Raw genomic sequence first — 60,795 nt, forward strand, 5'->3', positions numbered from 1 at the left:
CTTTATAAAGGTAATTTGAGGTCTTGTGTGAAAGACTGTACAACAAAAAGGTTCAAATAATAAACACAAATGCACATTTTGAACAATATATACAAAATGGTCTATGTGCTTTTTTGTCTTCATCTCATACACAAAGGTTACATCACAAACTTCTACTTCTACTGTGTTTTGGAGTGTTCACTGATTGCTGTGCGTAATGGCGCAGGGCACATTGGACACCAATAGTATGTACTCATCGGAGCGCCCAGGGGGCTATTCAAACGGGCCAACTAGTAACATATCACTCCTGAAAACAATCTTTGACTTTTCATGTGAGGTAAATCTGCCCAACGATTAGATTTTGGAAAACCATGTGATGGTGAACCAATTCCAATTGTACACTCACATTGCGCACGTCATCACACAGCTTCTCTGAGGAGTACAAAGATGGCCGATGGCTGGCTCAAAAGTCCGCGGAGTTAACTTTTCATCAAAAAAAAAGTAAGTTTCTATCTCTTATCATTAAAACGTTATTTATAATTTAGTAAAGCTTGGTCTTAGCCATTGTATATGATGGCGTTGGCCCCAGAGGGTTAAAGATGTCAGTGATGACAAGCGGGACTCTTGTCTGTTGCATGCTCAAAAACAGTTTTAATAACACAATCCAAAATTGAGATTGAATCGGATCCAGTCAAATTGAATCAAATCAAATGAATCAATTTTGAATATTAAGAATCGGAATCAAATCGATTCTTCGTGGTTTGGTGCACACTGGAGTTCGTGTACATGAACACAGTATGAGCACGTGGAAAGTCACGTACATAGCAGCGGAGGAAAGAAATAAAAAAACACAATTTATAATACTTCATTCCTGTTATAAAGAGCAGATTTAACCTATGTCTCGATGTACATGAGGAAGTAATGAAATGACGTGGATCACTGTTTTGTCTTTTATGTTTCTTACATGTATTACCTGATGCGCTTGAGCCGGCCGGCTCCCATGTCATGGAGAGTCGGCGTTCATGTCATGAACACATCAGCAGTGACCCCGCTACAAATGTGATATGTATGTTAATTATTACAATGTGTGGAAATCCCGCAGTGACACATGCCTCGCGGGGGTGTCCCATGGGGTGATTTCCTGCATGGCACCATATTCAGCAGCTTTGTGGTTCTGATGCGCCGGTCATCTGAAACAATATGTTTTAATTTATTCTCATCTATAATTAGTGAAAATCACTGGGTTGATATCAATAATAAATAAAAGGGGACGCAATACAGAACCCGGTGGTTAAATAAAAAAATAAATGTCACTCGTGGGAGTCGAACCTGCAGTTTCAATTCAATTCAATTTATTCATTTTATGTAGCACCAAATCACAACAGAGTCACCTCAAAGTGCTTCACACAAACCAAATAAAAAACAAAATGAAATGAGTTAAAAGATTAAAAGGCACAGTAAAAGATTTTTTTTAAAAAAGCACAGGAAAACAGTAAAAAAAGTAAAACGCATAGGAACATAATATGCCAATATGCTAGCCATACGACAGGGAAAATAAGTGCATCTTAAGTCTGGACTTGAAAATCTCCACAGAATGTGACTGCTTTACTGATGCAGGGAGATCATTCCACAGAACAGGGGCAGGATAAGAGAAAACTCTGTGACCCACAGACTTTTTATTCACCATAGGGACACAAAGTAGTCCTACATCCTGTGAACGCAAAGCACGGGCCGATATGTAGGGTTTAATTAGATCAACTAGGTAGAGAGGTACCAGTCTGTGAACAGTTTTATAGGCTACTAGCAGAACCATAAAATCTGATCTCACAGAGACAGGAAGCCAGTGAAGAGATGCCAAAATGGGTGTAATGTGGTCAAACTTTCTGCTTTGTGTCAAAAGTCTGCCAACAATTTGCAAATGCGCAGATTACCAGATGGAAACTTTACCACTGCCCTACAATCACTGTCTTATAACAAGAGACTAAAATGCCTAAAATCAACAAGCAGATGAATGTATTTTTTTTAAAGACAAAAAAGCGCCATCATAACTGATAAAATGGTGTTTGTTACAGCATATTTTTGTCTGTGTTGAAATGTAACACCTTGCGTGCATGGTCATGTCCAGCTGTTAGCCAGCAGTCAGCTGACATGCGCTAGTATCCACAGTAAAGCAATCACACTCCTCAAGCCATTTGTCTTGGGGGGGGTGACGATGACACACTCCACACACCATTTGTGTGTGTGTGTGGAGGGGTTCGGTACAGTCACACCCATGTGTGTTGCTAGGTGACGCCACACTCGTGTTGCACTTAAGACACTTTTCACAGACACTTTGAATGTGATCACCTGCTGTCTACTCTCATACCAGATGTGCGAATAGCCCCACCTTTTCTAAGTGTGCAGCGAGCGGTGTTAGGTGTTTGTGTGTGACACCTGGAATTTGGCCGACACCTGCTGAGAGGGTGATTGGATGAGCACGTGAAGGGCATTCACTGTCTTTCGGCTGCTGTTGCATGCGAATGTTGTGGCGACAGCTGCGTGCACTGTATTATGGTGTTAAGTTTTACACATGTCCGTGGGTATGACAAACCAAAGACAACTGCTTTAGAACGGAGTGCTCTGCATAGCTGCAAACCATCTCTGCAACCTGATGTGCACCTGCTAAGCAACACAGACCACAAAGACTGTGATTTAACCCTTTTCCAGTTTCACTCCTTCCTCTCCCATCATATTATAATAGTTTTTGCAGTGTGCCCATCAATTACATTTCGATCATGGATCAATCATATGTGACAGAAAAGTTGGCAATTATGACTAACTTTACAACACAGAGTCAGAAAAAGACACTCAAATGATTTACAATTCACAGAGGGAAATAGCACGTACTGGTAATGTTGGTTTGGAGGTTGATGATTGAATAAAGAATTGAGGCTTGTTGAGGGACAAATTGATCCAGAAAAATCTGCTGTTCTTGTGGCAAATTGCATTAAGACTCCCACCAACAAGACGGAGAACTATAAAAGGGTCACGCGCATGTCAACGTCATTGCATAGCCAGAGTTACAGGTTGTAGAAGCATAACTCAGGCTGTAGGATCTGGAAGGTACCACTCCACAGTGGACTTAGAAAAAAGAGTGATTCGACCAAATGTAAACCTTTCAATGCACAGAATGCCTGGCACTAATTTAAGGCAGGCGTTATTTAAAGCTGGGAATTCCCTGTAGCTCATTTGGTGCTTCCTGACTATAACTAATCCATTATATACATATAAAGGATTTTGTTCATTTCAAACATATAATGGATTTTGTCCATTTAATACATATAATGGATTTTGACTATAATGACAAAATTTGCAAGTCCACCTGAATCCATTATATGCAAGTTTGACTATATATACGAACATGCCATTCCTGCAAGAGTGTTAATATCAATATCAAAATACTTTTTTCAAATATATTTCTCAAAGTACAGAAAGTACTGTTTAAATATTATAATTTGTTGGTATTTACCAACATTTTGTGTTTATATTTTTTAAGCCTTTTCGACAAGTGTAGCCCTTATGTCCATGGCTGCTTTAATTTGCACCTGGACTTTATTGTGGACTAGAGGTTTTTTTATAGATTCCCCTTGAGTCTAATGACCCAAGACCCAGTTCAAGACCCAAGCCAGATGAAACATATGTATCTGATGGTCCAGAAAAGACTGAGTCGAAGTTCACTGTGTTGCATTTGCATATGTTTATATTCCTTGAGGGATCAGAATGCACATGCAATCAGCAGGGATCATATGTATTTCAGAGAGAGGGCATGATCAGCAGATATTTTAAGTCTGTAGAAAATTATTGAAGAATAACTAATACCGTAGTCTAGACAAGTGCACCTGTAATATAGACAGGTGTGTCAGTAATAAAGGACAAAGCACCACTCTTTTTTAACAACTAATCTACTTTGCTAAATGTTGAACAAGTTATCTCTTCTTATTTTTTATTTTTATATATGTGACTGGAAGCATCACTCCTTACTTTTCCTCCACCCCTTTAGCATGCTCTTAATCCACAGGATATGTTCGTAACTGTGTTGATGCAATGGCATTTAAACAAAGAAAGAAACTCTCCTATTTCAGACATTCAGCTCCTGCTCCTTCTATGGCACTCCACCAAACCGGTGAACAATCACTATGCATTCTGTTGCTGGAATGCACAGAGAACTGTGTGCACATTTCTCTGTGCATTCCACTTGCAGAATGCACCGCAATCTACCCACAGCCTGCCAAAGCACCATGGACAAAACAATAAGCAAATATATCTGAAATTGGAGAAATATTTTATATGTTGGTTGTTTATTGTGATAGCCAGTGCATGAGCGTCATCACGCACTGTGCATCTTTTGTCGCAGCCTTGCTGTCCAACACAGACAATGATATGTGCCAGTACCAGTCCAATATATCACACTGGTTCTCCCCTACTCAGTATTGCAGTGATTTTGTCTTGGGTGAAAAGTAGGGCTCAGGTTGAAAATCCATGAATACCCCTTTAACATTATTCAACATTATGCTGTACACTATTTACAACACCAGCAGTACTTGTACGGTATTATATCCGATGTCCTTTATCTCTGACAGGGAGGTCCTGCAGGCTACTACATATGCTTTAGGTAAAGCTATACCTGGTGTTCTATAGTTTACACTGATCTCAAATTACTAAAATGGGGATTGTGGAAGGAAAAAAGAAAGCCTGAGCAAAAGAAACCCTGAAATTTGTGACACAGAGGTAGAGGCAGAGGTAGAATATGGCAGATTGGCTGGAAGCAAAGAAACAGGGTGCTATGGATGGAGGAAAGTGAAAACACAGTGACTGAGGTGGAGGTAAAGGGGTGTGAGGGTGTTTATGAAATGGGATGTGTCGGAGGGGGGGAGTGTTTCCATACAGTATACGAGGTTGGTGAGATATATGAAGGCTTGTCACATTGCAACGGTTGAAGTATGGGCTCTATTGGTCCAGACAGTGACCTCCAGCACAGGGCCAAAACATTTCCAGATGTCTGCCAACACCGCTAGTGGATCCACTTCCATGTGCTGGGGGGGTCAAACCCTACAGCACAATATAAGAGAGAGGAATGTATTTGGCTTGCAAATCAAATGACAAGATATAAAAATGTATGGAGCTTAAGAGGAAATGTAGGAGATTGAGAAAGAGAGTATGATAAGGAGACACTGTTTGTATGCACATCTACATGTAGTGAAAAGTTTGTTAGATTTCTTTCCTCTGTGCTTCTGCCCAGAAGGGAATCTTTGACGTTCATTTATTCAGCTCCCCAGTGTGCAGAGGATCTGACATCAGTCGTGTCATTTCATTTTTTTAATGTTCATTTTGTATCACCATTTTGCATTTTACTTCATCATTACCAGTGATAAATAGGCAAATCCATTGTCTAGGCAATGGTTACATTAGGGTTATGCACCAGGGAGTCTACACGTCTAAATTATGAGAAAATCTGCCTTGGAATTGTCAGTGTAATGTTTTGCTAAAAAGGAATTTGAAAGTTCAAGCTCAGGGGAGGAGAAACAGCATCGCTCCTGCCGTGCAATGTCACATGGAACTAAAAGTAGGTATTAAAGCAGAACAAGCTTTGTAACATGATCATTCATGTTTTGCTTTAGCTGTCAGAAACAATTGGTGTCTGCAGAGTCAAATCTGTTGTCTTAATAATACCATGACTGAACAGAAGTGCAGAAATAGTGCTCAGCATGGCCAAAGCAGAACAACATGAGCATTACAATGCTGGATTACCACCTGCAAGAAGTATTTGGCCACACCACATTACCTCTTCAGCTGGAATAAAAATGAACACTCAAAATGAGATTCACTTAAGATTCCCTGGAAAATCTTTGGATGTCACGACACACTGGCATCATCAGAAAAGTGCATGGGGAAAATGTGGAATTGTTTCACAGTTAACACTCTGGGGTCCGGGGGCATTTTTTGGCAGTTCACTCGCCTGGCATACATGTTTTATTATTGTTGTTAACAGCTCTCCCTGCATTTCACAATCAAGTTTTATGTCTCTTTTTTCAGGACAACCTGTGTTTCAGAATATATATGTTTTTATTGTGTTTTATAAGTGTATTAAAGGTTTACAATCAAAATAGGCAAGGAAAAAAATAATTTTCCACACACATTTATTCAAAACACACTATAACTATAATAAACAACTGTTTTGACACTTTATAAAGGTAATTTGAGGTCTTGTATGAAAGGTTCAAACAATAAACACAAATGCACATTTTGAACAATATATACAAAATGGTCTATGCATTTTGCTGTCCATTGATATGGTAAACAGTGCTCTACGAAGAAAAAGCAACAGAGTTATCCAGTAACATTTACATCCAAACTAGTGGAGCAATCCTGATAGTTACACACTCTTTGACTGAGCAGTAATTTTGTCATCAGAGGCTCTCCATGTGCTCCTGCTTTCACTGATCGCTGTGCGTAATGGCGCAGGGCGCACTGAGTATGTACTAATAGTATGTACTCATTAGAGCACCCAGGGGGCTATTCAAATAGGCCAACTAGTAACATATCACTCCTGAAAACAATCTTTGGCTTTTCACGTGAGGTAAATCTGCCCTGCAATTGGATTTTGGAAAACCATGTGACGGTGAACCAATTCCGATTGGACACTCACATTGGGCACGTCATTACACAGCTTCTATGAGGAGTACAAAGATGGCCAATGGCTGGCTCGAAAGTCTGTGGAGTTAACTTTTCAGAAAAAAGTAAGTTTCTATTTCATATCATTCAAAAGTTATTTATAATTTAGTAAAGCTTGGTCGCGTCGGCCCCAGAGGATTAAGATATTATTTACTTAAAGATGTTCAGTGAAACGCACCTAAACCCTCACCAGAAAAAAAAAAAGCAAAAGTCCCAATGCTTTTGCATGGTTTCCCATGTAATATACATCGTATATAACAGATTTGGGGTAACGGATTTTTGCTCACATCAGACAAAATGTCCTGTCTGATTGCAATGTATTTCCATTTAAAAAAAACCTCGCATGTACTGGACAAAGCGGTATGGATTTTGTCTGTTTTATATGTATAACAGATTATGTAATTTTATACATTTAACAGATTTCGATTATAACTGACAAAATCTGCTGGTCCACCTGAATCCATTATATGTGAGTTTTACTGTAGTCCCTTTCAATATGTTATACCCTTTATGTGATTATAAAGGATTTTCTAAGCACCATTACAATTTTGTTCCTTAGTATTCAATTCACACATTCTTATATGTAATCTTACATTTTACAAACTAATAAATCTAGAGCACCAAAACCAAGGAATAAATAAATAAAGTAAAATAAAAATAAATAAATAAATAAATAAATAAAAGTTATTGAGCATTTAAGAATTAGATGGCGCTGAATTGGTTAGTCCAGAAAAGTAATTTTCATAATATGGGATCCATGCTTAAGCAAATAAACAAAAATGGTAAATGGACTGCATTTATATAGTGCTTTTCCATCTGCATCAGATGCACCAAGGATCTTCTGGTCTCAATCCCAACACCTTAACCACTAGACCATCACCTCCCCTTAAGTTATTTTTGTTTTTTTTTATTTTGCTTTTCAGAACTGACAGGAGGTGTGGCCGCCAACAGAAGCAGCTGTGGAGATCTGTCAATCTGGACATCCCAGCTGGACAACACGTACTGTGTTTGGACAGACATGGACTGACAACTGTCCACTGTGATACACGTGTGACTGTTTGCTGTCATCACGTGCACATAAATAAAAACATACACTGCTGTGGCGACAGGCTACAGTGAGCAAGCGTGTGCACGCTGCAGCCCATGGACAGGCTACCCCCATGTTAAAATGGACCGTCAGATCATAACACGCAGTGAGCGATCTGACTCTCACGTCACCCACATGAGCTCTGTTCCACATGATGCAGTGTAAGTCCTACAGTGCACAGGACATGCGCGGGAGCTGTCTGGACACACGCCAATGGATGTGGACATGATGAAGTGAGGAACTGCTTCTCATTCAAGTCATTTCATGACTATAAGTCAGTGACCATGGGTCATCTACAGAGGAACAGACGGATCATATTTGTATTACCCGCTTGATAAATGTGGTGTTTTTATATGGTGTTTAATTTTTTTGTGTAAATACATCCATGTCCTTTCTGATATCAGGCAGTTTCCCACAGCTTTCAGAGAACAACGACAGCTGCAAGATGTGTAACCACAACGTGTAGCTGCTGGCACTGTTCCCACGTGCATGAACCATGGCACCAGCATTGTGCATGCATGCCCATTGGCGCGATGTTTCATGGTTTGCTCATACGAGCTCTACTTTGTGAGTTGCCCTGGAGTTGTATGTATTTTCACTATGTGTGAAGGGGCCCTTAGATTGGTTTGCCTCAGGCTATGTCTGTGGGCTTGCGTTCTTGTTTCACATCACTTCCTCCTGCTGGATATCCTCTTATGTCTGCCTTCTACCCCAAATGAATCTAAATAGGTATCCAAGCATAAAGGTAGAATTTGAGTCAGACATCTTCTGAAAATGGAAAAAAAAGTAGCTTAGTTGAAAAATCCACTTAATTGCATATATATATATATATATATATATATATATATATATATATATATATATATATATATATATATATATATATATATATATATATATATTTAAAAAGAATGAAAGAAGCTACCAACAAAACAAACAATGAAAGACATTCCTTCAAATGTCATTAGATTGCACATAAGGGGCGGGCATGATGGGTATTTATGCATTGTACCAGCAAAATTCACTGTTCCAGATTTGTAATCACTGCACCCCCACCCCTCAAAATTATGAATTTGAGCTATATGATCATACATAGCAATGTAGCTGTCCTCCATTTTCCATAAGTCCCAGATTCACCATGTTTGCACCATTCTTATTCTAAAACACATTGATATCTTCACTGTATTTACTGTATTTTCAAGACTAATAATCTAATATCAACTTAGAAAGGATGATTTAAAACATGGCCCTGCCTCATGCTCCAGACCCCCATGACCCTTCATTGGAGTAAGCAGTTGAAGATGAGTGAGTAAGTTATTTCAAACATTTATAATGAATAATCTGTTGCTACTGTCACTTTGTACATGACAACAACAGAATGTATTTTCTGGACAAAATGCATGCTTTATATAATTACACCACTGCACAGCAGGCATCACAGTTTTGTTGTGCTTGTGTTTGAACAGCTTTGAGAAATTCAATAGTTTGGTGTGTACTTGATGGAATGATCACCATGGTTAGACAAGGATAAAACAAATTGATTTTGAAATGAATTATTTAAAAATAAAGGTTGCAGGCCAATATAAAAATTTGATGCCAGTAATTCAACATAGGGAACATTTAGAATGGGGATTTTCATGACTTCTTTGCAGATAAACCAGTGAATTTTATTAACCCGCTGGGGTCCATCGCCTTGACAGCATGTCATTTAACCGCACCTCCGGTAATTCCCCTTTTAATGTACTTGAATATATTATCATGCTCCTGTATTGCATGTAAGAATGTTAAGAACAATCTCAGCATTTATTTGTGTAAAACAATGTAAATGATATAATTTCGCTCTAAAGCTAAATATATGAAATGTCTTTTTTAACATTTTTTTCACATATTAATTGAAAATACACCTTTATTCACATGAACAAACTGTTTTCATATTAGAAATAGTTTTACCAAGGTTTTTCAAGCTACAAACATAGTGCAACATATGAAAACAATTTTAGATAAATGTATAATAAATGTCTAAAGATAAAATATATGCTGTGCAGTGCAGCAGTGCTGTCCACTGGGCACTGCATGGCATGGAGTTGGTACATTGCAGACAACCATATTTGGAAAATGAAATCACTTATCAGTGCCTGGTGAATGTCTTCTTTTTTCAACTAAATCCTATGTTAGTAAAATGCCTCAGTCACAGAAATGCGACATCCACATTAGTAAAATCCTTTACTGTGAATCCCAGACTGATACATGCTGCATCCACTGTAAGCACACAGAGATACTGACATCAGAGGGCCATGTAATTTTCCCCAGCTTTTAGTACTAGTTGTGAGTGGTGATCATTTCCAGGGAAGACAAACTGCTCCTTGTCAGTTTCTGCCCCGGTCCAGGCCCATGTCATAGTTTGTCCCTGTTTTTGTCTCATGGTTTTTCTGTCTGGCCCTGGCAACCTAGTAACCTAGTAATTTAATAATTTCAGATAAACATGCAAACTAAGGATTTATTTATTTATTTATTTAGTTATTTTCTTTGGAGCAGAAGCCACTACAAAGCTATTACTCCCAATGATTGTCGCCAGTCCCAATGACATTGTGCACCATTATCAAGTTTGATCATGGAATCAATTCTATATGGCACACGTCTGTGTAAAGGCCCAGTCCCACTGAGGAGAGGATTAATTGTGCATAAACTGAATATACAAATTTCAGGCATTCGTTGTCATACGCAACAAAATTGACCAAGAATGACAAATTTCTCAGTATGGCTTACGGATATATTAATAATGTATAGCAAATATATGACCAACAATCACGGATGTATAACACATGTATTGAGGAAACGGATCGGACGCATTGCAATTATCACAGAAGTATTACGGATGTATTGAGAATGCATTGCGCAAGTGTTGCGGAAACAGCAGTTGTATTGCACATCTGCATTGTGGTCATAAAAGAAGCGTACTATTCACACCAACACCACAGTCTGTGGAGCAATTGGTGGACTTGGACAAGTTGATTGGTATGTTGTTGGATGGCAGCAGCTATCACACTACATCTTTGGGGATCCATAACTACATCTGTACGTCTCCAAAGCTGGACTGGCAATGACTGGCAAGTATGTCGATTTCTGCCACATTTATATAGTACTTTTGGTTTACGTGAAGTGTTTGTCCCACTGTCGCAAAGTGCTTGCTCACAGGGGGTCGTTTTGACCGTTGGGGTTTTTCTGTAATTATTGTATGGCTTTTGCCTTGCAATATAAAGTGCCTTGGGGCAACTGTTGTTGTGACTTGGTGCTATATAAATAAAATTGATTTGATTTGATTTGTTATGCATTCGCAAACTGTCCGCAAATCAGATGCAAAGCAGACGTAATACAAACGCTTTATCCATGGCCACTCTGTCTGCATTCACTACAACTTATTTCAGTTCATGATGTGGACGTGATAGGCATGCTATATATCCATTTTACACACTGTCCCAGTCCGCTGCCAAGCCACAATGCCCCATCAGTTGTGGATATCAGCGGATAACGGTGGATATACAGTGCATAGATTGAGTATGTATTGCGTATGTAAGGCCGATGTCATCCGCAACCAAAATTTTGTACAGCTCAAAAATCCTGGCAATGGAAAAACATGCCTGTGCAGATGTCGGTTGACTCATACAAGCATGTTTCACAGATATTGCAGATGTTTAGCGAATATAAACCAAGTTTGTGCGCAATTGATGTGCAAATCTTCTTAAATGCCAGTGGGACCGGGCTTTAAGTTACTTGAATATTTTGTTAATCAAGGACATAATCCAATAATGCAAAATGTTAGTGTTCAAACTATTTAAAGCTATTTCTAATGTATTCACTTGCATAACCAGCAATCAGAAAACATTATTCCACTATTTTAAATTTGAATGTGAAATTAGCTGTTGTCATCAATCAACCTCTTGCAAATCCTGCTTCGTGGCATTGGAGGCAGCTACAATTTTACATGTATTGCATGCACAATTTGATCAAATTTGCACTATGTACAGTAGTGTTCAGAATAATAGTAGTGCTATGTAACTAAAAAGATTAATCCATGTTTTAAGTATATTTCTTATTGTTACATGGGAAACAAGGTACGAGTAGATTCAGTAGATTCTCACAAATCCAACAAGACCAAGCATTCGTGATATGCACACTCTTAAGGCTATGATATTGGGCTATTAGTAAAAAAGTAGAAAAGGGGGTGTTCACAATAATAGTAGTGTGGCATTCAGTCAGTGAGTTTGTCAATTTTGTGGAACAAACAGGTGTGACTCAGGTGTCCCCTATTTAAGGATGAAGCCAGCACCTGTTGAACAATGCTTTTCTCTTTGAAAACCTGAGGAAAATGGGACATTCAAGACATTGTTCAGAAGAACAGCGTAGTTTGATTTAAAAGTTGATTGGAGAGGGGAAAACTTATACGCAGGTGCAAAAAATTATAGGCTGTTCATCTGAAATGATCTCCAATGCTTTAAAATGCACAAAAAACCAGAGACGCGTGAAAAAAAAACAACCATCAAAAGGGATAGAAGAATAACCAGAATGGCATAGGCTCACCCATTGATCAGCTCCAGGGTGATCAAAGACAGTCTGGAGTTACCTGTAAGTGCTGTGACAGTTAGAAGACACCTGTGTGAAGCTAATTTATTTGTAAGAATCCCCCGCAAAGTCCCTCTGTTAAATAAAAGACATGTGCAGAAGAGGTTACAATTTGCCAAAGAACACATCAACTGGCCTAAAGAGAAATGGAGGAATATTTTGTGGACTGATCAAATCAAATCAATTCAATTTAATTTATATAGTGCCAAATCACAACAAACAGTTGCCCCAAGGCGCTTCATATTGCAAGGCAAAAGCCATACAATAATCACAGAAAAACCCCAACGGTCAAAACGACCCCCCATGAGCAAGCACTCGGCGACAGCGGGAAGGAAACCCCCCCCCTAACAGGAAGAAACCTCCAGCAGAACCAGGCCCAGGGAGGGGCAGTCCTCCGCTGGGACCGGCCGGGGCTGAGGGAGAGAACCAGGAAAAAGACATGCTGTGGAGGGGAGCAGAGATCAACAACTAATGATTAAATGCAGAGTGGTGCATACAGAGCAAAAAGAGGTGAATAAAAAGAAACAGTGCATCATGGGAACCCCCCCAGCAGTCTAAGTCTATAGCAGCATAACTAAGGGATGGTTCAGGGTCACCTGATCCAACCCTAACTATAAGCTTTAGCAAAAAGGAAAATTTTAAGCCTAATCTTAAATGTAGAGAGGGTGTCTGTCTCCCTGATCTGAATTGGGAGCTCGTTCCACAGGAGAGGAGCCTGAAAGCTGAAGGCTCTGCCTCCCATTCTACTCTTACAAACCCTAGGAACTACAAGTAAGCCTGCAGTCTGAGAGCGAAGCGCTCTATTGGGGTGATATGGTACTACGAGGTCCCTAAGATAAGATGGGACCTGATTATTCAAAACCTTATAAGTAAGAAGAATAATTTTAAATTCTATTCTAGAATTAACAGGAAGCCAATGAAGAGAGGCCAATATGGGTGAGATATGCTCTCTCCTTCTAGAAGGAGAGAGCATATATCCTTCTTTTACTTCTGATGAGAGTAAAATTGTTGTTTTTGGGTCCAAGGGCCGCAGACAGTTTGTGAGATGACCCCCAAACTCTGACATCAAGCCACAGTTCACAGTGAAGACAGTGAAGCATGGTGGTGCAAGCATCATGATATGGGCATGTTTCTCCTACTATGGTGTTGGGCCTATATATCGCATACCAGGTATCATGGATGAGTTTGGATGTGTTAAAATACTTGAAGAGGTCATGTTGCCTTATGCTGAAGAGGACATGCCCTTGAAATGAGTGTTTCAACAAGACAATGACCCCAAGCACACTAGTAAATGAGCAAAATCTTGGTTCCAAACCAACAAAATGAATGCCTCGCAGATGTGAAGAAATGACAAACTAAGGTTATACAACTAAATACTAGTTTAATGATTCACAGGATTGCTAAAAAAAAAAAAGCAGTTTGAACATAGTAGTTTTGAGTTTGTTTGCATCAACAGTAGATGCTACTATTATTGTGAACACCCCCTTTTCTACTTTTTTTACTAATAGCCCAATTTCATAGCCTTAAGAGTGTGCATATCATGAATGCTTGGTCTTGTTGGATTTGTGAGAATCTACTGAATCTACTGGTACCTTGTTTCCCATGTAACAATAAGAAATATACGCAAAATCTGGATTAATCTTTTTAGTCACATAGCACTACTATTATTCTGAACACTATTGTATGAAGGAGCCCTTAGCAAGCAATGTACTAGAACAAAAGTACCAAGATAGAGTTTAAAATATGGTCCTGTAGGTCCATGCAATGCACTATGATGTGTGAATGGAAAAAACTGCAACTGTAAAGAAGATGGATGTAAAAACAGAACCTTCTTGGTCATGGCAATAAATGACAGATAACCACTGAAAGGTTTGTACAAGCATCATGAATAAGGCATGAAACATTGAAATACCACAATGTTTATGCAGTTAATCTGGACTTAAAATTGAAATCTGACAGAACAGTTGCAATTCTGAATTTATGTAAATAAATTCTGCTCATGTAACAAGGACAAACAGCAGATATGAAAAGCGTACTGGAGCATAATGTCTGCTGGCATGAATTCAGAAAATAGTATATATCTGCTGTTAATGTCACCTTCAGCACAACTATTTTACTGTAAGAAATACTGTTGGACTCCTTTCTTCACTCTCTCACACAACAGTGCAACGTGGTGGTGCTGGAGTCTGAGTTATCGAAGTTGCTCAGGCATAGATGGAAACATCTGCCCCAGCTGGCTGTGGAAGAATCTGAGTTAATACACCCATATGGAAATCTAGCTCTTTGTTGGGCTTTGAACCTGCAGAACAGATTATCTATTTAGTTTAATGTCTTTCCCCATAAAATGAGTTGATCAGGAAATTAAAATTTCACAAGTAAAAACACAAAGGAGGTTACTTCCCCCCACTGTGTACCACAAAGCAGACATCTGTTTCTACCACACCAGCTGAAGTGGTGGTTCATTTCCACATTTTGCACCTGAAATGTTTAGGTTTAATCACAGCGATTAGCATCACTGATAAATGCCAAAGGCATACAGTATTGCTTAAGCTTATCTTTCTCAGGCTGTCATGCAGCTGACCCAGACACAAATTCCAAGGTTGAAATTAGTCCAAAGTGGTCCATCTGATACAATGAACTCATTTTATTCATTGTCAGACCTCGGTGCCAGTTCTATAGGTTATATGTAATGAGTGGTTCATTGCTGTGCTTCTGAAAATTAAAAGTGCATTAAAGGTTCAAAAACAACCAATATAATTTTCAGTACTAGTTAGCAGTAGAGGAAAATAAAAGACTAGAATAGTCTTTACTGTCATTGTACAGAATATAATAAAATAGAGCCTTTATTGTCATTGCACACACACACACACACACACACACACACACACACACTCATATATATATATATATATATATATATATATATATATATATATATATATATATATATATATATATATATATATATATATATATATATTCAGTTCATGGATTTCACTTTATGGATCAGTTACTGCTGGAAATCTTGATTTCTTGCTTCATGCTGCGGTATTTGGCAATAAGCATGATGGCCCTTAGCTTGTGTATAAGACTTACTTATTTGTTCTTCTATGGATTTTACCTTTCAGATGACATAGAATAGAACAGAATAGAGCCTATATTGTTATTGTACATATACATACATACATACAACAAAATTTGCACTCTGCATTTAACCCATCCTGATTACAGTTAGACACAATCGAACAGATAGGAGCAGTGGACTTCCACAGCCCAGCACCCTGGGACCAAATCCAGATGGAGAGATGTTACCTTGATCAGGGGCAGAGAAAGGAGGATACATCATTTTGCATCTCTCATTATCAGTTGATGATAATTTGCTTGTGCCTTGTGAATATTTGTTCTGAGTGACATTTTTTTTTATTATTATTATTCTTTAGAAATGTTTATTAAAATACACCTTTGTCTTAAATGTTACTTGGAATGTAAGTTGCACAAGTTGCACATTTGTGTTTAATAGATTTTGGGGATCCCTAAGGGCACCTTCACACATAGTACAAATGTGGTTGAATTGCACATGAAGTGCGCATGAAGCAGGAATCGTATGCAATACATGTAAAACTGTAACTGTCTCCAATGCCTTGTACACCTGTTGCTACAACTATTTGCACACACCAGTGGCTGAAAGACAGCGTGCCCTGTGAGAGCTCATTGAACCCTCTCGCGGCAGGTGCCGGCCAAATTCCAGGTAACACTCATGCACATCTAACACCGCTCGCTTGTCACTTAGAAAATGTGTGGCCATTCGCACTATTAGCACCAAACCAGTCAGCAGACAATCACTTTTGAGCCAGATGTGAAATTTGTCTAAGTGCCCTCATGAGTGTGGCTTTGCAGACAGACACAGTGATACATTGGTGTGTGCGCTGAACTGACAGGGGCTGTGTCTGCCCACAGGAGAGGCTTTGGAGATCTCTGGTTCTGGACGTCCCAGCTGAAGAACACATACCAAGTTTGGACGGACATGAACTAACAACTGCCCACGGTGACGTGTGTGTCTGCTTCCTGTCTTCAAAACATATATCTCTGTTGCAATGGGCGGCAGTGGCATCGTTCACACCTGCCCATCGGCTCAATGTTTTCATAGTTCATTCATACAAGCAGTTCCACCTTGATTCACCCTGATTTGTTCTTATAGGTACTATGTGTGAAGGGGCCTAAAGTATGGTGTCTTAGATAGCTTAACATGAATGTAAAATCTGTAACACAAATGCAAAAGTCACAGCACAAATACAACAACCACAACATGAATGCATAAGCTGCAATATTAATGTAAAACTCACAAACATGAATGAATAAGTCATAGTAAAAATGCAAAAGCAACTACACAAATGCAAAAGTCCTGACAGAAATATAAAAGTCACAATGCTAATGCAACAACTGCAACATGCAAAAGCAACGATACAAATGCAAATGCTGGAATTTGACTGCAACAGCCGCAACACAAATGCAAAACTTGCAACATGATGCAAATGCCACAACTTGAATTTAAAAGCTGCAACACAAATGCAAAAGTACCTACAAAAATGAAAAATGAATGCTAAGTCACAACATCAATGGAAACATTGCAACACAAATGCAAAATCTGCAACATGTCTGCAAAAGTTGCCACCCAAATGGAAATGTGGAAATGGAAAGACAAATGCAAAAGCCACAACACTAACGCAAACACACCTACACAAATGTAAAAGTCGTGCTACAAATGGAAAAGTCACAGCGCTAATGCAAAAGCACCTACAAAAATGTAAAAGTTGGGACACAAACGGAAAAATCACAAGATGAATGCCAAAGCACTGACACAAATGGACAAGTCACAACACAAATGCAAAAGCACCTGTGCAAATGCAAAAGTCACGACACAAACAGAGAAGTCACAACACCAGTGCAAATGCACCTGTGCAAATGCAAAAGTCGTGACACAAATGGAAAAGTCACAAAACAAATGCAAACTAACATGAATGCGAAAGTCACGACACAAATGCAAAAGTCATGACATGAATGTAATTTACGCGAAGCCGCAAGTGCACAACAATTTATACAGTATTATCGGGCCAGGTTTCAGGGGGACTATTATTGTTTACAGAGAGGCTGATCCACCCCCCACCCTCCAATTTTAAAAGCTAATTATATTTTCAAAGAGATATAACAATTTTGCCAGGATTTGAGTTGTTGGTTTTGTATTATGCTTTAGAGTGTTTTCTGATCATGTTCTGTGTGGTGATTTTCTTGTCTTGTCTTGGGGTTTTCCATCTATTTCTCTTGTCTGTCACTTTGTGCTCGGTTGTGGGTGTGTCCCTCTGTCTTTCCACTCCCACACCCTGAATCTTTCCCTCACACCTGCTCCTCATTGTCTGCTCATCATCTTCCTGTATTTAAACCTCACCTTGTCCACCTGCCAGATTGTGGTGCTTCATGTCTTGGCTTTGAACCTTGTTCCAAGTGTTTTTCTCATCCTGCCTGTCTCTCAGTGTTTTCATGACCACCTGCTTGTTTTTTGGACCACCCCTCTGCCTGATTAACTTCTTACTGTTGCTTATTACTGCTGCCTTTTTGTGTACTCAACCCTGCTTGTTTTACCAGCAAACCTTTTTGAACAATTCCACTCTGTGTCTGAGCCTAGCACTTGTGTCCAGCCATTTCATGTTACAAAGCCTGATAAATTTGATAAAAAGAACTTTGTTCTCTGTTATGTTTTATGTTTTGCCCATTATGAAATTAATGTTTTGAGTGTTTTTTTTATTTTTATTTATCACGAGTGCATTCATTCTGCCTTGTTGGAGGTTGACTCTTTTGTTGAGCTGCTGCAGTTAAGCTTTGTTTGTCATTGAAATAATTAAATTTAATCTTTATTGAAGCCTTTCTGTACAAACTGAGGCACAGCATTGCATGAAGCTTTACACACTTCAAAAGGATGTGCTATACCAGCAATGACAAAAAAAAGAGGTGAAATGAAAATGAAACATGTCAGTATTACTGTATGTTGGAAAAGGTGCACAAACACTATTGGAGAGATTTACCTTCAAGGCTGTTTTATTATAAACAACAAATATTACAAGATTGCAAATATGCTGTATGAGAGATATACGCATTTGTGTTTATAGTTTTTGCCAACTGATTTAACACCAAACTCAAATGCTTGGACCAAAGCGTCAAAATATAACCTTATTGTACAAATACTTTGAACACATTGTGCCCACATCTTAAACACGTCATCTGTGCACTGCAGTTGCAATTCTGCAACACACACTGCAGAACACTAAAAACAGTTTCATACATTAGACACCAAGTTTAAAAAAAAAAAAAATAATGTATTAATTCCATTAGGAAAAAAAAAAATAGTTTAAATGGGAAAAAAAACACATCTGGTGATGTAGTAGTATTTCTCTGTACTACTTCTCATTAGAAATACTGAACACTCAGAACTGAAAGCACTTCCACAGAAAAGTGAGCACCAGTCAGCCTCAGCCTTTGCACTTCAAAGAGGACATGGAGGTAGCAAGATGAAGAGATAGAAAGAGAGAGAGAGAAGTACGGCACGGGTGAGGGCATGCGCATGGATGAGAAGTTCAAAGAAGAGGAAATGTATGAATTCATATTTCAAACAAGAGAAATCAGAGATCTTTGGTTGATGTCTGCCAATCTGGATCTGGATCACCCCCAAAATTCAGTGGAGTGTTCCATGGCCTAAAAATCTGTGGTGCAAATTTGGTGAGAATCCATGAAGTACTTCTGATGTAATCTTTCAAAGCTGATATACAGGGAAATCTTGATCCAGGATCTGGATCACTTCCAAAATTCATTGGAGTCTTCCATTTGGCAATATCTATGTGTGGTGCAAATCTGGTGAGAATCCCTGAAGCAGTTTTTAAGTAATCCTTCAAAGCCTATATAAAGGAACATCTTAATTCAGAATCCGGATCTGGCTCCGGATCACCTGTAAAATTCATTGGAGTCTTCCATGGCCTTATATGTATCAGTGATGAAAGCTTGAGAATCCGTGAAGTACTGATGTAATTCTTCAAAGCCTATATAAAGTGAAACTTGATCCAAATGCGGATTACCTCCAAAATTTAATGGAGTCTTCCATGGCCTAATATATATTGCTGTTGAAAATGTCATCAAAGTCTGTGCAGTAGTTTTGATGTAATCTTGCTAACAGCAATCCTTCAAAGCCTGTATAAAGTGAAACTTGATCCAGAAGCTGATCAGCTCCAAAATGTAATAGTTTTTTTTCATGGCCTAATATCTGTCTGTGGTAAAAATGTCGTAAAAATGCATGCAGCAGTTTTGACGTAATCTTGCTAACAGACAGACAAATAAATAAATAAACGGCAATGATTTTATTACATCCTTGGTGGATGTGATGAAATAAGGGCAAATTTCATGTGCCATGTAGTTCAGCATGGTTTGAGCCTGGGCAGAGAGTCCACCCCAATCTTAGGCATTTCACTGGAGCCTCCTTCATAAGAATATTCAGATGGGACAACAGATAGGCTATGTCTTCAACTCTTCACTTCACACTGTGGTTACAGTGTGCAATGGATTTGTACTATATACTGTGATTTAGATTTGACAATGTTCTTCAGTCAACAAAAATGAGCAGGTAGTATAGGATGGACCAGAGCAGCCCAAAATTTCACAGTTCAATACTTACAAAACTCACCATTCCTCAACCCAATAGAGGATTTTTTTTTTTCCTGTATGGCAGTGGAAGGTGTACAATCACCATTCACATGCCTACATGCCTCTTTTACACGCTGTGGAAGAGGCACGTGCAGACATTGGGCCATTTTCTCGGAATTGCTGTAATTTATTTGATTTTTATATGTTATTTTATTGTATTTTACCTTACTATATTTTACTGAATTGTTAAATTTTCTTGTGTGTCAGTATATAATGTATATACAATTTTAATTAATTTATTTCATTTATATAGCACCAAATCACAACTAAGTAGCCTCAATTGTGCTTCACACAAGTAAAGTCTTACCTTACCAACCCCCAGAGCAAGCACACAGGCAACAGTGGTAAGGAAAACTCCCTCTGATGATTTGAGGAAGAAACCTCAAGCAGACCAGACTCAAAGCGGTGACCCTCTGCTTGGGCCATGCTAGTGACAGAATTGACAAAACATTTTCTAAAACGATTATAGAGGAAATTTTGCTGGTGCACATTATGGGAGGGATGTAGAAGTCAACACCACTCCCATCTCTGGATGGAGCTGCACCTCAGAGAGAAAAAAACAGAATCAAGCATCGGAAAGACAACAAATAAAGTATAATTTGTCAGCATTAAGCAACAAGAAAAACAGAAGAAATACTAAGGTGATTGCTGGCCACTAGCCCTAAGCTTCAGTAAAAGACCCAGAATTTAGATAAAGTTGATGCTGTGGCCCGCTCCGTTTCCTAATAAAATAATACATCATTGTGTTGTTGATGCAGCCACTGTAATTCTATTTTCACTTCATGTGCAAGGTTTTCTTTTATTCTTTACTGTAAAGACTGATTGGAAGAAAAAAGCTATTTCAGAAATACTATTTTGAGCTTCACAGGAAACTGTACATAATGAATAAAAATAGTACTGTAAAGTACTGGCTGCAATGTTTTCTATAAAGCACATGTGTGTGTTACAATTCCTTTGAGAGAGTGTTTCTAAATGTGTTGAAGAGATGGGTTTTATTCAGTTTGTGTGTAAAGTTTTATACCCAAAATTTTGAAATAAGTGTGAAAGCAATCAGCAAAAAGTGTAAACAGGGTTTTGTTTTCTATATTTGTAGAAAAAATATCTTGCAGTAATGCATGTGTTATACCTTCTCAAATTTACCCCTTAATGCCTATTGTCGCATATATGCTATAATATTTGACTCAAATATGCAACATACCAAATTGACCAGTATGCCTGTTGTCGCAAATTTGCAACATACCATTATTATTATTATAACATTATAACATAAAGTCATTACCAAAATACCAAAATTACTATCTATTTCTTGTGCAAAAGTGAAATTAATAATCTCAACATTATTTACCATCTACTTAAAGGCAAAAACACACACAAAACATTTTTTTGTTATATATAGCTATATAAATTCAGGCGTTAAGGGGTTAATCTCTTGTCGTGATCCTTCATCACGTTTTGCACAAAATTCACAGTCCTCGGTCTGATCTCTGATCTGTTAACACGTCCAGATGTGCAGAGAGCAAAATGTGTCCCATATGTTAACAGGCCGAGGCACATGTACTGGGTTTCCTGTGTATTCCATGCAAATAACAAGCCACTTATGGTTACAAGTTGCTGGCTGCTGTAAATGTGTTAACGAACCGAGATGCACCTATTAAGGACGTACCATCAGTGCACCTGCAGGATGAGCAAAACATGACCTCTGCGTGAGTGCTGAGCAATTGTCTGTTCCTTGTCCTACGCACATAAAGCGGTTTCCTGTAATTGCCAACGTGTACCTGATGCATATGACATGCTGTCTCACATACTGATGTTTCATGTCTCCTTTGTGTACCTGCTGTACATATGACCAAGCTGTATATACGGTCTGCCAATTCTGTGAAATAAAGCATCTACAATGGCGATACTGAGCTATGAACATGTAGAATTAACCCTCTGGGGCTGATGCCATTGTATACGATGGATGAGACCAAACTTTACTAAATTATAAATAACTTTTTAATGATATGAGATAGAAACTTTTTTTTTTGCTGAAAAGTTAACTCCGCGAACTTTCGAGCCAGCCATCAGCCACCTTTGTACTCCTCATAGAAGCTGTGTGATGATGTGCACAATTTGAGTGTCCAATCGGAACTGGTTCACCATCACATGGTTTTCCAAAATAAAATCATAGGGCAGATTTACCTCATGTGACACACCAAAGATCATTTTTTTAGGAGTGATGTGTTACTAGTTGGCCCGTTTGAATAGCCATCTGGCTGCTGGCTCCAGTGTGCCCTGTGCCATTATGCACAGCGATCAGTGAAAGTGAAGCCCCTGTCACAGTGACGTATTTGTAGAGCTGCTCATTGCAGCATTGTGTTTCATTTAAATATGCCTGAAATACACGCATACTCTGCCTTTAACAGTGTTCATTCATACTTGGAGCTGCGTATGTTCGCGTTTTAATGTGTGCACACAGTCACGTGTGCCATGCTGCACCAGTTTCAGTACTATTTTCTGCCTCTGTGGAAGTGTGCTCTGTTCTCTACTGCATGGTGTGGTGTGGCTCAAAAACAGAGTCATTTAACATTATTATTATTATTATTATTATTATTTTTATGCAGCCAGCGCGCGTTTATTTTAAAGAGTCACAGCTCTGATTAGACACAGAGAGAGAGAGAGAGAGAGATTTTATGAAACAATGCAACACAGTGAAACAGTCCTCATATAATTAATTAGTCCAGTATGATAAAGTGAAGCAACGATCTTGCAGTATTTATAGCTCCAGAAGAACAACAGAGAGATGTGAAATGGCGCACAGTACTGTGTTGCAGTGTGGGCGGGCTCACAACAGAGGACAGTAGCACGGCGCTGTGTGTACTCGCGTGAAGGCTCCATGCTGTGCTGTATGCCGAAGAAAATTAAACATGTTTAAATTCTTCCGTCCTATGCATGTAGCCCTCAACATGCTGCTGCGTATTGAGAAAAAACTCCTTGTGATGTGGACGGAGAGCTGCTCATTACAGCATAGACGATACGCTGTAATGAGCAGCTCTGCGAATACGCCACTGTGACAGGCCCTTGAACAGAGGGAGCAGACGGAGAGGTTCTGATGACAATCTCACATGCTCAAAGACAGAGTGTGTGAGTTTTAGAGATGCTCCACTCCTCATTACCTGTGAATGTTATTGAATAAGCCTGTGGCAAGCTCTCTCACTTTTGCGTGAAGCACAGTTTACCATATCAATGAAGCGAGGGGGCGGGGTCGTTCCTCAGAGTGTAATTGGGCCAAAGTGTGAAAGCTGCTTTCAGAGCAGGACAGAACACTCCAAAACACAGTAGAAGTTTGTGATGTGACCTTTGTGTAATAGCAGACAGAAATTGCTTTGAGATGAAGACAAACAAAATGCATAGACCATTTTGTATATATTGTTCAAAATGTGCATTTGTGTTTATTGTTTGACCTTGTTTGTTGTCCAGTCTTTCACACAAGACCTCAAATTACCTTTATAAAGAGTCAAAACAGTTGTTTATTATAGTTTGCTGTGTGTATTGAATAAATGTGTGTGGGAAATTATTGTGATTGTAAACCTTTATTATACTTATAAAACACAACAAAAGCGCATATATATATATATATATATATACACAAGGTCTATTAGAAAAGAAACCAACCGTTTTATTTTTTTTAAAAACTATATGGATTTGATTCATAGCCAAGCTTGAACCTTCATGTGCATGCGTGAGTTTTTCCACGCCTGTCGGTGACGTCATTCTCCTGTTTGCACACCTCGTCGGAATTCCTTTGTCTGAGAAGTTGCTGAGAGACTGGCGCTGTGCTTCATCAAAATTTTTTCCAAAACTGTGAGGCACATCCGAGTGGACACCATTCGACAAATTAAGCTGGTTTTTGGTGAAAATTTTAACGGCTGATGAGAGATTTTGGATTGTTTCTATCGCTGTAAGGACTTCCCACGGAGCGGGACGTCGCGCAGCGCTCCGAGGTGACGTTGTCATCCTGTTTCAAGCTGAAAACCTCCAAATTTAAGCCTCTGTTGACCCAGGACGTCGTGAGAGAACAGAGAACTTTCAGAAGAGGTCGGAATCAGCAGTTTATCCGGACATTCCACTGTTAAAGGAGATTTTTTTAATGAAAGACATGCGGACAGATTGGCTCGTCGGCTCGCAGCCGGCATGGCGCGCCCGCCACAGGAAAAACACCTATGTGTTGATAACCATTTGTAAAATCCAGGCGGCTTTTGGTGGCTTTCAGTTGAGTGAGTATCTGAGAAATTGTTTAACAGCAGGGCATGTTCCAACTTGTCCTTAAGGCTTCCAACTGAGGTGTTCTTCCTGTGGCGGGCGCACTGCGCCGGCTGCGAGCCGACGCGCCAATCCATCCGCAAGTCTTTCGACTCAATCGGGCCATGGGTCATGAAAATGTTCAACATGTCCCTGTCATCCAGTCTCTTTCCGAGCTCATTTAAACATGCTGTGTTGGAACCAAGACTCAAAAAGCCTAACTTGGACCAGTCTGAGCTTAAGAATTTCCGACCAATATCGAAGCTCCCCTTTCTAGCAAAAATACTGGAAAAAGTGGTCGCAAAACAACTAACGTCTTTCCTTGAGATGCACAACATCTATGACATTTTTCAGTCAGGCTTTCGGAAACACCACTCCACCGAGACCGCACTACTAAGAGTGTCTAGTGATATCATGATGGCCGCTGACGCAGGAAGATGCACGGTCCTAGTCCTGCTAGACCTGTCCGCAGCCTTCGACACTGTCGACCATAGCATTATGGTCAACTGGCTGCGCGATCTGGTAGGGTTGTCGGGGTCCGTGCTGAAATGGTTTGCCTCATACTTGGAGGAGAGGACCTTTAGTGTGTTGGCTGGCCATAAACTATCGAAAACAGCTGCTTTACAGTATGGTGTCCCACAAGGTTCTGTTTTGGGGCCACTGCTGTTTCAATTGTATGTCCTTCCCCTCTGCCAGTTGATTCAGGACTTCAGGGATATTTCCTACCACCTGTTTGCGGACGACTTACAACTGTACTGTTCCTTTAAGATTTCAGAAGTCCACAAATTGAACTCTTTATTTGACTGCCTGTCACAGGTGAAGAAGTGGCTTAATGGAAACCGTCTGCAACTGAACTCTGAAAAAACTGAGACACTTATTGTTGCCCCTGACAGTGCTGTTCCTGTTATCAGGAACCTCCTTGGTGACTTGGGCTTAACGGCAAAAACAAGCCTTAGAAACCTTGGCGTTATTTTTGATGAAGGAATGTCTCTTGCTCAGCACGCAAGCAAGCTTGTGAAGAATTGTTTCTTTCAACTGCGAAATATCGCCAAACTTAAACAGTTGGTGTCACAGAAAGAATTAGAGGAAATTATCCATGCCTTTGTCGCCACATGGTTGGACTATTGCAACAGCCTGTTCACTTGCCTGTGTAAGAAGGAGATAAATCTGTTGCAGTATGTCCAGAACTCTGCTGCAAGGCTTCTGACCCGCACCAACAGGAGAGCCCACATCACGCCTATCTTGGAATCCCTCCACTGGCTCCCTGTTGCCTCCAGAATTAATTTTAAAATCTTGGTTTTGACTTTCAGAGCACTACATGGTCAGGCTCCTGATTACATTGCTGACTTGATTCAGCCGTACACCTCAGCCCGCAGCCTCAGATCTTTAGGTCAGAACCTGTTGATGGTTCCTCGAACCTCCTTTAAAACTCGAGGAGACCGATCTTTTAAAGCCGTAGCGCCTCGTCTCTGGAACGAACTCCCTCTGTCCCTGCGATCCCTGGACTCTGTTGAGATGTTCAAAAAGCAACTAAAGACTCTACTTTTTAAACAGGCTTTTCATGGCCAATAATCTTTTAGTACTGAGTGTTTTACTGTATATTTTTATTGTTTTACCTTGTAAAGGGCTTTGTGACCCCTGTCTGTGAAAGGCGCTATATAAATAAAGTTTACTTACTTACTTACTTACTTACAAAAACAACTTCCACAATCTTAATTATAATCTGCAGTCCACTTTCTACTCCTTGAAAAGGCAAATCGGTGAAATTGTTAAAAAAAATCTTCTCTGCTAGCAATAATAATTACACACATTGTAAACCCGAACAAGTTAGGATAACTCAAAAATATTGAGGTAATCACAAAATTTTTGAGTTCATAAACTTAAAATTCAATTGTTACCAGAACTTAAAAGTGTCAATTACATGCTACTTGTACATCATGATTACAATTAAATAATAGGGTTCATTAAGTAAAATTCAAGCCTTTCGGCTGCCCTGTTGTATTTCACTTGGGGTTGCCACAGCAGATTTGAGGTCATGCTCATGTCAGGGGGCCTTAAGCTGACTGCTGCTGACTTTGGTTTGGGCCATTCACACTATAACATGAAGTGGTTGACGCTGGCCGACATAGCAGATTCTCAAAACCTTGGTTTAATGCCAGAGAAGGCACACTCCAGTGGTTAAAATTTCCTGTCTCTCATACAGGTCAGCATAGCCCAACAGAGTGCATTACTGGTAGAGCTCATCACTTGACGGCAGTCCACTGACTCACATTGGTTGTAGTTTAACCACCATCGGAGGGTGAGCACATTTGTAGTGCACTCCTTGGAGCAGTAGCATAGCCTGGCAGAGATAATTGTTGATTCAGCTTTTGAGATGTCTCACGAGATTGCATCACTTGCTACTGGTGCATTGTTGAGACATGTTTTACATATTCCTTCACATTTCTACATACAGTATTTTCAAAGAGGATTTAAATCAAGAAGGTTCTGACACTGATTTTGACAATCACAGTCTCAGCACAGCAGCAAATAGTAATATTGACATGCTTTCTAGATTGAAAACCAGAGGCTGTGCATTTGAGATTAAATGTAATTGAAAGGTAATGCTGAAAACCAAACAGAAAGTTTCCTTTCTTTAAAGGGGTTAACGATCCATGCCCTCAATGCTGTGCATTTTCTCTATTGTTGTTCCCTTCTCCATAGGCTCACTCTGTCTTTCTCATTCTCAAACCAACAACTATGTACATATGTAAAGACATGGATGACCTCTAATTTCCTGCTTTTAAACTCAGATAAAACTGAAGTTATTGTACTTGGCCCCACAAATCTTAGAATCATGGTGTCTAACCAGATCCTTACACTGGATGGCATTACCCTGACCTCTAGTAATACTGTGAGAAATCTTGGAGTCATTTTTGATCAGGATATGTCATTCAATGCGCATATTAAACAAATATGTAGGACTGCTTTTTCGCATTTGCGCAAATCTCTAAAATTAGAAAGGTCTTGTCTCAGAGTGATGCTGAAAAAACAATTCATGCATTTATTTCCTCTAGGCTGGACTATTGTAATTCATTATTATCAGGTTGTCCTAAAAGTTCCCTGAAAAGCCTTCAGTTAATTCAAAATGCTGCAGCTAGAGTACTGACAGGGACTAGAAGGAGAGAGCATATCTCACCCATATTGGCCTCTCTTCATTGGCTTCCTGTTAATTCTAGAATAGAATTTAAAATTCTTCTTCTTACTTATAAGGTTTTGAAAAATAAGGTCCCATCTTATCTTAGGGACCTCATAGTACCATATCACCCCAATAGAGCGCTTCGCTCTCAGACTGCAGGCTTACTTGTAGTTCCTAGGGTTTGTAAGAGTAGAATGGGAGGCAGAGCCTTCAGCTTTCAGGCTCCTCTCCTCTGGAACCAGCTCCCAGTTCGGATCAGGGAGACAGACCCCCTCTCTACTTTTAAGATTAGGCTTAAAACTTTACTTTTTGCTAAAGCTTATAGTTAGGGCTGGATCAGGTGACCCTGAACCATCCCTTAGTTATGCTGCTATAGACTTAGACTGCTGGGGGGTTCCCATGATGCACTGAGTGTTTCTTTCTCTTTTTGCTCTGTATGCACCACTCTGCATTTAATCATTAGTGATTGATCTCTGCTCCCCTCCACAGCATGTCTTTTTCCTGGTTCTCTCCCTCAGCCCCAACCAGTCCCAGCAGAAGACTGCCCCTCCCTGAGCCTGGTTCTGCTGGAGGTTTCTTCCTGTTAAAAGGAGTTTTTCCTTCCCACTGTCGCCAAGTGCTTGCTCACAGGGGGTCGTTTTGACCGTTGGGGTTTTTTCTGTAATTATTGTATGGCTTCGCCTTACAATATAAAGCGCCTTGGGGCAACTGTTTGTTGTGATTTGGTGCTATATAAATAAAATTGATTTGATTTGATTTGATGTAATTAATAGGTTCTTCAAATAGCATCATAAAACCATTCTGAATGCAGTTTGTGTTAAAAGACAGTGAAATAAATTTGAAAAGCTGGTTTCTATCAAGATATACAATGCAGAACCCACTTCCTGGGGGAAAACATCTTCTAAGCCTCCCTTTGGCTTTGTTGTTTTTTGTTTTTTTTTAACAAACTCAATCGAATTTACCCCCTAATGCTGTGATAGATAAGCACTTTACTCATTAGCATAGATTCAAGGCCCCTGGAAGGAATGAACCAATCAAATGGTAATTCCACAGACAAACACGGAGGCTATAAATCTCTTGCTCCCACCCACTGGGAGGCCAGATTACATTGCCACCTTGACCGCCCAGCATATTCCAACCCCAATAGATGCGATGTCCTCCAACAACTTTCTGTATATCCCAGTGATATGCAACTCCCACCTAGGATTATCAACAAGGCCGTATTGGGGTTTGTTTGAACATTCCCACTACATGCAGAATGTATCATAGAATGTTCACCTTGACACTGCTCACCGGGGGCCAGGTGTTTCAAAAATTTAATATGGATAAAGATTGTATCAAATCTCAAAAAAGAGCTGTTCAAAAGCAAAAAGGTTTTCTGCAGTTGGATTAGATCACATAATCCAGTGTTGGGTTTGATCTGGATCAAACCTTTGTGTTGTTCACAAATTTTATGAAGGATTTGGATAGATTTTATCCAAATAAAGATAGATTATTCTGAACCCAGGAGATAGGTGGATGCAGTATGGATTTCAGGAGCATGGTTAAAGCTAATTGTTTTAATTAATAATTAATTTTATCTTGTGTATACAGTAGTGTTCAGAATAATAGTAGTGCTGTGTGACTATAAAGATTAATCCAGGTTTTGAGTATATTTCTTATTGTTACATGGGAAACAAGGTACCAGTAGATTCAGTAGATTCTCACAAACCCAACAAGACCAAGCATTCATGATATGCACACTCTTAAGGCTTGGTGGGAGGTGATGGTCTAGTGGTTAAGGTGTTGGGCTTGAGTCCAGAAGATCATGGGTTCAAATCTCCGCCTGACTGGAAAATCACTAAGGGCCCTTGGGCAAGGCCTTTAATCCCCTATTGCTCCCAGTGTGTAGTGAGCACCTTGTATGGCAGGTGAATGTGAGGCATTATTGTAAAGCGCTCTGAGCATCTGATACAGATGGAAAAGCGCTATATAAATGCAGTCCATTTATGAAATTGGGCGATTAGTAAAAAAGTAGAAAAGGGGGTGTTCACAATAATAGTAGCATCTGCTGTTAATGCTACAAACTCAAAAATATTATGTTGAAACTACTATTTTAGCAATCCTGTGAATCATTAAACTAGTATTTAGTTGTATAACCACAGGTTTTCATGATTTCTTCACATCTGTGAGGCATTAATTTTGTTGGTTTGGAACCAATATTTTACTTGGTTATTAGTGTGCTTGGGGTCATTGTCTTGTTGAAACACCCATTTCAAGGTCATGTCCTCTTCAGCATAAGGCCACATGACCTCTTCAAGTATTTTGACATATCCAAACTGACCTATGATACCTGATATGCGATATATAGGCCCGACACCATAGTAGGAGAAACATGCCCATATCATGATGCTTGCACCACCATGCGTCACTGTCTACACTTTGAACTGTGGCTTGAATTCAGAGTTTGGGGGTCGTCTCATAAACTGTCTGCAGCCCTTGGACCCAAAAAGAACAATTTTCTCTTTAGGCCAGTTGATGTCTACTTTGGCAAATTGTAACCTCTTCTGCACGTCTTTTATTTAACAGAGGGACTTTGCGGGAGATTCTTGCAAATAAATTAGCTTCACACAGGCATCTTCTAACTGTCACAGCACTTACAGGTAACTCCAGGCTTTCTTTGATTATCCTGGAGCTGATCAATGGCTGAGCCTTTGCCATTATGGTTATTCCTCTATCCATTTTGATGGTTGTTTTCCATTTTCTGCCATGCATTTCTGGTTTTTTTGTCCATTTTAAAGCATTGAAGATCATTGTAGATGAACAGCCTATAATGTTTTGCACCTGTGTATAAGTTTTCCCCTCTCCAATCAACTTTTTAATCAAACTACGCTGTTCTTCTGAACAATGTCTTGAATGTCCCATTTTCCTCAGGCTTTCAAAGAGAAAAGCATGTTCAACAGGTACTGGCTTCATCCTTAAATAGGGGACACCTGATTCACACCGGTTTGTTCCACAAAATTGACAAACTCACTGACTGAATGCCACACTACTATTATTGTGAACACCCCCTTTTCTACATTTTTTTACTAATAGCCAAATTTCATAGCCTTAAGAGTGTGCATATCATGAATGCTTGGTCTTGTTGGATTTGTGAGAATCTACTGAATCTACTGGTACAGTAAGAAATATACTCAAAACCTGGATTAATCTTTTTAGTCACATAGCACTACTACTATTCTGAACAGTACTGTATGTATTTCAATGATGCTCTGTGTTTCATGCATAGAATTGAGAAAATGATGAGATCTTATAAGAAACTAATACAGAATCAAATCAAATCAAATCAATTTTATTTATATAGTGCCAAATCACAACAAACAGTTGCCCCAAGGCGCTTTATATTGCAAGGCAAAGCCATACAATAATTATGGAAAAACCCCAACGGTCAAAACGATCCCTTGTGAGCAAGCACATTGCAACAGTGGGAAGGAAAAACTCCTTTTAACAGGAAGAAACCTCCAGCAGAACCAGGCTCAGGGAGGGGCAGTCTTCTGCTGGGACTGGTTGGGGCTGAGGGAGAGAACCAGGAAAAAGACATGCTGTGGAGGGGAGCAGAGATCAATCACTAATGATTAAATGCAGAGTGGTGCATACAGAGCAAAAAGAGAAAGAAACACAGTGCATCATGGGAACCCCCCGGCAGTCTAAGTCTATAGCAGCATAACTAAGGGATGGTTCAGGGTCACCTGATCCAGCCCTAACTATAAGCTTTAGCAAAAAGTAAAGTTTTAAGCCTAATCTTAAAAGTAGAGAGGGTGTCTGTCTCCCTGATCCGAATTGGGAGCTGGTTCCAGAGGAGAGGAGCCTGAAAGCTGAAGACGCTGCCTCCCATTCTACTCTTAAAAACCCTAGGAACTACAGGTAAGCCTGCAGTCTGAGAGCGAAGCGCTCTATTGGGGTGATATGGTACTATGAGGTCCCTAAGATAAGATGGGACCTGATTATTCAAAACCTTATAAGTAAGAAGAAGAATTTTAAATTCTATTCTAGAATTAACAGGAAGCCAATGAAGAGAGGCCAATATGAGTGAAATATGCTCTCTCCTTCTAGTCCCTGGCAGTACTCTAGCTGCAGCATTTTGAATTAACTGAAGGGTACTTTTAGGACAACCTGATAATAATGAATTACAGTAGTCCAGCCTAGAGAAAATGAATGCATGAATTAGTTTTTCAGCATCATTCTGAGACAAGACCTTTCTAATTTTAGAGATATTGCGCAAATGCAAAAAAGCAGTCCTACATATTTGTTTAATATGCGCACTGAATGACATATCCTGATCAAAAATGACTCCAAGATTTCTCACAGTATTACTAGAGGTTAGGGTAATGCCATCCAGAGTAGGGATCTGGTTAGACACCATGTTTCTAAGATTTGTGGGGCCAAGTACAATAACTTCAGTTTTATCTGAGTTTAAGAGCAGGAAATTAGAGGTCATCCATGTCTTTATGTCTGTAAGACAATCCTGCAGTTTAGCTAATTGGTGTGTGTCCTCTGGCTTCATGGATAGATAAAGCTGTGTATCATCTGCATAACAATGAAAATTTAAGCAATGCTGTCTAATAATACTGCCTAAGGGAAGCATGTATAAAGTGAATAAAATTGGTCCTAGCACAGAACCTTGTGGAACTCCATAATTAACCTTAGTCTGTGAAGACGATTCCCCATTTACATGAACAAATTGTAATCTATTAGATAAATATGATTCAAACCACTGCAGCGCAGTGCCTTTAATACCTATAGCATGCTCTCTGTAATAAAATTGTATGGTCAACAGTATCAAAAGCAGCACTAAGGTCTAACAGAACAAGTACAGAGATGAGTCCACTGTCTGAGGCCATAAGAAGATCATTTGTAACCTTCACTAATGCTGTTTCTGTACTATGATGAATTGTAAACCCTGACTGAAACTCTTCAAATAGACCATTCCTCTGCAGATGATCAGTTAGCTGTTTTACAACTACCCTTTCAAGAATTTTTGAGAGAAAAGGAAGGTTGGAGATTGGCAGATAATTAGCTAAGATAGCTGGGTCAAGTGATGGCTTTTTAAGTAATGGTTTAATTACTGCCACCTTAAAAGCATGTGGTACATAGCCAACTAATAAAGATAGATTGGTCATATTCAAGACTAAAGCATTAATTAATGGTAGGGCTTCCTTGAGCTGCCTGGTAGGAATGGGGTCTAATAGACATGTTGATGGTTTGGAGGAAGTAACTAATGAAAGTAACTCAGACAGAACAATCGGAGAGAAAGTGTCTAACCAAATAACGGCATCACTGAAAGCAGCCAAAGAGAACGATATGTCTTTGGGATGGTTATGAGTAATTTTTTCTCTAATAGTTAAAATTTTATTAGCAAAGAAAGTCATGAAGTCATTACTAGTTAAAGTTAAAGGAATACTCGGCTCAGTAGAGCTCTGACTCTTTGTCAGCGTGGCTACAGTGCTGAAAACAAACCTGGGGTTGTTCTTATTTTCTTCAATTAGTGATGAGTAGTAAGATGTCCTAGCTTTACGGAGGGCTTTTTTAATAGATCAACAGATTCTTTTTCCAGGCTAAGTGAAGATCTTCTAAATTAGTGAGATGCCATTTCCTCTCCAACTTACAGGTTATCTGCTTTAAGCTACGAGTTTGTGAGTTATACCACGGAGTCAGGCACTTCTGATTTAAGGTTCTCTTTTTCAGAGGAGCTACAGCATCCAAAGTTGTCCTCAAAGAGGATATAAAACTACTGACGAGATAATCTATCTCACTCACAGAGTTTAGGTAGCTACTCTGCCCTGTGTTGGTATATGGCATTGGAGAACATAAAGAAGGAATCATATCCTTAAACCTAGTTAAAGCGAGCGGGAGATGAAGGGTGGAAATGAGAGTGGGGACTTTGAATGTTGGTACAACCCCTGGCAAAAATTATGGAATCACCGGCCTCAGAGGATGTTCATTCAGTTGTTTAATTTTGTAGAAAAAAAGCAGATCACAGACATGACACAAAACTAAAGTCATTTCAAATGGCAACTTTCTGGCTTTAAGAAACACTATAAGAAATCAAGAAAAAAAATTGTGGCAGTCAGTAACGGTTACTTTTTTAGACCAAGCAGAGGGAAAAAAATATGGACTCACTCAATTCTGAGGAATAAATTATGGAATCACCCTGTAAATTTTCATCCCGAAAACTAACACCTGCATCAAATCAGATCTGCTCATTAGTCTGCATCTAAAAAGGAGTGATCACACCATGGAGAGCTGTTGCACCAAGTGGACTGACATGAATCATGGCTCCAACACGAAAGATGTCAATTGAAACAAAGGAGAGGATTATCAAACTCTTAAAAGAGGGTAAATCATCATGCAGTGTTGCATAAGATGTTGGCTGTTCACAGTCAGCTGTGTCTAAACTCTGGACCAAATACAAACAACATGGGAAGGTTGTTAAAGGCAAACATACTGGTAGACAAAGGAAGACGTCAAAGCGTCAAGACAGAAAACTTAAAGCAATCTGTCTCAAAAATTGAAAAAGCACAACAAAACAAATGAGGAACGAATGGGAGGAAACTGGAGTCAACGTATGTGACCGAACTGTAAGAAACCGCCTAAAGGAAATGGGATTTACATACAGAAAAGCTAAACAAAAGCCATCATTAACACCTAAACAGAAAAAAAAACAAGGTTACAGTAGGCTAAGGAAAAGCAATCATGGACTGTGGATGACTGGATGAAAGTCATATTCAGTGATGAATCTTGAATCTGCATTGGGCAAGGTGATGATGCTGGAACTTTTGTTTGGTGCCATTCCAATGAGATTTATAAAGATGACTGCCTGAAGAGAACATGTAAATTTCCACAGTTATTGATGATATGGGGCTGCATGTCAGGTAAAGGCACTGGGGAGATGGCTGTCATTACATCATCAATATATGCACAAGTTTACGTTGATATTTTGGACACTTTTCTTATCCCATCAATTGAAAGGATGATGAAATCATTTTTCAAGATGATAATGCATCTTGCCATAGAGCAAAAACTGTGAAAAGATTCCTTGCAAAAAGACACATAGGGTCAATGTCATGGCCTGCAAATAGTCCGGATCTTAATCCAATTGAAAATCTTTGGTGGAAGTTGAAGAAAATGGTCCATGACAAGGCTCCAACCTGCAAAGCTGATCTGGCAACAGCAATCAGAGAATGTTGGAGCCAGATTGATGAAGAGTACTGTTTGTCACTCATTAAGTCCATGCCTCAGAGACTGCAAGCTGTTATAAAAGCCAGAGGTGCAACAAAATACTAGTGATGTGTTGGAGCGTTCTTTTGTTTTTCATGATTCCATAATTTTTTCCTCAGAATTGAGTGATTCCATATTTTTCCCTCTGCTTGGTCTAAAAAAGTAACTGTTACTGACTGCCACAATTTTTTTTTCCTGATTTCTTATAGTGTTTCTTAAAGCCAGAAAGTTGCCATTTGAAATGACTTTAGTTTTGTGTCATGTCTGTGATCTGCTTTTTTTTCTACAAAATTAAACAACATCCTCCGAGGCCGGTGATTCCATAATTTTTGCCAGGGGTTGTAGTATGACTGGTAAAGGGAGAGAGCTGGCTGATATGATGGAGAGGAGAAAGGTAGACATATTGTGTGTGCAAGAGACCAAGTGGAAGGGAAGTAAGAGCAGGAGCATCGGCGGTGGGTACAAGTTGTTGTACCATGGTGAGGACAGGAAGAGAAATGGTGTTGGGGTCATTTTAAAGGAAGACTATGTTAAAAGTGTGTTGGAGGTTAAGCGAGTGTCTGACAGGGTGATGAGTGTGAAGTTGGAAATTGAAGGCGTGATGATGAATATCATCAGTGCATATGCCCCACAGGTAGGTTGTGAGATGAAGGAGAAAGAAGATTTCTGGAGTGTGTTAGATGAGGTGGTGGAGAGTGTGCCCAAGCATGAAAGAGTGGTGATAGGAGCAGACTTCAATGGGAATGTTGGTGAAGGGAACAGAGGTGATGAGGAAGTAATGGGCAGATATGGTATCAAGGATAGGAATGGGGAAGGACAGATGGTAGTTGATTTTGCAAAAAGGATGGAAATGGCTGTGGTGAATACCTACTTTAATAAAAGGGAGGAGCACAGGGTAACATATAAGAGTGGAGGAAGGTGCACACAGGTGGACTACATTCTAATAGGAGATGCAAGCTAAAAGAAATCACAGACTGTAAGGTGGTAGCAGGAGAGAGTGGATAGCATAGGATGGTTGTTTGTAGGATGACTTTAGAGGTAAAGAAGAAGAAGAGAGTGAGAGCTCAACAAAGGATCACATGGTGGAAGCTGAAGGAGGAAGACTGTTGTGTGAAATTTAGCAAGCAGGTGAGAGAAGCACTAGTTGGAGGGGAAGCAATTTTGGACAACTGGAAAAGTACTGCAGATGTGGTGAGGGAGACAGCTAGGGCAGTACTGGGTATGACATCTGGACAGTGGAATGAAGACAAGGAGACTTGGTGGTGGAATGAAGAGGTCCAGGAAAGCATAAGGAGAAAGAGGTTGGCGAAAACGTTTTGGGATAGTCGGAGAGATGAAGAAAGTAGACAGGAGTACAAGGAGATGCGGCATAAGGCGAGAAGACAAGTGGCAAAAGCAAAGGAAAAGGCATATTGCGAGCTGTACAAGAAGTTGCATAGTAAGGAAGGAGAAAAGGACTTGTACCGATTGGCCAGACAAAGGGACAGAGCTGGAAAGGATGTGCAGCAGGTTAGGGTGGTAAAAGATGCACATGGTAATGTGCTGACAAGTGAGGAGTGTGTGCTGAGAAGGTGGAGGGAATATTTTGAAGAGTTGATGAATAAAGAAAATGAGCGAGAGAAAAGGCTGGATGATGTGGTGAGAGTAAATCAGGAAGTAAAAGAGATTAGCAAGGAAGAAGTGAGGGCTGCTATGAAGAGGATGAAGAGTGGAAAGGCAGTTGGTCCAGATGACATTCCAATGGAGGCATGGAAATGTCTAGGAGAGATGGCAGTAGAGTTTCTAACCAGATTGTTTAATAAAATCTTGGAAAGTGAGAGGATGCCTGAGGAGTGGAGACGAATTGTGCTGGTTCCTATTTTCAAGAACAAGGGTGATGTGCAGAGCTGCAGTAACTACAGAGGCATAAAGGTGATCAGCCACAGCATGAAGTTATGGGAAAGAGTAGTAGAAGCTAGGCTTAGAAAACAGGTAAAGATCTGTGAGCAGCAATATGGTTTCATGTCGAGAAAGAGCACTACAGAAGCAATGTTTGCTCTGAGAATACTGTTGGAAAAGTACAGAGAAGGACAGAAAGAGTTATATTGTGTGTTTGTGGACTTAGAAAAAGCTTATGATAGGGTGCCAAGAGAAGAGTTGTGGTATTGTATGAGGAAGTCTGGAGTGGCAGAGAAGTATGTTAGGGTAGTGCAGGACATGTACAAGAATAGTGTGACAGCGGTGAGATGCGCAGTCGGAATGACATACTCATTCAAGGTGGCGGTGGGATTACACCAAGGATCAGCTCTGAGTCCTTTCTTGTTTGCAGTGGTGATGGACAGGTTGATGGATGAGATCAGACAGGAGTCCCCATGGACTATGATGTTTGCAGATGACTTTGTGTTCTGTAGTGAGAGTAGAGAGCAAGTTGAGTCTAGTCTGGAGAAGTGGAGATATGCTTTGGAGAGAAGGGGAATGAAAGTCAGTAGAAGCAAGACTGAGTACATGTGTGTGAATGAGAGGGAGCCCAGTGGAATAGTGCAGTTACAAGGAGTAGAAGTGGTGAAAGTAGATGAGTTTAAATATTTAGGGTCAACTGTTCAAAGTAATGGAGAGTGTGGTAGAGAGGTGAAGAAGAGAGTGCAGGCAGGGTGGAGTGGGTGGAGAAAGGTGGCAGGAGTGATTTATGACCGAAGAATAGCAGCAAGAGTGAAGGGGAAAGTTTACAAAACAGTAGTGAGACCAGCTATGTTGTATGGTTTAGAGACGGTGGCACTAACTAAAAGACAGGAGGCAGAGCTGGAGGTGGCAGAACTGAAGATGTTGAGATTCACTTTGGGAGTGACAAGAATGGACAAGATTAGGAATGAACATATCAGAGGGACAGCTCAGGTGGGATGGTTTGGAGACAAAGTCAGAGAGGTGAGATTGAGATGGTTTGGACATGTGCAGAGGAGGGACCCAGGGTATATAGGGAGAAGGATGCTGAGGATGGATCCACCGGGCAGGAGGAGAAGAGGGAGGACAAAGAGGAGGTTCATGGATGTGCTGAGAGAGGACATGCAGGTGGTTGGTGTGACAGAGGAAGATACAGAGGACAGCGTGAGATGGAAACGATTGATCTGCTGTGGCGACCCCTAACGGGAACAGCCGAAAGACAAAGAAGAAGCTTCAGTGGTTCACAGCTTCAAAGTGGAGTCATGCTGCAGAAATGGGTGATTACAGAGCCGCTGCAGACCAAACCCTGAATATCCGACTTTATTTGCACGTCCGTATGACTCTGAAACTCTGAAAAATCCATATAATTTATGGACTATAAGTTGACATAAAAACCAAAGCTGTGTTCACCGTGGGGACACGTTCGGCACTATTCGGGATTATTCAAGATTTTTATTTATTTATTTATTTTTTTACCGATGATGAACGATGCGTAAAAAAATTTGACCGCAACTGCATCGGTCCAAACGGGCCTGGATCCGGGCCTGGATCACATGACCTCTATCGCCCCTGTGGTCATGCTGCAGGTCTAAACTTGTGTCTGTCGGTGCAGGTGGACCCACGTGGACCTGACAAAGCGGCGGGTGGTGGACGAGGGGGAGGTCCGCCTGTGGGCAGAGTCACGAGGCTTTCATTACTTCTTTGAGACGTCGGCACAGAGCGGCGAGGGCATCAATGAGATGTTCCAGGTACGTAAACACGCACATCAGCACTTCTGTCTTCATGTGTACCATAACTCATGAATTTAAAGTCACGCTGTCTGTTATTAATCAATAAGTTGTCAAAATATGAAATCATTAAAGTGGAGTTCTCCATATTAAAACCTCATTTCCCATCAGCCCCGTTACATCTTCTCTTGGTTAAAGGTCACTGAAGTCAGTAAAGTAATATTAGTGGAAAACAAACACAGAGCAGCAAGAAAAAGTTGAATAAATCAATTAAATCATGCTGACATATCTTTGCTTTGTCTCATCAGTAAAAAAAAAAAAAAAAAAACAATTTCAACATAAATATAAAAAACTGTGTCAAACTCTAAAATGAGGTTGTGCAATTGATGTGTAAAAATTGTACAACTGATATAAAATATTACAAAACATACTTTATTATTAAATGCTACACAACAAATGTAAACAATTCAGAATAATTAATAAATATGAGAAATGTATTTTGATGCCACTCAGAGGCAAAACTGCTTACAGTGATTTTATGTCTCTCTCTCTCTCTCTCTCTCTCTTTAGTCGTTCTTCTCCTCCATCACAGATATTTGTGAGAACGTCGGGAAGCACCCCGTGTTAGAGGTCAGCGTCAGCTTCACCAAGGAGCAGGCTGACACCATCAGACGTATCCGCAACAGCAAGGACTCCTGGGATATGCTCAGTGTCAAACCCGGTGCCACACGGTGAGTCGGTCAGGTCAAAGGTCAGGAGGGGATTTGTTGTAATGCCCTGCTGTGCTACTGTTTTGTTTTTGTTTTTTTCTCATCAATAAGAACCCACTCCGGAGTTTTCCTCAGAAGCAGATTTCCTGGTTTCTGGTCCCGTTGTGTCTGTGCTTCATTCACGCATGCAGGAGTCTGTCCAAAACAGCGGTTTCGGATGCTCTCGTGCTGAGTTCTGCTTCTCTGTTTGCAGGGAGGAAGTGAATAAGGCGTAAAGGAAGCTGGCGGTGATGCTGCACCCGGACAAATGCGTTTCCCCCGGCAGCGAAGACGCCTTTAAAGTGGTGGTCAATGCCCATACATCGCTGCTGAAAAACAAATAACACTGCTGGACCTCTTCTCAGACACAGACTGCGAAGACACTCGTATTTAAAGCCTTTATTTACTTATTTATTGATTATGACATTTATTTCATGTAAACTATTTATTTTTCTTTGCCGTTCTGATGTTATTCAGATTATTATTTTTGTTTACCGCAATCCTCATTTTTTTCCATATGAGCACAGGCATGGGCATGCTGATGCCATTGGGGTCAAAGGTCAACACTTAACCTTGATTTCGCTCACAGTGCTAGCTGCTAACTGTCAGTCAGAGCAGCTTCAGGTCCACACAGTAATGTTACAAAGACTTGAAAAGGATTTAATTTAATCATAAAGATGTCGTTCAAATTTTTTTTCCAGACATCGATATACGTATTTCTGAAACTTGGTTGCCAAATAACTAGAAATTAAAGTTGTATTCTACACTCAACAAAAATATAAACGCAACACTTTTGGTTTTGCTCCCATTTTGTATGAGATGAACTGAAAGATCTAAAACTTTTTCCACATACACAATATCACCATTTCCCTCAAATATTGTTCACAAACCAGTCTAAATCTGTGATAGTGAGCACTTCTCCTTTGCTGAGATAATCCATCCCACCTCACAGGTGTGCCATACCAAGATGCTGATTAGACACCATGATTAGTGCACAGGTGTGCCTTAGACTGCCCACAATAAAAGGCCACTCTGAAAGGTGCAGTTTTGTTTTATTGGGGGGGATACCAGTCAGTATCTGGTGTGACCACCATTTGCCTCATGCAGTGCAACACATCTCCTTCGCATAGAGTTGATCAGGTTGTCAATTGTGGCCTGTGGAATGTTGGTCCACTCCTCTTCAATGGCTGTGCGAAGTTGCTGGATATTGGCAGGAACTGGTACACGCTGTCGTATACGCTGGTCCAGAGCATCCCAAACATGCTCAATGGGTGACATGTCCGGTGAGTATGCTGGCCATGCAAAAACTGGGACATTTTCAGCCTCCAAGAATTGTGTACAGATCCTTGCAACATGGGGCCGTGCATTATCCTGCTGCAACATGAGGTGATGTTCTTGGATGTATGGCACAACAATGGGCCTCAGGATCTCGTCACGGTATCTCTGTGCATTCAAAATGCCATCAATAAAATGCACCTGTGTTCTTCGTCCATAACAGACGCCTGCCCATACCATAACCCCAACGCCACCATGGGCCACTCGATCCACAACACTGACATCAGAGAACCGCTCACCCACACGACGCCACACACGCTGTCTGCCATCTGCCCTGGACAGTGTGAACCGGGATTCATCCATGAAGAGAACACCTCTCCAACATGCCAAACACCAGCGAATGTGAGCATTTGCCCACTCATTCGGTTACGACGACGACCTGGAGTCAGGTCGAGACCCCGACGAGGATGACGAGTATGCAGATGAGCTTCCCTGAGACGGTTTCTGACAGTTTGTGCAGAAATTCTTTGGTTATGCAAACCGATTGGTTCAGCAGCTGTCCGAGTGGCTGGTCTCAGACAATCTTGGAGGTGAACATGCTGGATGTGGAGGTCCTGGGCTGGTGTGGTTACACGTGGTCTGCGGTTGTGAGGCTGGTTGGATGTACTGCTAAATTCTCTGAAACGCCTTTGGAGACGGCTTATGGTAGAGAAATGCACATTCAATACACGAGCAACAGCTCTGGTTGACATTCCTGCTGTCAGCATGCCAATTGCACGCTCCCTCAAATCTTGCGACATCTGTGGCATTGTGCTGTGTGATAAAACTGTACCTTTCAGAGTGGCCTTTTCTTGTGGACAGTCTAAGGCACACCTGTGCACTAATCATGGTGTCTAATCAGCATCTTGATATGGCACACCTGTGAGATGGGATGGATTATCTCAGCAAAGGAGAAGTGCTCAGTATCACAGATTTAGACTGGTTTGTGAACAATATTTGAGGGAAATGGTGATATTGTGTATGTGGAAAAAGTTTTAGATCTTTGAGTTCATCTCATACAAAATGGGAGCAAAACCAATAGTGTTGCATTTATATTTTTGTTGAGTGTATAATGCATGTTTGATATTAATGATACTCAACAACTTTTATATTGTACATGTGGCCAAACCTGCCAACTGTCCTCGTCTACAAACTGTCCTTTGGTGACGACATCAGAGATTCATAACTAAACTGCTGTAATATCAAAGAAGTCCTATGAAGGTCATAAGGTCGGCTGGTGGCTGTACTTATCTCTGGATTTCATAACTCACCCTGGACGGGACGCCTGTCTGATGCAGGTCACTTTCCAGGCAAAAGCAGGTGACCGTTTCCAGCTGGATGGACTGAGATGGTTCAGATGAAGTGTCTTGACTGTAATATATTGGATCTTAAAGAGATGTACACCTTGTTTACTGTCAGCGTGTGAGTCAAACTACCAACCTGACTACTCATGTGACTGGGCGTTACATTTACTTCCCGGGTGAGCTTAGTATCACCTTCTGTCTTCTGTTATCATAAATTTAACTTTGTCATTTCTTACTTTGGAGTGACAAATTTTTGTTCTCACATTGTTAGTGTGCTCTTTAAAATTTGCTATTTCCCAAAATTTCTGCTCAACAACTGGCAGAATTTTCCTCCAAACTCCTGATTTGTCAATTTTAGTAAAATTTCTCTTTTTAAAACAAAAATAAATAAATAAAATTAACATATGTACCCTGAAACCTGTAAAATGTTTCTTTGGATGTGTAGCGTGTTGCTCAAAAAGGGAAAAGTTCACTTTTTCATGACCTCGGTGACCTTAGCAGTGATCACATAAGGTTATGAGAAATTTTACTTTGAAAAAATAAACAAGTAAAAAGGGCAGGGACACAACTGTATGTTGATTTTCAGCTGTCAGCCCATTGTATTTTTGCCAAACGTTAACTTCTCAAATGAATAAACAGTCCTTACCGCACATTTGAGCAGCTTTTGTCACCATCTAGTGGGTGATGTGTGCATTTTGGGGTTTATGTACAATTCCTACTTGAAACCTAAAATTCAGTATTTACAAAAAAAAAAAAAAAGTTATTTATGAATGTCAGAAATGCATGATTTTTTTGGCAGGCAGACCTTTGACCTCCCAGTATTAATGTGTAAAATTTTCCATTATGAACCAGGAAGGTAGTCAGGAGGGTATGGAAGGATGGACAGAAATTTCTCCTGACAAGCACAACTTACAGTTATGAAAAATTACACTGTTTCGCTAACAAAATTCATCAAAATATCGACGTAAATTGTGAAGGTTATTATTTTACAGATGTTTTAAGATCAGGTGTTTTTCCCGACAGCAGAAATATGGACTCCAACGAGTTTAAGGTCCTGCTACTGGCCTATAAAATTGTTCACGGACTGGAACTGTCCTATTTGGCTGATCTACTTAAACCCTACGTACCGGCCCGGGCATTGCGTTCACAGGACGCAGGCTTACTTTGTGTAAACTGGAATTATATACTAGAATTAAAAAGAATTTTGAATGAGAAAAGATTCATCTCTTGCCAATTTATTTGCAACAAAATGATATAATTTAACTTATAAAATGATGATGTAAACTTTTCAAGTTGACCTGTAACATTGACAAAAACATTTGCTTTTACATCTAAATCCATTTACATTTTTAAAATTCCAAATACTGTGAGAAATACTGTAACTGTATTCAGAGGTTTGGTGACTTTCAGTTTTACACAAAATTGACAAAATTTGCTTCATGTTGGCATTTGGTTATAAAGGGCATTTATTTCTGTGGTAGATCACAAAATTACAGATAATTTTATTTTTGGTGTTTATTTAGAGAGGATTTCATGGCAAATATAGTGAATGTGATCCATCGAGGTCTTACAGACAACTTGAAGGAGGAAATGACACAAAGAGGATGTTTTCTATCTTTGTTCATTGCTTTCTTTCTCCTGAAGTTTTATCTTTTTTTTTCTGGCACTTTTAGTCACAAGTGAAGGTCGACAGCATTTGTTCAGCTCTGTGTTGCTGATGCTGATCACGTTTGCTGTCTGATTGTTAGAAAAGCCCCGCCATGTGGTCTATGATGTCACCACAGAAGCTGTCATGGTGCCTTGTCACTTTATTTTAACCCTTGTGGGTCTAAATCCTAAATAGTTTCCAGATAAGGCTTAGGGTCATTCACACATAACATGATGTTGGGTGACAGAAGCAGAAACCGGAAGAAAATCCGCAAACAAAAAAACGAAATGGGGAACCGCGAAACATTCCACCTGTTGTTGGGAGGGACACATGGTTGGACAGGTGTGCACGATACAGCACCGATGGTTTTGTGCACGCTTGTGCACATACACGAACACAGTGCATGGCACCACATCGCGCCGCTGCTGTGGAGGAAAAAAATAAAAACCGCACACCATAAAAAACACAGTAATTTATTGAATCCCTCTTATTGAGTGGATAATACAAGGATGATTCTTCTGTTCCTCTGTAGATGACCTATGGTCATAGACATCAAGTCATGAAATGACATGAATGAAGCAGTGCGCTCTTATCATGTCCACATCTGCTGGCCCTGTGTGTCCAGCTGGCCCCACCTGTGTGTCCAGCAAGGGGTGCCGAAGGAGAGACAGACGCCGCATCATGTGGACCATAGCTCACGTGGGTGACATGACATTCAGATCGCCAGCTGTGTTCACATGATCAGATGGTCCTTTTCTCACGGAGCAGTCTGCCGGTGTGCGTGCTGACTGGCCGCTCCAGCCTGTGGCAAAGGTGATGTATGTTTTTATGTATATTTCACGTGAGGACAGCAGGCACATGCATGTGCTTCACGACGTAGAGTTGTAAGGTCATGTCATCGCGGGTCCAGAAATCTCAGTAGCTGCTGCTGTTCGCAGACACGCCCACCTGTTCATTCAGCGCACAGAACAAAGTGTCACTCTCTGTTTCTGTGATTAATTATTTTAGTTATTTGTTATGTAATTGTGTAGTTATTGTAGTATTTATTGATATACTTGTATTGGCTCTGTTCTCTGTTTTTAATGTAACATGTCGTGCGCACTGAGCATCATTTCCGGCTGTCAGTGAGTGATAGTCGGAGATCAGCTGAGAGGTGCCTTGCCATGCTGTGTGCACTCAGACATGGCTGGCCAATCCCCATGTGATCTTGTCTGTAAATAAATATCAGCATGTCATGCAAGTGTGCCTCCCCCACTGCACGCCACATGTGTTGGGGGCCCAGGGGGGGGTCACCACAGCCACACCCATGTATGTTGCTTGGTGATGCCACACTCGTGGGACACTTAGACGATTTTCACAAACAGCTCAAAATGTGGTCGACTGCTGTCTACTCTCGTACCAAGAGTGCAAATAGCCCCACCTTTTCTAAGTGTCCAGCGAACAGTGTTGGATGTTTGACACCTGCCGAGAGGGGGATCGAATGAGCACTTGCAGGGCACTCGGTCTTTTGGCTGCTGGTGTGTGTGAATGGTTGCAGTGACAGCTGTACGAGGCGTTTGAGGTGGCTCCAATTTTTCAGGAGTCCCATTTGACTCCTCCTTCATGCGCCATTCTGTCTCAATCGTGCTTTGTGTGAAGGGGCCCTTAATATGATCTTGTTGGAAATATAAAACTGTGAATCCTTTATTTTAATATGAAGAAATAAAATTACAGTGGTGCCAAATAAATCCCGTTTATGACTTAAATAGTTAAAAAAATGAAAGAAAAATGAAATGGGACTACACCTTTATTTTTTAATATGTTGAGCATTCCCTCTCAATGAAAATTTGTTCACTCATCATCTATCTCAGCAACAGATATCTGAAGCTTTTGTACAACAATCATTTCCACATAAATTCAGCATTATTTCATCATAAAAGACGGGGGAAGCCTTCAGAGCGCTGTGGGTACACGAGCTGCTAGCTGATTCATTCACTACGCATCGGACATTTCCAAGTGTCACGGATTTTCACCTCATTTCTGCTTAAAACTGACTTTAGAATCTACAAATCTAGAGTCCTCTTTTGTACTCACTCTACACCTACGACTCGTAGGTGTAGAGTGAGTACAAGTGAGGACTCAGTACACATCCCTGAGGAGTGCTCAATGCGACGGAGGGTGAGGTGATGCCACCCAGTCTGACCGCCTGGTGTCTGTTCGACAGGAAGCTGAGGATCCAGCTGACAGTCCCAGGTCCTGTCGTTTCCTGTTCAGTATCGAGGGAGCAATGGTATTGAGCATTGGGCATTGTGTGTCTGGACTACGGCATCATCGGTTGACCTGTCCTCGCAGTATGCAAATTGTAGAGGGTCCAGTAAGACTGTCTTTTTTAAGCAAGTGTGTCATTAAGTGTTTCAAGCATTTTGAAACAGTCATTTTCTGTAACAGGGGTTCCAGTTAGTGTTTTAGAGTATTTTGAAATAAGGAGTCATTTTCTAAAGCAGGCATTTTATTTATTGTTTGGAACATTTTGAAACAGTAAGTTGCTTTCTGAAACAAACATTTCATTTTCAGGATGTTTCACTCCTTTTTCAAAGACCTGCATGCGGCTGATCCACCTGAAATAGTTGGCACCAACCCTCCTATCTACAGAGATGAACAGTACAAGTAGTAGCCAGTAAACCAGTATTGATCAGTATGTCGGCACGGTGGATTAGTGGTTAGCACTGTCGCCTCACAACAAGAAGGTCATGGGTTCGATTCCCACCTGTGGCCTTTCTGTGTGGAGTTTGCATGTACTCTCACATTTAAAGACATGCAGGATAGGTGAATTGGAAACTTGGCCAGGTCTCCCTTGCAAAAGAGGTCCCGATCTCAATGGGACTAACCTGGTTAAATAAAGATTATGTTATGTGTCGGACGCAGCCCGGAGAACCGACCAGCATTTGAAGGACCCAGTATAAAATAAGCAGAGCACGGTACAAAGGATAACTGAATTTAATTACATAACAGTGATGTGATAAAAGATATAACAAATAAGTGCGCGGTCTGGCGTGGTGGAAAGCGGTGCACTCCCAGCAGCACTAACGGTCCAGAGCCAGAACCAGTTCGGACCCAAGGACCCCACCGACACCCCCCAGGTGGCCGCGACAAACCGAGTCTGTGAAAGAAGAAACCATCATGTGAGTCCACACTCCACACACAGAGAGACCACTCAAAGGTGTACAAACAGCAAACACTTCCTGGCTTAATTACTAATCAGCTTCCCACCCTGCAGGCATGGAACACCCTGTTCACATAACTCAACTGCAGTGGAAGCTGATTAAACGACTAACATAACAGCTCAATATAATAAGGTGTGAGGGACACCACATTTACTGACTGTATAAATGTTAGTCACAAAACCTAACGTACCTCAGGAAGTGTGCTGACGAGTGTGAGACCTCACCCCCTCCTCTTTCACAGACCATGCATCAAACCTGGATGTTCTCTGCATCCACTGATGATGAGATGGCTCTCGAGACGACGATCTCACCCGTCTGGTCACAAGGTCGAGTCTCTGGCAAATACACACTGTGTACTCCAGACTTAAATACCACCATGCTCCAATCCATGTAGATGCACCACAGCTGTGAGTCCTGACGAGCCTCAGGTGATCAGGGTGAGGTCCTGATAACTCAGCCACACAGCCACTCAGTCCTAAACGTGTACCACCTGAAAGGAAAACCAAAAGACAGAAACAGAAGACAAACAAAAGCCAGCCAGGCACGCCAGCCACAACAGATTAAATAAATAAAAAAATGTCTGGTAATTATATTGTGTTTATATTTGTAAACTGTTTTTCTTTTTACTTTCACGTTTGATACTCTGTGTGCTTCTTACCCTTCTTACCCCTATACAATGCTGCTGGAACCTGTTTCCCTGAGGAAGTCTTCCCAAGGGATCAATAAAGTTCTATCTAATCTAACACAGCGCCTCCTTGTAACTGTAAGATTCATTCATCTTCTACCGCTTAGTCCAATTAAGGGTGGCAGGGGGCTAGAGCCTATCCCAGCAGTCATATAGCGCGAGGCGGGGTACACCCAGGACAGGACGCCAGTCTCTCGCAGGGCCACAAATAGACAAACAAACACAGACACTCCCACACACACACACCTATGGACAATTTTAAAGATTCCAATCCACCTAACTTCTTCACCTAGCTTCTCTCCCCCTGCCATCCCCTCATTACCCAATCCCCGTAGAGACGGTGCCTGCTCCCAGACCACCAATAACCAGAAAAAATCTATTTAAGCATAAAAATTCAAAAAGAAAAAACAATATAGCACCTTCAACTGCACCACAGACTAAAACAGTTAAATGTGGTCTATTAAACATTAGGTCTCTCTCTTCTAAGTCCCTGTTAGTAAATGATATAATAATTGATCAACATATTGATTTATTCTGCCTTACAGAAACCTGGTTACAGCAGGATGAATATGTTAGTTTAAATGAGTCAACACCCCCGAGTCACACTAACTGTCAGAATGCTCGTAGCACGGGCCGAGGCGGAGGATTGGCAGCAATCTTCCATTCCAGCTTATTAATTAATCAAAAACCCAGACAGAGCTTTAATTCATTTGAAAGTTTGACTCTTAGTCTTGTCCATCCAAATTGGAAGTCCCAAAAACCAGTTTTATTTGTTATTATCTATCGTCCTCCTGGTCGTTACTGTGAGTTTCTCTGTGAATTTTCAGAACTTTTGTCTGACTTAGTGCTTAGCTCAGATAAGATAATTATAGTGGGCGATTTTAACATCCACACAGATGCTGAGAATGACAGCCTCAACACTGCATTTAATCTATTATTAGACTCAACTGGCTTTGCTCAAAATATAAATGAGTCCACCCACCACTTTAATCATATCTTAGATCTTGTTCTGACTTATGGTATGGAAATTGAAGACTTAACTGTATTCCCTGAAAACTCCCTTCTGTCTGATCATTTCTTAATAACATTTACATTTACTCGGATGGACTACCCAGCAGTGGGGAATAAGTTTCATTACAGTAGAAGTCTTTCAGAAAGCGCTGTAACTAGGTTTAAGGATATGATTCCTTCTTTATGTTCTCTAATGCCATATACCAACACAGTGCAGAGTAGCTACCTAAACTCTGTAAGTGAGATAGAGTATCTCGTCAATAGTTTTACATCCTCATTGAAGACAACTTTGGATGCTGTAGCTCCTCTGAAAAAGAGAGCTTTAAATCAGAAGTGCCTGACTCTGTGGTATAACTCACAAACTCGCAGCTTAAAGCAGATAACCCGTAAGTTGGCACAGTCTTGGGACCCATCTTGTTCCCACTTTATACTACTGACCTGTGTACAAACCAATCAAATGCCTTCTACCATCTTTATGCTGATGACACAGTAATCTATTGCTGCTCAAACTCAGTGACACAGGCATTTGAATTCTTGCAGTCCACTTTTGGTGTGGTGCAGAACTGTCTGGAGAAATACAAACTAGTCTTGAATGCAGAAAAGTCCAAAATAATGTTTTCCTCAAAATCACCTGTTTCCTTGGAGAACATATCATCAATCAAAACTACACAAGGTAATGTTCTTCAGCTCATCAGCAGCTACAAGTATTTGGGATTAACATTAACTATTGACACGGAGCTCTCTTTTAAAGTTCATTTTAAACATCTGATCTCAAAATTAAGGGTGAAGCCAGGCATCCTTTACAGAAACAAGTCATGCTTCTCCTTAAGTGCTTGGAAGCTCCTGATAACTGCTACCTTCCTGCTCTTATTGGACTATGGCAATGTCGTGTACAGGTGTGCGTCATCCAGTTGTCTACAGTCCCTGACTCCGCTGTACCACTGCGCCCTGACATTCATCACTGATTGTAGCCAATAGAGGTGGGCGGATCAATCCTAATATCGATACCATCGCTGGTATTGATATTGAACGATCCTCATGTTAAAAGATCGATACTCAAGCTTTTTTCCTCTCCCGCACACACTGACTGCTGCGCACGCAGATTCATCAAGGTGTACTCTGTGTCTGTAAGGATAGCGCTGCGCTGTGTCACACAACACGGAGCAGCGCACCCTCCCCCCTCTGGTCTTTTGTTGTTGTGACATCACGTGGCTCAGCGGCGCCAGCCAGTTTTGTTGTGGTGTGTTAATTTTGTTGTATTGTGGTTTGTCAGCCCTAGTTGTGTTGAGTGATATTTTTTAAACAAAAATGTTGATTGTGATAATAAAGTATTTTGTTGTCACGTGCAATGGTTGGCGAAATTCTATCCTAGGTCTTTTGGATCCTTTGGATCTATGAAGCTTAAATATGAAAGAAGTATCGGTCCCAGTCTAATTTCAGTCTGTAATTAAAGCACCTGTCTGCATTCAAATCAAGCTGTTCACATAAACGGCTGTTTTTACTACAGTGCTAAAAAAGTGCATTTTCAATTTTTTTTTTTCCAAGGGTTTTTTTTTTTCATGTGTCAAGGCAAGTAAACAAAGACAAAAGCAGATAATCAAAAATTAACAAATTAATTAAAAAAAACTTTAGATTCTTTCAGGGCTTTGAGTTCCTCCATCAGCACCTGGTTTTGGTTTTACATCATCCCCACCTTGTTTTCCAGCTCAACCACTTTGCTCTCCAGGCACCTGACATATGCCTTTTTTGCCATCTGTGCTGTTGCGCTGCCTCCCTGAGACAACATGTCAGTGAATGACTTTGGGGGGTTAGAAATAGACCTGTATGGAAGTAAATCTGTGCCATCAGAGTTTGAATTTGAATTTTTAAGGTTGAATATTTTTAGCATTAAAATCAGAGTTTGAAGTTGAATTTCTAAGGTTGAATTTGTTTAGTATCAAATTATTCAGCCTCAAAAACTTCAACCTAAAAAAAAAAAAAAAAAAATTCAGCCTAAAAAAATTCAACTTCAAAAAAATTCAACCTAAATAATTCAACCTCAAAAAATTCAACCTAAAAAAAAAAATTTAACCTAAAAACAAAATTCACCCTCAAAAAATTCATCCTCAAAAAATAGAAAAGCAGGGAGAAGCAATCGATCCCTCAATCATCAACGTTTATGTATGGAAGTAAGTCTGTGATGTGATGTTGTTTAGCTTGATGTTTTTGAGGCTGAATATTTTGATGCTAAACAAAGTCAACCTTAGAAATTCAACTTCAAACTCTGATTTTGATGCTACAAACATTCAACCTTCAAAATTCAAATTCTGATGGCACAGATTTACTTCCATAGACCTGGTTACAACAATTAATGACAACAGTGGGAGCTGGTCACATGGTCAAAGGTTTCAAACAATCTGTTTTTAACTTTACACAAGCACACTTGGACCTCAGATGTTTTCTTGTTTGCAGCTGTGTGTGTGTGTGTGTGTGTGTGTGTGTGTGTGTGTGTGTGTGTGTGTGTGTGTGTGTGTGTGTGTGTGTGTGTGTGTGTGTGTGTGTGTGTTTGGGGGGGGGGGTGTCAGAGTTCAGGTTCGCAACAGAGAAATCAAAGTGAATATTTTCGACACGGCGGGTCATCCTTTCTTCTACAAGGTGAGTCACAGGAAGCTCCTTTTATCTCGACCATATATTTTATTTGTTTATTTTCTAAGCTTTCTCTCAGTGCTTTTGTTGGTGCTGAATCCATGTTCATTTTAATAGTCTTGATTTTGTGGCTTCATCCAAACAAACCACCACGTGTACCACCTCTATTTTTATTTCTTTATTTATATAGGGGTTTTGCACAGAACCTGCCAACAGGTGGTAATGTTGAACTAACAACATGACTAGAGGGTTTCTAGTCCACACCGTGACACACTGAGACGTAAAACGTAGGACCTCGATAAACGGAACAAAACATGTTCCCCCAAACTCCTGTAATTTCCAGTTTTTGTGAGATTTGATGTAGATTTTTCTCAAATGAAAGCTTACAAGTCTTCACATATTCTTTGTTTTTAAACTCCAAGGCACTAATAGAACATGTTTTTTCAGTGTCCAAATATTTCTGAGCATGTAAAATTTTATATGACAGCGCATTTTAATGACTTTATATGAGCGAAGCGTCGCGCAGCAGCGCGAAGCTCACTCAAGGTACAGGCCGTCCAAAACAGGAAGTGCCAAATTTCAAATCCACAGTAAAACAGGAAATGTTCAAATGTCAAACACTTCCTGGATTGACAGACGAAATCCCATGGAATCTCGCGGGAACTCAATGGCAAGCTCACACTCAAACAGTGGTTGAAAGAGCTGCATTTTCAAATCAGTGAGTCACATTGACTGCTAGGTTCCTCCTGTCCAGTAGTTTGTGCTGTGTACCACAAAAAGTTCTAATCCACCATAGTAGAAGAAGAAAAATGTTTGCTCCAGATTTGAACTGAACACGTCATTTGAACGAAGGACTTCTAATCACACCAAACTTATATTGGTGAGTAAACAACTGTATTTTATGCTAAAAATAAGGTTCAGGTTGTTAAAAGCAGCATTTCTCCTTTAATTCAGGTGGCTTATTGTTGTTGGCTTATTATGCAGCAAATAACTGAAACAATCCTTCAAATGGTGATACAAGCATCAAATTCAGAACAAATACAGCTGGAGCAAAATTAATGGACCAACTTTTACTTTTGACCCATGTACAAACTGAAACTGACCTTTGTCACCAGTCTTCCTGCTTTCACCTCATAACTCCATAACATTCAGTCACAGATTGTCCAAACTATACCTTTTTTGGAATCTTTATGATCAGGCAAATAATGTGGTGTAGGTTTCTATATGATTGGAGCATCTTTTAATTTCGAGTTTTGACCCCTGTGTATTTCTTCAGTTGACCCCTACCTGGCTGCCTATTGAAAAGTCAAGTGGCCAATCAGTTTTTTTAAGAGTTCATGTCTATGGATTTGTGCCGAATTTGATGTTTGTATCACCGTTTGTAGGATTCCACTCTAAATATTCTCTTATCTGCTGCACTATATATGAGATGTAAGATGCTGCTCCTCAGTGTTTCTCAGTTGCCCTCAAAAGTATTGGACCACTTGGTATTTTCACACATTTTTATTTATTTATTCCATTTCAAATAATTTTTTTCTAAAATTATGTTCCTTAACTCAAACTGAAAGCAAATCTTTACAACTTGATATAAATTAATTAAAAATCTAAAATCCAGCTTCCTGATGAAGTGGTGTAGAGGAGGATTTTCTTAAAAAGAAAACCTGAAAGTTCAGTTACAATTTGACAGAAAGTACATTTGAGATGAAAGCTTAGAGTTGATGTTCTGGTGAAAGAGACGTTTGTATTTCTTCATAACTGAAGTAAATAAAGTTGAAGACATATTCAGTGACTTGAAAATGTTCATGTTTCCATCCCCTGACTTGTCTGAAGAAAACTGGCAATAAAACTTATTATTTACAGGTTTTATCAAGTTTTAGAGACTTGCTTTCAGTTTGAGTTTGAGGAAGATAATTTTATAAATATTTAGTCTTTATTTTTTGTATGTCTTGTATTTAAAATGGCATAAACAAATTAAAATGTGTGAAATACCAAGTGTTCAAGTACTGTTGGAGGGCACAGTATCCAAACCTTATGATGAGTGCAAAATGAGTGTGGTATTATTACTGTTTTGTTTAAGAATGTTTAATTTTCACTGTTGCTGCACTTTGTGTCAAATGATAGTCATCATATATCATATTGATATGAAAATTCAGTAAGGTAAATCTTCTATTATACGTTCCATATCTAAGGTGGAACTGTACTAGTGTTTACGAAGGTACACCGAAATATCTTAAAAAAAAAAAAAAAAGAGAGAGTAGAGCCACTTAGGTGACTGGTCTTGAGAACCAGGGATGGTTGGTTGAAAAGCTTTTTTATCCCAAGCAGCTCAAGAATATGGACAGCATGTCTATAAGTAACATTTTCATGACAATTTATATGACAATATTGAGATGTGATCATTTGGCCATATTGTACAGCCTTACTGTCAACTAGCTGAAAACTTTGAATATTAATTTACATCTACATTAAAAAAAATGCTTAAAGTGGCAGGGGGTTAAGAGGGCTGTAATTAGGGGGTCAGCTGAAAAGCAAAAAAAGAAAAAAAAACTGCTTAAAAAGGTAGAGTATGGGGGGGGCAGAGCCCCTCCAGAAGCTGAAAGGCAAAATATACGCAACAAAAATATAAACGCAACACTTTTGGTTTTGCTCCCATTTTGTATGAGATGAACTCAAAGATCTAAAACTTTTTACACATACACAATATCACCATTTCCCTCAAATATTGTTCACAAACCAGTCTAAATCTGTGATAGTGAGCACTTCTCCTTTGCTGAGATAATCCATCCCACCTCACAGGTGTGCCATACCAAGATGCTGATTAGACACCATGATTAGTGCACAGGTGTGCCTTAGACTGCCCACAATAAAAGGCCACTCTGAAAGGTGCAGTTTTATCACACAGCACAATGTCACAGATGTCGCAAGATTTGAGGAAGCATGCAGGTGGCATGCTGACAGCAGGAATGTCAACCAGAGCTGTTGCTCATGTATTGAATGTTCATGTCTCTACCATAAGCCATCTCCAAAGTCGTTTCAGAGAATTTGGCAGTACATCCAACCAGCCTCACAACCGCAGACCATGTGTAACCACACCAGCCCAGGACCTCCACATCCAGCATGTTCACCTCCAAGATCATCTGAGACCAGCCACTCGGACAGCTGCTGAAACAATCGGTTTGCATAACCAAAGAATATCTGCACAAACTGTCAGAAACCGTCTCAGGGAAGCTCATCTGCATGCTCGTCGTCCTCATCGGGGTCTCGACCTGACTCCAGTTCGTCGTCGTAACCGACTTGAGTGGGCAAATGCTCACATTTGCTGGCGTTTGGCACACTGGAGAGGTGTTCTCTTCATGGATGATGCGAAGGAGATGTGTTGCACTGCATGAGGCAAATGGTGGTCACACCAGATACTGACTGGTATCCCCCCCCAATAAAACAAAACTGCACCTTTCAGAGTGGCCTTTTATTGTGGACAGTCTAAGGCACACCTGTGCACTAATCATGGTGTCTAATCAGCATCTTGGTATGGCACACCTGTGAGGTGGGATGGATTATCTCAGCAAAGGAGAAGTGCTCACTATCACAGATTTCAACTGGTTTGTGAACAATATTTGAGGGAAATGGTGATATTGTGTATGTGGAAAAAGTTTTAGATCTTTGAGTTCATCTCATACAAAATGGGAGCAAAACCAAAAGTGTTGCGTTTATATTTTTGTTGAGTATAAGAAAAATGCTTAAAAAGGGGGGGGCGGAGCTGAAAGGTTTTAGTCATGCTCATGCTCCCAAGAACCATTTTACTGAAAAAAGTCTGAAGGACCTAAAGGACATGGTTACATGGCGAGGAGCTTTTCCAAGTATGTGAGAGGCAAATAAAGAAAAATGCTTAGAAAGGTGGGGGGTCTGGTCTTCCGGTCAAGCCTTGCAACATGGCGGCAGCATAAGCGTGTGCTCCCGACAGTTATATTGCCCGTTAAAACTCGATTTGACCACTTTTATAAGTGACAGCTCCATTTTAAAACAAGGCCAACCACAATGCCTAAAGCAAAAGGTAATCAACTCGGCGATCGTGATGAAGAAGAGTCGGTTAGCATCGAGGGAGAAACCATGCTAACTGTGGGTGAGGAAGAAAACGACAGCGCTAACTTGACCATCATTCTGAAGGAATTAAGAGAATTTAGGAAAGACAGCTCCCAACAGCTGAAAGATATTTGTGAGGATATTCAAAGTGCTAATAAGAGAATAGAAGAGGCGGAGGAGCGGATAGCTGCAGCAGAGATGCTAAAACTGTTGATTTGGAGAGCCGCGCAAGACGGGACTGTATTCGCATCTATAATGCGAAAGAAGGACTCGAAGATAATGACCCAAACATGAATGCATTTGTGGAACACCTGCTACGTGAAAATCTGTCTGTGCCACCATCCGTGGATGTGAGAATGGAGCGCTCGCATCACGCTTTAGTGTCACGGCCACCCCCAGACGCATCTCCGAGATCAATCATAGCCAAGTTTTCCAGCTACAGGGTAAAAGAAGAGATCCTGAGATTGGCTTGGCAGAAACATGGCTTTCAATTGAGTGGAAGAGCTGTGAATCTGGACCATGACTACGCGCCAGAGATCCTGCAGAAGCGGAGGGCATACGTGGAGGCAAAAGCAGTTCTGAAAGTTAAGAAGATACGCTTTCAAACTCCGTTTCCAGCAAAGTTAAGAGTCTATTACGAGAGCGGACCTGTGCTGTACGGGTTTGTGGAAGAGGCGACGCGGGATATGAATAAGAGAGGGCTCACGGTTACGGAGGTGTCCAGTCCAAGCCCAACATCAATCTTGGATCCAATTCGGCAACTAACTTGGAGCACAGTTAAGACCAAGACCCTGGGCTGATAATACGAAGGCTCCTAGCTATCAAGAAAAATTGCAAATGTTTTGGAGGAAAGATAAGGACTGAGCATGAAGAGGGCAGGTGGTGAGTTGTTCATTGTCTAAAATGGATGGACTATTGAAATAATAAGAGTCAAGAATGATTGACAGTTCAGACTAAAAATACTAAAAGTAAAACTGCTTAAGGCTAGTTTAAGGTGATATGTCGGGACACAAGGACAGTGGACAGTAAAATAGCTTGTTTTACTGTTGTAGGCCCTCACCCTCCAACGAGGGGACGAGGCTTTCCCTCTAACCCCCTTTTCCAACTGGGGTCAATCAGGATCGTTAGCGTGATCCCACTTTTGGAGGTCAACTATTTTTATTCATTATTGTTGCTTTTTGTTCAAGCCTGTTTTAGGGCATATTGTTGTGTGTTTTGGGGTGTTGCCGTAATGACCTGTTGTCAAATATATATTGAAATGTATATGTGCAGATAATGAAAGTGGTTAGTTATAATGTGAATGGGTTACTCAATCCGATCAAAAGAAGCAAGATTCTAATTAAACTAAAATGGAAACCCATCTTTCTGAAATAGAACATGCCAAACCCACTAGAATGGGATTTAAATATCAATATTCATCATCTTATTCTGCGGGTCATAGGAGGGGAGTGTCAATTTTAATATCAAGTAAAATTACATTTGAAACACTATTTGAAAAAAAAAAAAAAACATAAAGAAGGCAGATATGTCCTTTTAAGGGGAAATATGGATGGTTCACTGCTGACCTTGCTAAATGTCTATGCCCCCCCAAATTCTGAATGGAGCTTTTTTAGGCAAATATTTGATTTAATAATAACTGAAACTCAAGGTATTTTAATATGTGCAGGCGATTTTAATCTGAGGTTAAGTTTGGATCTTGACTCCTCTAACCCAAGAATAACTCAGCCTAAACTTGTAAAAAATTCAAAGGTGCACTTGATGATCTGGGACTGGTTGATCTGTGGAGACAACTTAATCCAACAACAAAAGACTATACATTTTTCTCAAACCCACATTTGTTTTTCTCACGAATTGACTACTTTTTTATTTTTAATAAGGATCTTCACTGGGTGTTTGACTGTACAATAGGCAGTATGGATTTATCGGACCACAGTCCAGTAACTCTAGACATAGATATAAATATGGATCGCAAAAAACCATGTGGAGGCTAAATAATTATATTTTGAGCCAAAAAAAAGACTCAAATTAAAGCAGATATCAAAGAATACATAGAGGACAACGATAATGATGAGATAACTGTTGTGAAAGTGTCGTGACACGGACCCACAACAGGGGGCGTTAATGAACGGACAATGGATAAGCCAAAAAGTAACAATTTAATGTTGTGAATCACACAACGATGTACAGACAATAACAATATAGTGACTGTCAATCATACACCAGGTGACGTGTGGGCAGGCTCGACGATAGAAGACGCCTGGCGAGAGACAAGCCGGATCCACACAGCTTCCACCACCAACGGAGCTGAAGAACACCGGAGCCGCCAAGCCCTGCGCCCCAGGTGACCGCTGTCTTCAGCAGTCAGACCCGGTACTGCTGGCAGAGAACAGAGACAGTCCAGATGAGTGTGAGGACGCACACTCAGTTATCCCACAGTCTGTATGCAGTAAGGAGGGAGAACCTCCACCTCCAATCACACACTCGTGCAGCTCCTGTCTAACCACTTATCTGATTGGAGTGTGAAGCGAAGCTGTCGCTGATCACACCAAATGCCAATCCCACAGATAAGGCAAGCACCACAGGAAAAGAAGTTCAGATTATTACTCAACGTTTTGAGTCAGCAGAGACAATTACCTGATTGGTAGTTGATTTCTCGGTGGGGAGGTGGAGTTGCAGTCCGGCCTTTATGGTGGTGGTGATGAGTAGTGGATGAGTGACAGCTGGTACGGATGATGAGTGACAGCTGTCACTCCTGGTCGCTCCGACGCCCTCTCGTGCTTGAAGCCCGCACTTCAAGCAGGGCGCCATCTTGTGGTGGTGGGCCAGCAGTACCTCCTCTTCAGCGGCCCACACACAACAGGACCCCCCCCCTCAACGGGCGCCTCCTGGCGCCCGACCAGGCTTGTCCGGGTGCCGCCGGTAGAAGTCGGCCAGGAGGGCCGGGTCCAGGATGAAGCTCCTCTTCACCCAGGAGCGTTCTTCCGGTCCATACCCCTCCCAGCCCACCAACTACTGGAACCCCCGGCCCTTCTGACGGACATCCAGGAGCCGGCGCACGGTCCAAGCCGGCTCCCCGTCGATGATCCGGGCAGGAGGCGGCGCCGGTCCGGGGGTACAGAGGGGTGAAACGTGGTGTGGTTTGATGCGTGACACATGGAAAACCGGGTGGATGAGGATCTTGAGTATGGGGAAAGGTCCAATGTATCTGTCCTTCAACTTTTGGGATTCCACTTGCAGGGGAATGTCCTTTGTGGAAAGCCAAACCTCCTGCCCAGGCTGATACGCAGGGGCCGGGGCACGCCGGCGGTCTGCATGGCCCTCGTCCGGGCTTTCAGCAGGGCAGAGCGGGCGGTACGCCACACCCGACGGCACCTTCTCAGATGGGCCTGGACCGAGGGCACCCTGACCTCTCCCTCCACTAGCGGGAACAATGAGGGCTGGTACCCAAAAACACACTTCAAACGGGGAGAGGCCGGTGGCAGACGAGACTTGGCTGTTATGAGCGTACTCGATCCAGGCCAGATGGTCACTCCAGGCTGTCGGGTGCGCGGAGGTCACGCAGCGGAGGGCCTGCTCCAGTTCCTGGTTAGTCCACTCTGCCTGCCCGTTCGTCTGGGGGTGGTACCCAGACGAGAGACTGACGGTGGCCCCCAGTTCCCTACAGAAACTCCGCCAGACCTGGGAGGAGAACTGAGGACCACGATCCGAGACTATGTCTGATGGAATCCCATGCAGACGCACGACGTGGTGGACCAGGAGGTCTGCAGTCTCCTGGGCCGTCGGGAGCTTCGGGAGGGCCACGAAGTGGGCCACCTTGGAGAACCGGTCCACTATAGTTAAGATGGTGGTGTTTCCCTGGGGCGGCGGGAGGCCCGTGACAAAGTCCAGGCCGATATGAGACCAGGGGCGACGAGGCACAGGCAGAGGCTGGAGGAGGCCTTGGGCCTTGTGGTGGTCGGCTTTGCCCCGGCACAGGTGGTGCAGGCCTGGACATACTCCCGGACGTCGGCTTCCATAGATGCCCACCAGAAGCGCTGCCGGACCACTGCCACGGTCCTTCGCACCCCTGGGTGACAGGAGAGCTTGGAACCGTGACAGAAGTCAAGGACCGCAGCCCTGGCCTCTGGTGGGATGTACAGTTTGTTCTTCGGACCGGTCCCCGGGTCCGGGCTCCGTGTCAGGGCCTCCCGGACGGTCTTCTCCACGTCCCAGGTAATGGTGGCCACGACAATGGACTTGGGGATGATGGTTTCAGGGGGGTCTGACAGCTCGGTCTTGACCTCCTCTTCGTGCACCCGGGACAGGGCGTCAGATCGTTGGTTCTTTGTCCCGGGGCGGTAGGTGAATAGGAAGTCAAAACGCCCGAAGAACAGCGACCAGCGGGCTTGCCTGGGGTTCAGACGCTTCGCGGTCCGGATGTACTCCAGGTTCCGATGGTCCGTGAAAACCGTAAATGGTACCGATGCTCCCTCCAACAGGTGTCTCCACTCCTCAAGAGCCTCCTTCACCGCAAGAAGTTCCCGATCGCCGACGTCATAGTTCCGTTCAGCTGGGGTCAACCTGCGGGAAAAGTAGGCACACGGATGGAGAACCTTGTCGGACTCCCCGCTCTGGGACAGCACGGCTCCTATCCCTGAGTCAGAGGCATCCACTTCAACAACAAACTGGCGCTTGGGATCGGGCTGCACCAGAACCGGTGCAGTCGAGAACCGGCGTTTCAACCCCCTAAACGCGGCTTTGCACTGATCCGACCAGGTGAAGGGGACTTTTGTGGAGGTCAGGGCTGTAGGGGGCTAACTACCTGACTGTAGCCCTTGATGAACCTCCGGTAGAAATTTGCAAAACCAAGGAACTGTTGTAGTTTCCTACGGTTCGTTGGTTGGGGCCAATCTCTCACCGCCGCAACCTTGGCCGGATCAGGGGCGACGGAGTTGGAGGAGATGATGAACCCCAAGAAGGACAAAGAAGTGCGGTGGAACTCACACTTCTCGCCCTTCACAAACAGCCGGTTCTCCAACAACCGCTGTAGGACCTGACGTACATACTTGACATGGGTCTCAGGATCCGGAGAAAAGATGAGTATATCGTCTAGATATACGAAGACAAACCGATGCAGGAAGTCCCGCAAGACGTCATTAACCCATGCTTGGAACGTCGCGGGCGCATTGGTGAGGCCGAACGGCATGACCAGGTACTCAAAGTGACCTAACGGGGTGTTAAATGCCGTCTTCCACTTGTCTCCCTCCCGGATCCGAACCAGGTGATACGCATTCCTAAGATCCAATTTTGTGAAAATTTGGGCTCCATGCAGGGGCGTGAACACTGAATCCAACAGAGGTAACGGGTATCGGTTGCGAACCGTGATCTCGTTCAGCCCTCTGTAATCAATGCATGGACGGAGTCCGCAGTCCTTCTTGACCACAAAAAAGAAACCAGCACCCATCGGGGAGATGGAGTTCCGGATCAACCCGGCAGCTAACGAGTCCCGGATGTAGGTCTCCATTGATTCGCGTTCCGGATGTGAGAGGTTGTACAGCCTGCTGGACGGGTACTCAGCGCCCGGAATCAAATCAATGGCACAATCGTACGGACGGTGCGGGGGCAGCGTGAGTGCCAGATCCTTGCTAAAGACGTCAGCAAGGTCGTGGTACTCGGCCGGCACCGCCGTCAGATTGG

General features: G+C 41.3%; 1 pseudogene; it reads left to right on the top strand.

Annotated features, from left to right (window-relative positions):
• Window positions 1-7,858: 7,858 nt before the first annotated feature.
• Window positions 7,859-39,593, top strand: LOC117524307 (annotated as a pseudogene).
• The last annotated feature ends 21,202 nt before the right edge of the window (window positions 39,594-60,795 follow it).

This window comes from Thalassophryne amazonica, chromosome 14 (genome assembly GCF_902500255.1).
Source record: "Thalassophryne amazonica chromosome 14, fThaAma1.1, whole genome shotgun sequence".
Classification (NCBI taxonomy): domain Eukaryota; kingdom Metazoa; phylum Chordata; class Actinopteri; order Batrachoidiformes; family Batrachoididae; genus Thalassophryne; species Thalassophryne amazonica.